The 72,089-nt window shown below is 37.1% G+C and overlaps 1 long non-coding RNA gene, 2 other non-coding genes and 2 pseudogenes across 3 annotated transcripts; all 5 read left to right on the plus strand.

Annotated features, from left to right (window-relative positions):
- The first annotated feature begins 13,648 nt into the window (after window positions 1-13,648).
- LOC126708115 (CSC1-like protein RXW8) lies at window positions 13,649-22,844 on the plus strand (annotated as a pseudogene).
- A 1,861-nt stretch (window positions 22,845-24,705) lies between these two features.
- TRNAV-CAC (transfer RNA valine (anticodon CAC)) lies at window positions 24,706-24,779 on the plus strand. The gene has a single exon. It is a non-coding gene; the product is annotated as a tRNA-Val (tRNA).
- Window positions 24,780-32,864: 8,085 nt separating this feature from the next.
- Window positions 32,865-38,384, plus strand: LOC126708820 (uncharacterized). Its single transcript, XR_007649271.1, has 7 exons — window positions 32,865-33,296; window positions 34,006-34,167; window positions 34,278-34,319; window positions 35,206-35,282; window positions 35,889-35,988; window positions 36,103-36,164; window positions 38,211-38,384. It is a non-coding gene; the product is annotated as an uncharacterized LOC126708820 (long non-coding RNA).
- An 813-nt stretch (window positions 38,385-39,197) lies between these two features.
- LOC126708116 (uncharacterized) lies at window positions 39,198-49,785 on the plus strand (annotated as a pseudogene).
- Window positions 49,786-70,297: 20,512 nt separating this feature from the next.
- TRNAV-CAC (transfer RNA valine (anticodon CAC)) lies at window positions 70,298-70,371 on the plus strand. The gene has a single exon. It is a non-coding gene; the product is annotated as a tRNA-Val (tRNA).
- Window positions 70,372-72,089: the final 1,718 nt, after the last annotated feature.

Raw genomic sequence — 72,089 nt, forward strand, 5'->3', positions numbered from 1 at the left:
ACGAGCGGATGAATCTAGGCCTTACTTGGCACGATGTGGCTTATCTGTACGAATGTCACCGCCTCGGGGATGATGGGTATTATCTTAAATCCCGGAACGAAGACGTTAGGTTGATCTCTTGTCTTCCAGTTTCCAATAAGACCGTGAAGAATGACTTCCTCATTGCTTCTGGGGAGTGGTTCGACGGTATTCATTGTCCGACTTAGGCAGGAAACCCAGGTGCGGCGCTCTTAGGATTGATCCTTTTTGGGGAAAGGATTTAGTGTTGAGGGGTTATTTTTCTTGCTTTCTTTGTAATTGAAAAATTTCATGGTTTAACCTCACTTTTCTTGGTTTGTTTGCAGACAAAAGTCACGTTGCTCCTCGGATTAGCCTTGTGAACGTCCCAGCGCTGAACTATCTTCTCAGGTCGGAGATTTACGTCGCCCAGGACGGACAGTTGCGCGCGGCCCATTTGGTTCTGGGTTACCAACCTCTGAGCAGCGCTTTTCAGGCGGTCGGTCACGCTATAAGGGCTGGCAGTCCGAGGCTGGCTAGAATTGACGTGTCCCTGGACGGATTCCTAGCTGACCACGATTTGCCACCAGTTGTGTTGCCAGGTGTCAGAGATCCCTACTTAGCAGAGCAGCTACCTCCGGTAAACGAGCCTGGTGCTGCTGTTTTGGTTGAAGAAGAGGCTGAATCATCTCGTCTTTCCCTCGAAGAAGAGATAGATAAGTTTTACTTCGAGGAGGAAAATCAGCAAAACCCCTTGGTGGAGTTTTCTAATCCCGAAGTAGAGCAGGACCAACATTCCGCAGTTGGTGTTCCCTCAATCGTTATCTGCTCGGACGATACTTCAGACGAAGAGGTAGAGCCCATGGCAGGAAAAGGAAAGACTCTAAAGGAGCTGATGTCCTCCCGAGGGAAGGGTCAGTCATCAAAAGTTCAGCCATCGAAGGGACCAAGTCCATCAAAGGTCAAATCCCTTCCTATGGTCCCCCAGGGCGTCTCGGACCCTGGTCTTAAGGCTAATCCGGACCTGAAGAAGAAGAGGCCGGTTGACACTACTGAGGAAGGTGAGGTGATTGCCCAGCCAACCAAGCAGCAAAAGACTACGAGGGTGCCAAGGAGCAGAAGGGGTAACTCCTCGGAGAGCCGGGATGAAGAGAACCTTGCTGACGTTCGCGCCTCCCCTTGTGTATGGAACCCCAAGCTGGAGCTGGATGGGGTTGCCATCTCCTACAATGCTTCGGTCCGAGAGTATAACCGAGGCCGGGCAGGGTACGTGGCGGATGCCTTAGAGCAACCCCTACTCCTTCCTCGGGACATGGAGGCCTATAGGCGATTCTCTCAGCCCGAGCTCTTCCTATCCCTAAAAAGGGATCTCGCGTTGGTAAGTAATCCTTTTACTGTTTTATTAATTTACCTACCCCTGCTAGATTTCTTTAACACTCTTGTTTCGTTCGCAGATTACTCAGCAGGTGTTCGTGGCTGATGAGTTTTGCCGCGATAGCCGTAGTCGGGTTGACGCTGAGACCCAGGCTCGGGCGGAGGTGGAGAAAGCCTTGGGGTCCCTCAAGCACGAGCACCTTAAACTCACGGATGAGTTCAAGGTGTCGGAGAACAGGCGCAAAAGTGCAGAGGCTGGTTTAAAGAGTGCCGAGACTCAAGCGGAGGATCAGCGCAAAGAGCTGTACACAACGCAGCTTGACCTCGCCACCGAGAGGCAGGTAGTGCAGGATCTTAGGACTGCCCTGCAAAAGGTAGAGGATGAGCTGAGGCTGGCAAAGGAGGAGGCCCAGCTGATCCGAGAGGCCACAGAGGCTGAGAAGAATGCTGCTCGCCAGCTCGGGGCCGAAGAGACTGAGGCCAGGCTGTCTGAGGAGATCCCTGAGGTATGCAGGGAGTACTGCGACATTTCATGGGCTCATGCTCTCGTCGCTGCAGGAGTTCCTGCGGATTCGGCACTAAGACTGCCCGAGAGCATCTTCTATCCTCGGGAGATCCGTGCGAATCCTGAAGACGCCCAAGTGGCTTCAGAGCAGGACCTAGCGGTGCCTGATGCCGTCCTTGTGCCTGATATGGCGAAGGATCCTGCCGCAGACTCTACCATCGAGGTTCCTCCTCCTCAGCCCGAGCAGAAAGAAGATCCTCCTGCTCAAGCCTAGCCTTTTAGGCTTTCAATCTCTGTAAATAGTTTTTTTTTTTTTTTTTTTTTTCATTTTTCTTTTAAATGAGAGTTATCCTACTTTTCCCTTTTTTGTAAGGACCTCTCTTTCTAATGTACTCGGAATATTAATATAAAATGTTCGTTTCGCTTACTACGGATGTGCGCTAGTATTGCTCTTTTTTATTTCGAACATTTGCATCAATGTAGACACAGGTTATTAGTCAAAACAGAAATGGGTTTTTGGCGCTGCGTGTTTGATGATTGCGATGGTACTAAACTGCGTACACGCATTAAAAATGATTTTCTTTAAGTAATAATCTCCCAATCTATCACAAGTAATAATTTCCCCAAAAGTCGGTGGTCCGAGGAGCCAGGCAGGACTTAGGTTCTGCTTAAAACTATGAATTGTCATTAGTGATAATTTCCCCAAAGTCTGTGGTCCGAGGAGCCATGCAGGACTTAGGTTCTGTTTAAAACTATGAACTGTCATGAGTAATAATTTCCCCAAAAGTCTGTGGTCCGAGGAGCCATGCAGGACTTAGGTTCTGTTTAAAACTTATAAATTGTTGGCTTAGGTATTAATTTCCCCTGAGTCTGTGGTCCGAGGAGCCATGCAGGACTTAGGTTCTGTTTAAAACTTATAAATAATTGGCTTAAGTATTAATTTCCCCTAAGTCTGTGGTCCGAGGAGCCATGCAGGACTTAGGTTCTGTTTAAAACTTATAAATAATTGTAATGTAGACTGGCAAGCGGCAAATAGTCATAAAAGAAAACGTACGCTAAGCCATTCTTATTAATAATAATACCTCCTGAGGTTATTTACATTCCATGGTCGAGGTACAGCTTTTTCATCCAAATCTTCTAGGTAGTAGGCGCCTATTCCGGCCACGGATGTGACACGGTATGGTCCCTTCCAATTGGGCCCCAACTTGCCCCAAGCGGGGTTCTTTGCGCTGCCAAGAATCTTCCTCATCACGAGATCACCTGGACCCAGAGGCCGTAATTTGACGTTAGCATCATACCCTTGTCTTAGCTTCTGGTGATAATAGGCCATGTGAATCGTGGCCCTTTCCCTTCTTTCCTCTGCTAGGTCCAGACTTCTTCCTAGCAACTCATCGTTATCGCTTGGGGTAAACGAGCTAGACCTCAACGTGGGGAAATTGTTCTTGATCGGAAGCACAGCCTCAGCCCCGTAAGTCATTGAGAAGGGGGTTTCACCGGTTGAACGCCGCGGCGTTGTCTGATAGGTCCATAAGACGTGCGGTAGCTCTTCTACCCATCTCCCCTTTGACTCATCTAGTCTTTTCTTCAATCCGTTCACTATGACCTTGTTTACGGCCTCAACTTGCCCATTTCCTTGGGGGTATGCGGGGGTGGAATATCGATTAATGATCCCAAACTCACGGCAATACTCCCTAAAATTCTTGCTGTCAAACTGAAGACCATTGTCGGAAATGAGTGTTCTCGGAGTTCCGAAGCGGGTGATAATGTTCTTCCAGACGAATTTCTGAGCATCCACGTCCCTGATGTTGGCCAAAGGTTCAGTCTCCACCCATTTAGTGAAATAATCGGTTCCGACTATTATGTATCGCTTGTTCCCCGCAGCCTTGGGGAAAGGCCCGACAATATCAAGACCCCATTGCGCGAACGGCCATGGACTGGAGAGTGGGTTAAGAACCCCTCCGGGTTGGTGGATATTCGGGGCAAATCTTTGGCACTGATCACACTTTTTAGCGTATTCCTGGGCCTGTCTCTGCATGTTCGGCCACCAGTATCCTTGGGTGAGTGCCCTGTGCGCCAGCGATCTTCCTCCGGTGTGACTTCCACATACTCCCTCATGCAATTCCTCAAGAAGAGACTCAGACTCTTCTGGACGTATGCAGAGTAAGTACGGTCCAGAGTAGGAGCGCCGATAAAGTTTGCGGTCCTCTGATAGCCAAAAACGAGGGGCATTTCTACGTATCTTCTCGGCTTCTAGTTTTTCTTCCGGTAGGATATCGTCTTGGAGGAAATTCCTTATGGGGTCCATCCAACTGGGGCTCTGTCTAATCTGATGGACTTGGGTCGGGTTTCTGCTGATGGGACTGGCCTTGACTAGATCTTCGACTAGGATCATTCATGGCAAATTACGTGCCGAGGACGTGGCAAGAGTGGCCAGCGAGTCTGCATGAGTGTTTACGCTCCTGGAGATGTGCGTCAGACTGAAGGATTCAAAACTCGTCTGTAACCGTTTGACTTGTCCCAGATACTCTTGCATCCTGGTATCTCGAGCTTCTAGCTCTCCCATCACCTGTCCGACCACTAATCTGGAGTCCGAGAAGGCCTCTATTACTCTTCCATCCAATCTTTGAACCATTGCCATTCCTTGAAGTAAGGCTTCGTATTCGGCTTCATTGTTCGTAGCCGAGAATCTGAGTCTTAATGATTTTTCAATGACAGCGCCGTCTGGCGATATTAAAACTATCCCAACTCCTGATCCTCTCTGGTTGGCCGCGCCATCCACGTAGACCTTCCAATGCATGGTCTCCCCGGCCGAAACTGCGCCAACCAGCTTTCCACCCAGGTCTTTCTTCTCGGTCATCGTCTCTATAGAGGGCTCAGCAAACTCCGCTACCAAGTCTGCGAGGACCTGTCCTTTGACGGAGGGTCTGGGCATATATTTAATATCAAAAGCCCCCAAAAGAGCACTCCACATGACGATCCTTCCTGTGTAGTCTGCGCTTCGAAGCACGGCTCGAAGGGGAAGCTGAGTCAGAACGATGACCGTATGCGCCTGAAAGTAATGAGGAAGCTTCCGGGTTGCATGCACTATCGCCAGGATTGCCTTTTCTAAAGGTAGGTATCGCACCTCGGCCTCGTGTAGTGATTTGCTCACATAGTACACCGGTCGCTGCACCCCATTATCATCCCGTATTAGTACCAGGCTTATGGCGTGGGGAGCTACGGTGATGTAGGCAAACAGCACCTCGTCTGCCTCCGGGCTGGACATGATGGGTGGTCGGGACAGGTAGTCCTTAAGCTGCTGGAAGGCCTGAACGCAATCCTCCGACCATTTAAACTCTTTCCACTTGTTTATCAGGAGGTAAAAAGGCCGACATCGATCCGCCGATCGCGATATGAATCGGTTTAATGCCGCAATCATGCCAGTAAGCTTCTGCACCTCCTTCGGGTTTCGAGGAGTCTGTAGACTGTTAATGGCTTTGATTTGGTCGGGACTTACTTCTATTCCCCTATGGGTGACCATGTATGCTAGGAATTTCCCAGATCCGACCCCGAATGAACATTTGGAGGCATTCAGCCGCAACCGGTGCTCCCTTAAGATAGCAAAGACTGTTCCAAGGTCTTTCACGTGCTCGGACACCCTTTTACTCTTCACAACCATATCGTCTATATACACCTCAATAATCTTGCCCAGTTGTGGCTCGAACATCCGAGTCATCATCCTTTGGTAGGTTGAGCCCGTGTTCTTTAGCCCGAATGGCATCACCTTATAATGAAAATTTCCGATGAGCGTCATGAAAGCCGTTTTCTCTTGGTCCTCTAGCGCAAGGGGTATCTGGTGATAGCCCTGGAAGGCGTCCAAGAAGCTCATTCGAGGATGCCCCACGGTTGCATCCACCAATCGATCGATCTTGGGTAGAGGGAATGGGTCCTTGGGACACGCCTTGTTCAGGTCTGTGAAGTCCACGCAGACCCTCCACTTCCCCGTCTTCTTCCTTACCACCACTGTGTTCGTCAACCATTCGGGATAAAAGACCTCTTTGATAGCCCCTGCTCTTTTCAACTTTGCCACCTCGTCTCTTACGGCACTAGCGTGTTCCTTTGAAGGGCGTCGGGGTGGCTGCTTCCTCGGAATGGAAGAGGGGTTGACGTTCAGGTGGTGACAGATGAGGCTGGGATCAACTCCCGGGGCATCGTAGGCGTCCCAGGCGAATACGTCGGCATTTTCTCTGAGAAATCTGACCAGTTCCTCCTTTTCTTGAGAGGGCAATTCAGAGCCGACCTGAAAGAACTTCTCCGGGTCATTGCTGACAGCAACCTTATCTAAACCTTCACACCTTATCTCCTCGGCCAGCCCCTCGTCTTGCTCTGCCGAGGAGGTTGGTTGCTATAAGCTCTTTGGGACCGAGGACTCGACCAAGGGCCGATGTAAAATGGCGGCCACCACACACTTCCTGGCCACGGCCTGATCTCCTCGGATCTCTTCTACTCGTCCTCTGGATGGGTATTTCACCTTTTGGTGAAGTGTGGAGGTCACGGCCTCTAGGCTGTGGATCCATGGCCTTGCAACTATCGCGGTGTAGGGTGAATAAGCGTCGACCACGATAAAATTCACCTCCACCACTTCCGCCCCAGTCTGTATGGGCAGTCGGATTTGCCCCTTTGGCGTAACAAGCTTTCCCTCGAAGCTGAAGAGGGGGGAGTCATAAGTTGTCAGATCTTCCGGCTTCAAATTCAGCCCCTTGTATAGGTCGGGGTACATTATCTCCACCGCACTTCCAGAGTCTACTAATACCCTTTTCACATCGAAACCCCCAATCCGCAAGGTGACCACTAAGGCGTCATCGTGAGGTTGAATTGTTCCTCTCTTATCCTCATCCGAGAATCCCAGTATCAAAGAGTTTCCCTTTTTCAACTTTTTGGGCTCCCTTTGCCTTCCCTCAGAGGGAAGGCGATCCACGGCTAATACCCTGGGGATGGGTGGCCCAGTTCTTCCCGGTGCAGCGAGGATGACATGTATCGTCCCGGTGGGGGGTCTTAAAGACACGTCTCTTCGAGGCTCTTGTGTTGCTTGGCCGGGATGGCCGCTCGATGGATGCAGCAAGTGACGTAGCTTTCCTTCTCGGACCAATTGATCTAGGTGATTCCACAGACTCCTGCAGTCCTCAGTAGTATGCCCGTGGTCCTGATGATAGTGGCAATACAAGTTCTGATTACGTCTGGCAGGGTCTCCAGCCATCTTTCCCGGCCATCTGAAATAGGGTTCATCCCTTACTTTCTCCAGTACTTGTTGTACCGGCTCTCTGAATACGGCATTCACTGTTTGCGGGTTGTTCTGCCCAGCCTGTCGCAGAAAATCTCTCCTCGGTTGACCAGGATTGTGACGTTCCGTCCTGAAATCATTTGCTTTAGGGGGGATAACCTTCTCCTTTCCCTTCCCTTGCAGCTGATCCTCCTCCACTCTCTTGTACTTATCGATCCTGTCCATTAGCTGTTGGACGTCAGTAACTGGTTTTCCGGTGAGGGATTTCCTTAAGCCATGCCCGGTGGGGAGGCCGCTTTTGAACGTGCTGATAGCAACATTATCATGGTTGTCATCTAAATCGTTATACACCTCCCAATACCTATCCGAGTACGCTTTCAGGGTTTCTCCTTCGTGCATGGATAAGGACAGTAGCGAACTGAGAGATCGAGGGACTCTGGTGTTTGTAATGAAACGGGAGCAAAAAGCTTGAGTGAGCTGCTTGTAGGAGCCTACGGAGTTTGTCTTCAGGCTGTTGAACCACCTCATTGCCATCGATCCCAAGCTGGATGGGAAGATCTTGCACATCAGGGCTTCGTTTTGCGAATAGATCGCCATTTTTTGGTTGAACTGACTCACGTGCTCCACCGGGTCTGTTCTGCCGGTATAGATGGCGAATACCGGTTGGTTGAAGCGCCTTGGCAGCTTAGCCCCTTCGATTCTCTTCGTGAAGGGTGACCTTGAGACCTGGTCCAACGCCTTCTTCATGGCGTCGCTTCCCGAGCCTTTGCTGGATGGGCTCTCATACTTCCGTACTGGGCGCGGTTCCTTTTCGCAAGAAAAGGTCTCACTTGGGGGGGGTCCTTGACCTTCGTCTGTAACTCATGTCCTCCGCATTAGAAGACTCGCCTGAGTCAGAGGGAGATCGTCTTCGCTGTACACGTCGTAGCTTCCTTTTTAAGTCATCTATCTCTCGCTGCATGGCCTGGTGACTATTTCACCTCTGAGACACGTGACTTCCTGTCTGAGTGTGACTCTGGCTCGTTCGGATAGTATGCACACTTCCCTCACGATTCCCCCTGCCGCCTGGGTTGGTTGGGTTATTTTGCCTCTGGGACTCGGCGGGTCGTGTCCGTTGGGAGTTAGCTTGGTGAGGATCCTCCTGGTGTGGATCCAGTTCTTCCATGCTCGACCGTTGCACTAGCTGATGCCTTAGCTCTTCCCACAGACGGCGCCAATTGTAGTTGCACGATTTTCCTGGCCCAACTTATGTTGATTAGGCCTTGGCCCAAAGCGCAACCCACAATAAATATTTGTAGAGGATGGGTCAAAGAGCTTAGCCTCAGTGAACTTGTTCGGACTAATGCATGGACAATATAGTTTGCAAAAAGAAAAACAAAAACACCGGAATTGATCTTTCTCAAGTCTGATTTTTATTTCTTTCTTTGTTCCTCCTACAGTTTTTCGTCCCCTTCTTTGAGGGACTCCACTACATTATATATTTCTCTCCTTTTCATCTCAACCTTACACCTGTTAATCATCCAAGCATCCACTTGAGCACCTGTCCCATCAGACGCCCTCATCAGACCCTTTGTGAGTTGCAGAGGCCAAGGCGGTACTGTTCAGGAGTCTTTTCCTCATTAATGCGGCCAAGAGGGTGGTTGGGGCGCAATTAATGTGGTGGTAGCCTTCCGTGAGATATTTTGGATTTAATTCATTTTATATGTTGGGAAGATGAGCTGAAATGGCTGGGGCAGGTTCCTCGTCTGGGCTTCGTGATGTCCGAGGAGGAGTTACTCCTCGGACAGGTTTCCTTGGCGCTATTGGGGTTGAATAGCGCGTTATATGAGGCTTTTCTTTGGACAGGACGCTCCTCGGACGGGCCTGAGTTTGGAATAGCCCATCATTTTTGGGCCGGGCCCCACATATAAAATGACTAATCTTTTTGTAAATATTTAGCATTCAATTAAAATAATAAGTAAATATTTAACCGTGGTCACCTACCAAAATTCCATAAAATTTTTATTTTAATAATATTTTCAAATTGTAATCAAGTTAGGATTTTCAATCAACCTAGAAATGATAGGAGAAGGAGATAAGAAAAAAAAATTATATGTAACTGTATGTTAAAAATTGTTAATAAAAAAGCTACAATACTATGTCTACAACATTTTCATAACAATCTTATCTGACGTACAGTTTGTTACTTGCTTTTATTAGTGGGTAATAAAGTAATTTCAGTTGTAAATTTAAATTAAAAACCGGTAACAATTTGATAACTAAAATTTGTTGTGAAAATATTGTGGATATTGCACTTCTCAAAACAATTAAACCCAATTATTAAGCTAATAGTGGTGTATTAGACAAAATGTAAAGATAAAAGAATAAAAAATAAAAAGATGAAAGAAAACGTAATACTATTGTGTTTGTGTGTATTAAAATTTTAAATATCATTAATAAAATCTAAAATCAAATAGGAGAGAGAGAGAGATGGAAAAAAGAAAAAGAAAATGTAAATATAGTTGTGTCAATAAAACGTAAAATGTAATACTAAATACTAAGTGTGCGTTTGCGTAGTGACAGCGGTGCATGTTTTGCCTTTTTTTTTGGTCCTACGCACTATTTACAGACCAGCAAGTACGGAAAAATGAAGCAATAACTTTAAAACTGAGTCCCACAAGCACTATTCATAGTTCAAAAATTATTTTGTTATAGTGTTTTCAGTAATAAGTTTTTAGTTTTCAGCAATAAGTAGTATCCAAATAGATCATAATATATATATATATATATATATATAAAAGAAGAAATTGACAAACCGTAGGAATAAAAAAAGGGGAAAAAAAAAAATCTATCTATATTATTAATATTTAAGCGGTTTTCAAGCTAGCTACCAAGTAATGGACTCTTTAAGTTTTTCATGTCGCAAAATACCCCAAAATTTATCTGTTTGGAAAGTTTAAATAACTGGATTATTTATATCTATATCTATATGGCTTTTGAATGGAGTTTTAATGTGCTTTTGTGATAGAATATTTTTTCCTTTCCCAGTGTGGGTTTGTTTCTAAAAAAAAAATCTATATGCCTATGGCTGTAACAGTAGTTATAATTTTGGTAGATAAACTTGTAAATTTCTTTAATTAAAAAAGCCTTTATTAGAAAGTGTGAGACTAGTAATAATAAAAAGAAAAGAAAAGTTAATATTATATTAAATTATTATATTTATTTATTTATTAAACTTTATCCAAAAAAGTGATAAAGCAGTAAACAAAAAGTTTATAGGAAGAAATAAACTATTAATTTTATCGTAAAAATTTGTTGCAATTTTATGCAACTCAACCAAAAACAACGAAAAGAAAGGATAACAATTAATCGCACTCCCAGTCCTACACGAAACTCTGTTTGCTTCTACGTACAGTCATCTGGCTGTCCCAGCATCTATATATATAAGCAATCCATTCAGCATTAATTCATGTCACAAAATCCCAGTTAACAAGTCAGATCTGAGAAAGAGAGAAATTTGGATCCCTTCAGGAAATCAAGGTTGATGAAATCTTTGGCCCCATCAAAAAATCTGTCAGTTCTCTTAATTTTGCGTGCGTGCTTTATTTGAGTTGTTATTTGTCTTTATTATTATTATTATTATTTTTTTAACGAGTGTCATTATTTTTCCTTAGAGCATCCGTAGCAGATGTTCTAAAAATTATGTCATTTTATCACATCAAATGCTTATTTTATTATTTTACCACATCATTTTACAACATCCTATTTATCAGATGTTTTATAATTCAATTCTATACATTAAAATAATATTTACTACACATTAAAATAATATTTACTACTCATTAACACAATAAACAAACAACAAACAATATACCACATCTCTTCCGTACCGTGGCAAATTTGCCACGGTACTGTTCAATGTTGCAAAAAAAAAAAACAATATACCACATCTACTAAATGGGCTAAAATTGGGTTTGGTGTGGGATATGTGCCAAATATTTAGCATTTGGCACATATCCCACATCTAGTGTGGGTGCTCTTAGCGTTCCATTCTTAGTATCAATATTATGGTTAGGGTACGTTAGTTTGCCGTGATATTATGTAACACAGTAATATTATATTAATATAATCTCAATATAAGAATGCAACATTATATTATTAAGAAAAATGATGAGATTAAATTGATATGATTTATTTTGTAATTTTAAATTATAGTAATGCTAGAAGAAATAAAATAAGTCAAAAATCTTAATATTACATTATTATAATGGGTTCACAATAATGGTTCATATCTCCGTCCAAAAAAAAGATGTTGACAATTTGTAATAATAATTAGATGCCCAAACACCTATCAACCTCTAAAGAATCACTCTCTCAAAAAAAAAAAAAAAAAAAAAAAAACTTTAAAGAATCACAAGTTCCTAAAGTTCCTTACTTTCAAAAGTCCTAACTCCTAAATTTGAATTCTGATACACATTCCTTCAAAACTCAAAAGTCTGAACTTCTTTATAAACTCTTCAAGTTACACCTTTGCTTGTAACAGATTTAATTTGTTGGTATCTTAGACTAAGACATCCTAGTCTTTAGGACTAAGATCAGGCCGGGTCGGGTCGGTATCACTACCACCCGCAACCCAAAAACTACCTTGTTCATATATATATATAGTCTCACACTCTCACTTGACACCTCACGTCTTCACTATGCTGTTTATGATAGTCTTTGTTCATATGCTCAGGTTTGGGATTTGTTTGGATGAAGCTTCCGATCTAAAAACCTAACCCGTTGGTATATAGCTCAGGGAGAGTGAAAAATTTGGACCTGAGAGAGTGAAAATTAAAATAACATTAAGATTTGTCAGTTTTTAGACCCCTTAAACAATTGAATTAATCCTAGATAATTAGCCAAGTTGTTACTTAGTCAAATTAACAAGTCTAGGTTAACACAAATATACCATATCATGCATAGCAGCGGAAAATAAATAAGACATGATATGATCACCCAGGAAACCAAACCGGTAAAAACCTGGGGAGGATTTGACCTAGCTATCCTCAAGGTAAACTTGAATCCACTATCAGAAAGAATCGAAGTTCATACAAAAGGACTTACAAGCACCCCCGCTCGACTCCCTAATGCTACCAACCAGTAGAACTTACTGACACAACCACGTGCAAGCTCCGAATCCACGAACTCCTTCTTTCTTTGGATTCCACCAGCTACAAGCACCCCCGCTTGTGTATTCTTTAAGCTTTAATGGTAACAACTGTTTTGATCATTAAGGTTTAGAGAAAATCTCCTCCTTGAAAACCCTAAGTTTGTGTAAAGGAAAACTCTTCTAGATCTCACAAGAGATTTACACAAACCGCAATATGAGCAACATTAAAACGTGGCTAGGGTTTGCCTTTTATACTTAGGACAAATAAGAAACCCTAAAAACGTTTTAAACACATAGGGCTAAGTTGGATGAATCTGCAGAAAAGCAATCTGCCCGACGTTCGATTGGTCGAGCCTAAGCTTCGATCGATCGAGCCAGGCCGAAAGCCACACTGCTTTCTGCTTTACACTCGATTCCAACTTTACATTAACATACAACTTTGAGCTAGGTTTAAACACTTTTAAACACATTGTTTTGATCATGGTTTGCCAACAATACAAATTAGAGTTCTAAATACATAAAGTCCTAAACTTTAGAACCTAACAAGATTAATACATATATATATTATTTTTATTTAAAAATAAATATGCTTACTTGGTTTTAATAAATTCAAAATGATATAGTTTTGAATAAAAAAATTTGAATTCATTAGAAAATGAAAATAAGACTTGACATAAATCAACATTACCCAAAACTTTAAATCAACAAAAGTAATGCATTCTAGTAACTGCTTGTATTGGACTATGTTTTTGAACAATTTATCTTAAGCATCAAAGAAGCTAGTATTGGTGCATCAAAGGTACTAGTATTGGTGCATGTTATACTAAGCTATGTACTTTTTCTAGATATTCCGTTGTCTAATGTTTCCTATTTTTGAAATCTAAATTACCCAAAACTTTAAAGTTGTAAATTACAATTGGGTGTTACTAAAGTGTGCCCTTAGGGTATACATTAATAAAATATTTTAGAAAATTTTTTACGGAAAATTGAAAAAACTGACAAACTTTTTGTCAACTTTTTCAATTTTCCATAAAAACTTTCTTAAAATAGATGGTTAATGTATATCTTAAAGGCATACATTAACGGGACTCCCATTGCAATTTAGTCCTCTAATAGTTAAGATGTGGACTGCAAGTATACGTATTATACTATTATTTGTTATTTTTTCTGTTTTTACAGTAACACAAATATTGCCTGTATTTAATTCAATCCTTTTCTTTGGTAGGTTTATGTCCAACTAATATCAATATCAATGTTTTTTGACATGTTTTTAATGGGAAACTTATTTGAATTCAATACACATACCATGACACACTTACCTATAGAGTTCTTTTTAAGTAAAAAATGAAAATAAAACTTGACATAAATTTTTTGCAGCACGAAGTAAAGCCGCTTTGGAAATAAACCCGCAAAGCTTGCAGACATAGCAAAAGAAGATGGACATTTTTGCTCTTTTAACTTCAATAGGAATCAATATAGGTCTGTGTGCGGTCCTTTTATTGCTCCATTCCATATTAAGAAAACTGCCTAGCAATGTAAGAGTGTACTTTGGAGGGAGGCTTGCTTCAAGGAAGACACCCAATGATCCTATTTGCTTTGAGAGGTTTGTACCTTCACGTAGTTGGATGGTTGAAGCATTTCAAACAAATGAAGAAGAACTATTGCGCATTGGTGGCATGGATGCTGTGGTTTTTTTCAGAATAGTTCTTTTCAGGTAATATCTTTTTATCATCATATTTATTGATTTTTAACTTTTCTAATTTTACAAGATGAAACCCAAACAATGGGAATATAGGTATTTGGTAACCCAAACAATGGAAAATATAGGTATTTGGTAGTTATAAGAGCTTTTCGAATCATAATGTCTGGACACCCTTCACTCTTTGATGTTTATTAGAAATTGTGTCACTAAGCTCTTGTTTGTTAGAGCTTCCCCTACCTAGCTTATTCAACCTTTTAAACTTATGTATTCTAGGTATAGTTATGCATTAGGGTCCATTTGAGAATAGCTTATTTAATTGAAAAATTGAAATTTTTTTGTTGAAAGTACTTTGGATAAAACTAAAAGTTTACTAAAATAGTACAACAAGACTTATGAATAATACCAAAAAGTGCAATGAGATCCAGCTTTTAAACTTATTCCAAACACCAGCTTATTTGTTAATCCCAACAATCCAATGAAAATTGAAAATAAGCTCTCATTAATTCATGGATATATGAAGACACATGCTTTTTAGTGGTTGGATGGTGTTAAAATTTTGAATTAAAAAAAAATGTTATTTAAGTTAATATATTGGTTAATGTAAAATTTAGGCTTATAAAATGTGTATTTTAAATTTTTTGTTGATAAATATAAAAATTGATAAATTCATATTTACATAAAAGTCATGTATCAATTTTTTTTTTCAAGAAAGTAGTCATGTGTCAATTGATACTTAAATATTACCGAAATATTTTGTTAACCTAGCTAAAATGAAATGGCCTCAAGTATGAAATTGTATCCCTAGTGACACATACATAAAATTCAGTTGAAATTAGATATCATAATAACATATATCTAAATTGTTCATAAAACTAGTGTAGTTGAAATGAAAATGTTAAGATGTATAATTGAAAATATAAGGCAATAAGGTAAGATATAAATTGAAGAAATTAATTTAAAAAACAGGGTGACTCCTATTGAGGAAAAAATGAGTGAGAACTGAGAATCGCTTGAAAGAATTTGATTATATATGTGCAAAAGTGAGCAATTAATGGACAAATTAGAAAGAGTGTTTTGATTTAGATGACCATAATGGAAAAAAAAAAAAAAAAAAGGTTAAAGGAAAACCTAAAATAGCATTAGTATAATTAATAAAAAGAGAAATGTTAATTAAGGAGATTATGGAATATGATTTTGAATATGATAAATGACATGAAGAATAAATATGGCCATCCTTAATTAACCTATTGAGATTCCATAGTTGACCTTAAATATTTTAGAACTAAGGTTTTGTTGTTGTAGTGGTGTATGTCTAAGTGGCATAAAATTTTTAAGTTAATTTTTTTTTTCATTTATTTAAAATTTTCATTTTGTTGCTGCCCATTTTCATATTGCAGTGAAATTGTGGCCCATTTAAAAAAAATAAAGTAAAATTGCAGTTGTGGAAGTTTTCTCTTGATGCAGTTCTTAGGACTCCTATGCACTTTTAATATAAGCACATACATTAATAGATTCTTTTAGAAATTCGTTTCATATTGCTCTTAATAGTATTTCCATATTTATAGAAAGAATATTTAATGCTGGTTTTTCAAGTTCTTATGGGTTTTATTTAATTTGTTTTTTGCAGTATTAAAATCTTTACCATTGTTGCTGCCATTTGCACCTGTCTGGTGCTTCCGGTGAATTATTTTAATTATTTTGGGCAAGCAAAGCTTAATGAGCATTGTCTAAAGCTTAACGAGCATTATCCATTCGAGACATTGAAAATATTTACCATCGAGAATGTCAAAGAAGGTTCAAAGTGGTACGTGCCATATACTGTTGATGATTATACCATTATAAAAGTAAAGAGTTATTTGTGTTAGTTTATATTTCCTAGTGTTTCCTAGTGTGTTAGTTATTTGTGTTAATTTATATTTCCTCTCAAAAAAAGAGAGAAAAAGATGCTTATACATGCATGAGACATGCAAACAATGCTTGAAAAGGAATTCGAGCTTGTCCCTAATAATGTTCTTTTTCAACCAGCAAACAATTTCTATGGATATTTGTCTCCTTGACATTTGAAGAGATTGTGAGCTGAGAGAGCAGAATTGATAGTAGTTTAGAGAAGTAGAGCATAAATCCTTGCTATCTAATTGTTAATCATACCTTTGTTTTTGAAATGACTGATAGACCAGTTAAATTGGTTATTCGTTTTTTTTTTTTTTTTTTTTTTTTTTCAGGCTCTGGACTTATTGTATGGCATTATATATTATACATGCTCAGCTTGCATTCTTCTTTACAATGTATGTAAATTTATTTGGATTTTCTACTATTGTATAGCTTATTTTTGTTCAAAAAAAGTTGTTCTAGAAACTTTCTTTTAATTCTTCTTATGATAATTTTCAACATATTTTTCTAGGAGTATAAGAGTATTGCTCAGATGAGGTTAGCATATATTACTGGATCTCCAACAAATCCAAGTCATTTTACAGTTCTTCTATTCCCCGATCTTCAGGAGAATCATACAGTGATTCTGTGCAGAAAAATTTCACTAATGATTACTTGTCACACCAAATGGTGCACCAGTATATATAATAGAGTTGAGAAACCAACGGTGCGCATCTTGATTTCCTCATGGCTAATCAAGTCATCACTGTCTAGTTTACACATGCTTGTCTTTAGACTATTTTGTGATTAACTCTAGACTTTTGAAATGTTCTTAGTGTTTGTTGAGGTCTAAAAAAGGGTCATAGTGAAATAAGCCCAAAAAGAATAAGTCAAGCTCAAAAGAAAAATTCAAGCTAAGCCCAAAGTAATAGATACAGGAGACCCATGAGGGAATAAAAGAAAGGCCCAGAGGATCCTGAAGCCCAGAAAAAGAAGCATCCAAAAAAAAAAAAAGAGGACCATGGCAAAGTATAAGAAGCAAGGATCCTCAGGAACCATCAATAGGCGCGGATCCCTTCAGGTACAAAGAAAAAGGAAGACTGGGACAACTCGATAGAAAGAAGACATAAGAAGAAAACAAGAAACAAAAGCAAAAAGAACGCGAGCGACCTCTCATGGCACAGACAGAAAAGGCCTCGGGGAACCAGGACAGGGAAGAACAATGATAACAAACGATTTTCAAAAATGGCAGAACAGGATTCCGCCCAAATAGGAAAGAAAAGGGAAAAACGGAAGACGCCAGAAATGGGGATGCCGAGAAGGGCATATCTCAGCACGTCCCAAAGAAGATGGCCAACCAGGAACTTTCAAAAGAATCAGAGCTGAAAGAAGGAAAGAATGAGAAAAAACGGAAAAGGGACTTACCGAGACGATGGGAACAGGACATGCTCTGTTTGCAAAAGAGCAAAACAGGGGAACCAACGGTTCCCCGGGAAGACCAAAAAAACTCCATTATAAAAGGAGGGGATGGGTTGTGAAGAAGAGGCAACGAAAAAAGAGAGAAACACCATAAACAAGAAATTCTCTAGAAAAAAACTATCAGAAAATTTGTGCAGAAGAGAAAATACTAAGGGAAAAACAAATATTACTTCCCGGTATCTTGTAAAAGCCACTATTGCACATACTCGGATTCAACAAGAATCAAACTTTGCAAGTTTTGAAGGCTGAAATAGCCATTCAAGACTGTAATTTTTGAGCTTGATTGAACCTTGTATCACGTCCTAGTGAGCTTTCTGTAATCCAACAGATAATATATATTAATGAAACATGCTTATTATTTCCCAGGATCCCCTCAGCATTAATTTCTTATCGCTTTGCTAATCTTGTTTTCTTTCCTTTCGAATTTATCTTGCTAATCTTTGGCACTCTTCGATATCCTTGCTTGTCATTTTCTTTATATTGTCAGGAGTATTTTCTGTATCCCACTTGATTCTTAAACAGCTCGTTAGCTGCGGTGAGTCAAGGCCCGGTTCACCAAATCCTCCTTTTCATTTAGGCCCGGGATCCTTGGGCCTGAGTGTCACGAAAAAGGCACTCTCACAGTGTTATATATTGATATGTATTATTTGGAATTAAAAAAAAGTCACACTTCGCTCCTCCAAATTACCTTTCTCATTGGACTCTTTGATTTTGTATATCATAAGTGGAGAAAATTATTAGGTACTCCAAAAGTACTATAAATGCATAATCTCTCTCATCTCACATGAATAGTGGGATCCATAATGAATTTAATTAGTAAGACCCACCATTCACGTGAAAGGAGGAAGTACGTATTTATGGTACTCCAGGAGAACACAATAATTTCCCTATAAATGGAGATTGTTGCGAAATTTAATTCATAATTAATCATAAATGATTTCAGGATTTAAAAGAATATCAAGTTACACTTAATATATCATAAATGATCGACTTGAAATGTATTATAAAAATCATTTGTCTTTTATTTTGTTAATACTTAATGGATACTAGTTTTATTTTTCATACCACCGCACACCCTTGGTGCAATGGTCACTCCACAAGTATAAGTGCTTGTAGGGTGTGGGGGGCAAGGACCAGGGTTCAAGTCTCTAGGAGGGAGTTTCACACACATATACGCTTAGATTAGGTTAGAGTAGAATTCTATCTTGTATAAAAAAAAAAAAGTTTTATTTTTCATTTATTAATTTATTTATGAATTTTACTATTTTTTTTTTTAAATTCTTGAATGATCAAAATTTTGGTTCATGTTTTGGTCCACCAAAGACAAAATGCAGGTTCCATCCTTGAATTTAGTCCACAAATTAATTTGAAAATATGATCTACCAGTGTGTATTCTTGCAAGTTTTTTGCGTTAATTTAAGGAGTTGCTAGACCATATAATATTTACTAAAAAGAGGACATTGGGTAATATTATTATCACACTATCAATTTTTTTGTTTTTACTTTTATCCAAATTTTTTTTAATATCACATTTCCTTATTCCGGTGTACAATTGTTGCCTTCAGTTCTTCCTCTTCTCTTCTTTGTTTATCTTTAAGTGTTATCTTTTCATTGCTTGTTAAATTCACAAATTAATGTAAAAGTTACTACATAACCTAAAAGCCTTTGTTTAGCAAAAAATAACCTAAAAACATTTTGGTCTTCCATACCGGACGGTGCGTCTGCTTTAGTATTTTTCAAGACTAGCTATGCTGCTAATGTTGCTGCACAAGCTCGTCTATCTTCAAATTCTATGTTATGGGTGACAAATATGGCTCCAGAACCACAAGATGTTTATTGGCCAAATCTTGAAATACCATTAAGACAACTTTGGTTCCGTAAGATGGGATTGTGGCTTCTTCTACCTTCATTATTTTGTTTCTTTATCCTGTGGCCTTTGTTCAAGTTTTGGCTCAGCTAGAGGAGATAGAAAAAACATATTTGCGTCGACAAATAGCATTTCCATTCTTGGGAGGACTTCTGAAGAAGTAAGTAAATATAGTTTGATCATGTGTTGCATTATAAGTACATTAAAAATATAGTTTGCTTTAAGTGAAATGCTCTTACCAAAGTTTAAAAATAATACTCTAATTAAAACTTAATTGCCAAAATTTTTAGATAATTTAAAAAGTTTCATTATTTAGCTTAAATAATTTGTAACGTATTATTATTTTTTATGTTGATAAAACTCAGCTTACACATTATGCTTTGTTATATAATTGAAATTAATGTGTCCTATTTTATTTTTTTATTTATATTATTGAAATATATATATTTTTAGTTTATAAATGATTTTGATTAACTTATGCATTGCATGGGCATAGTGCTAATAATAATGTAAATTTATTATGTGTCTTGGTGCAGGAAATATAGGACCCAACTGGTAACAGGATACCTTCCGAGTCTAATTTTGCATTTAGCTATGTCTACCATTCCACCAATTATGATGCTATTTTCAACACTAGAGGGGTCTATTTCCCGTAGTGGGAGGCAAAAGACTGCATGTTACAATGTCTTTTACTTCACAATCTGGAATGTCTTCTTTGTTAATGCTTTTGTTGGGTTTCTTATTGTGTATTATATCAATCAATTGGGTGCCTCCTCTAGTGTGAAAGACATAGCTGCAGAACTTGCCAATGCAATTCCGAGACAGGTTTTATTCTTATTAGATTCTTATTTAAGTTTGTTATTAACCTTCCTGAATATGCTACACTATGCACACTGTTCTATATAATTTTGTGTGAGTTTTGAGAATTATTAATTTCCAATTATTGATTTTACTAAGGCTTTACAGAGAAAAATTTTATTTGTGAAAATAATCTCTCATGATGGATGTCACATATTTTGAATCATTTCATCAGTTACCAGATTCTTGTTAAAAGAAATTTATTCTTGTTTTCCTTTGTCTCTTGAGGGCAAATATAGAGCTTTTTCAACATCAAGTTTTCATCAAGATTGTGGTTTTCAAATTGTTGCAGGTTTGCTTCTTCATCACCTTTGTTTTATCATATGGTTGGACAAGTTTGGCATGTGAACTGATGCCAATGTTTGCCATTTTCTACAACCTGGGTAAAAGATTCATACCAAGAATCAAGGATGATTCGTGTAATGATACCTCGTCTTTTCCGTACCATAAAGAAGTCCCACGGCTCCTTTTCTTCGGATTCCTTGGATTCACATGTTCCATCTTGGCACCCTTAGTAGTGTCCTTTGTGTTTATTTACTTTCTCCTTGCGTATTTTGTGTATCGAAATCAGGTGAGTGCTCCCATCAATAATTTGTCCCTCTTTTTTTTCATTCAAAGATATTAGTTGCGCTTTTTGTTTGTTAATGTTTCTTCAGCATATCTAATTATTTGGCAAGTTCATTAGTTGCAGGCCGACTTAACAACTTTGGAGTTTTAGGCAAAAATTTTAAGTGGGGTCTTTTTTATATTTAAATATTAATCAATAATATATATTGAATTTTTTTATTTAAAATCTATTTTTCTAGCCTTTTGAGATGCAAAATTACTAATTAAGTTTTTGTATTTAAGTTCCTCTAACATTTTTTTTTTTCATTTGATAATATAACTAATTCACTTAATTTTTCTTTTTCCAATAAAAATTAATTTATTACATGGTTCAATAAATTAGTGTCATATAATAAAAATGAATTGATATGATACACATCAAATTATTAATTGGTATGATAATTTACAATAATTGATAAAATAAGAAAACGTGTTGTCTTATGACTATGGGCCACTGGGCTATGCAGCCTGTATAGTGTGCAGTGCGCAACTGTGCAGCCTATGTTGCTGTGCAGTGTGCAATTGTGTAGAAAACATGCTGTCCAGCCTAAATTTAATTTTGTTAGCTAAAGTTTGACTATTTTTGTTTTTTTCCTTTTTAATCTTCTACATTTTAGGATACAATTGGACCTTTTTAATGCATTTTATTGACCAATAAAAGTACTTAAATTTTTTTTAATTAAAATATATAGATAAATATTATATATATATATATATATATTTTTTTTTTTACAAGTGGGGGCCTTCTTTTATTTGGAGACCTTAGGTGATTGCATCACCTATTGAGGTGGCCCAGATTAGTTAATGATTTGATTGTATTTTGTTCATGGTGAGCTTATCCTTTCATTTTCCATCATTTTTAACATAAAAAATGCGTTTCAACAGCGCATTATATTCTGTTGAGTTGTAAACTAATGTATTTCTCTTTGTTATCCAAACTACCAATCAGTGAACTGAGTCATAGGTTTATTGCGAGAAACTAAATGTTCTTAGTGTCCCTCAATCTTAGTCCATTTTGAAATTAAGATCCAAAATTATGGATCAAAAAGAAGAACATTGATGCAGGACATCCTAGGAAATTTCCTGCTTGGGGGCTGCCATTGCAATGGAAGGTTGGTGGAACGATTCCTAGGTTATGGGAAATTGATTTAATACAATTACAGAAAAAGATAAGAAAAAAAAAAGAATATGCACATTCTAGGAAAAAGAAAAGAAGAGATAGAAGAGGCCTTAGGGAAAAGACCCTAGGGAAGACTGATGTGAGTTATTTGACCACAATGACCATATTTAAGGTATTGATAAACCTAGTGAAGAAGACTGATGTGAAAACAAAATCAGACTCAGTGAAACAAAATAAAAACTACCTAATACTTCTATCAATTCAATGACAGAGAAAGCATATTTTGGCTTACTAGACAAACATTTGCCATGCAAAATTTGATTTCACTGGCCTTTTCATGTTGTTATTATTATTATTTGTTTTTTCGCTAAAAAAAATTGATATATTCTCATCATTTGAAATTTTGTGATTAACTCTTGCTCGATATGCATTTTACAATCTTCAAATATATATTTCAGATACTCAACGTATATATTTCAAAATATGAAACCGGGGAACAATTTTGGCTTGTTGTTTACAACACAACAATCTTTTCATTGATAGTAACACAAATAATCGCTGTTGTGGTTTTCGGAATTAAACGATCGCCAGTGGCTTCAATTTTCACCATTCCATTGATTATCTGCACTCTTATATTCAATGAGCATTGTAGGCGTCAATTTCTCCCAATATTTAAGAACAATGATGAACAGGTAGCAATTTAAAATGGACTCTCTCTCTCTCTCTCTCTCTCTCTCTATATATATATATATATATATCATTTCAAGCGTAATGATTGGTTGCTGTTTTTTATTTTCTTTACAGATTCTTATTAAGATGGACCAGGAAGATGAAAAGAGTGGGAAAATGGAAAAGATTCATCAACTTTTGAATTCGGCTTATCAACAAAAGTAATGCATTCTAGGGAACTTTGATATGATTTCATCACGAAGTTAAGAATAAGATAGTAATTGTGTTGAGTAAATAAAAATGAAGTAACAGTTTGTACTTGGACTATGTCTTTAAATTTGGTGCATGTTACACTTAGCTATGTACTTTTTCTAGATATTCTTTATTAACAGAGATTTCTTGCACAATTATTAGTTGCATGTGAGCCATCATCCTAATTCTTTGACAAGCTCCACAACATAGCTTGCTGAGAACTTGACAGTGAATTTGAACTCAGAGATGAGGTCAATTTTATGTGTTTTGATGCATTGATGTCCCCTTCATATCAGACCCCTTGGAGGTTGTCTTATTTTGTTAAAGAAGCTTATCAAATTGCTAGTCATTTTGATTAAGTGTCTTTCGGTTGGGTTAGCGAAGAAGCTAATAAAGCTGCCCATGTTCTTGCAAGATGACCTCTTAACAGTTCATTCTATGGTTATTTTAGTGTTAAGACTGGCCCCCCAATGTTTTGATTTTGTTATTATTGAGTTTGTTATAGGATCAGTATTTTCTGTTGTAAAGCATTTGTAAATATAGAGCTAAGCTACAGCTACAGCTAATGTGCCTATGGATCAATCAACCAAATTTAGGAGTTCAATGGGAGAGGCTGCACCAGATCCATCTTTGTACAGAAGACTTATAGGCAAACTGCTCTATCTGACTCTAACTAGACCTGATATTTGTTACTCAGTGCACAAACTGAGTCAGTTTATGAGTTCACCTCAGATTCCTCATTTACAAGCAGTTTATAAGATCCTTAAGTATCTTAAGAAGACACCAGGGCAGGGTTTATTCCTATCTGCAAACTCTGAGTTGAAGCTCAAAGCCTACTGTGATGCTGATTGGGCAGCTTGTCCAGACACTAGACGATCTGTTTCAGGCTTTTGTGTCTTCCTTGGTGACTCCCTTATATCCTGGAAGTGTAAAAAGCAACAAGTAGTGTCCAGATCATCAGCAGAATCTGAGTATCGTGCAATAGCTACTGTCACAAGTGAGCTTGTCTGGTTGTTGGCATTACTTAGAAATTTTGGTTTAGATCACAATCATCCAACCTCCTTGTACTGTGATAGCAAGGCAGCTCTCTATATTGCTGCAAATCCAGTGTTTCACGAACGTACAAAGCACATAGAGGTTGACTGTCACTACATTCGAAGTAAGATTCAAGATGGGGTGATTAAAACCTTTCATGTGCCTACTAGACACCAGATTGCTGACTTCTTCACCAAAGCCCTTGGTTACAAGCAGTTTTTATGGTTCATCTTGAGGGGGAGTATTGAGTTTGTTATAGGATCAGTATTTTCTGTTGTAAAGCATTTGTAAATATAGAGCTAAGCTACAGTAGTTTAGTCTAGATTAGTTTTGTATACATGTATAAACGGCTGTAGTTTTGTATACAGGTTAATAAGTTTGTTAGCTCTTATTCCACGTGTACAGTTTGGATTGGTTAGGCAGTTAGTTTGTTACTCAGCTTACCCGCCTCTATTCCCAATATATATAGAACAGAGCATTGTAAATTTATATTCAATTCAATATACAAGTTTGACTTCATTCTTTTCTCTCTCTCTGAGTTTCATTCCGCCATTGAAGTATCTTCAAAGCTTGTATGGAATTCAACAGTTATCTCTGGGGAGGCAGGTTATTAGCTCTATATTTCTCCTTCGGCTTTGTTTTCATTAAAAATATACATGTTATGTTTTGTGGTGCTAAATTATTAAGCAGGCGGCTTCATCTTTATTGCCATGAGCTTGCTCACTTTCTCGTCACCCCTAAAACTTTTATTTCATAAATGATAATGTTATTTCTGTCAATAGCCTGTAATTCAATTACCATTTTTTTACCATGCATTTTTTTAGTTTTTTTAAAAGAAAACCTTTAGAGTTTAAGGCCTCAACTATCAAATTACTAATTTATAAGTCTTATTTTTTCTGTAGTGACCCCATTGCCCCTCAAAAAAAATCTCAAATGTTAATTAATGTAGACTCATAAAACCTTGCAGATTCGTGTCATCACGTCTGGGTGGTGTAGTTGGTTATCACGCTAGTCTCACACACTAGAGGTCCCCGGTTCGAACCCGGGCTCAGACAATGTGCGTCAGGCTCTCCTTTTTTATGTTTTAGTTGTTGTCAAAATTTGAAAGGTGAATACTACTACTTCATTGTTTAACTAGACCAATTTGATCGAGTCTACGAGATCTTTGTTTCCTATTAGCTATGAATTGAGCACAATACAGTACTGCTATTCTTTCACTCAAGATGTACTCTAGTTTAGTTGTTATTTGATTTTTCACTACACACAAGATTAATCATTAACACATCTTTAAATTTGAAAGACAGAATTGTATTAGCTCTCTTTGGGTATGCTTAACCTAATGTCTCAAATATTTAAGGAGCATTTTGCATAAGAAAAATTATAGGCATGCTTTGCTTTGAATTAATCAAATGGAAGGATATATAAGCATATTACTCTTGAAATTATTATTTGCTTTCTTTGACTTACAAAATATTTCTATTGGCGAGTTCAGGCCTACTAACTTACCTAGGGATACTATCCATCTGATGCAAACAAATCATCTATACAACTACACCCAGAAAAAATTTAATGGCTATCATGTAGATGGTCGTCAATCGGTGAGGTAATCCACAACATTGATTTCTGTAATTATGGCATTGTCTATCTTACACAAAGAAACCAAAATCAACTATAATTTGTCTGGATATATATATGACCCAGAGTTCTCAGCTTCTTCTACAGCAGAGGACATTAATTAAGGAATTGATGGAATTGGTCTCACTTCCATTGTTACAAGGTCTTGTTCTAATCTGCAGTTGTCCCCTTTTGTACCCCAATTCTCTTTGACATCTATATCGGTTTGGATAGATACTTCAAAGAAAATTATTTATTATGTTCAGCTATTGAATTTTTCTGTTGATTCTCTAATAAGACATGTTTGTACCAAGAGGCCAATATGCCCAAAGGTTCTCTTATAAAACATACTTGGATTTTGATAAGGTTCCTAAAGAATGTTTCACTTTTGAGGACTGGGGTGTACAGCTGAAGACAGAATTAATATCCATAATACATTAATACATACAGAACAAGAAGGCCAACATAGGCACCCTAACAATTATAGAAAAGTATGCTCATCGAATTTGATCAAGCCAACAACAATGATTCCAAAGACTAAAATTTGACCAAACCCAATATATACAAGATTAATTGCTTAAAAAAACTAGTGTTAAAAAAACAAAAACAAAACAAAAGATATTTTCAGTTAACGAGGTATATTACAATAGGAATAACAAAAAATCGTCCAAAAGTTAAGGAAAGAAAAGATGAATCTAATATGTTTTTTTCCTAGCTGTTAGATATATTTCAACAATTTATTTTTGTGATAAAGCAAAAGGAACAACATGTAGATCTAAACATAAGCAATAACACAAATAAATGTGATAGGCAAAAACAATAAATAGATACTATATATATATATATATAGTACTGTTTGTGTTTACCCGAAACTTTGATACTCCTTAGTTTTGTTCCCTTCTTACCATCGTTGGCGCCACCCTAGTCGTAAAGTGAATTCCCAGAACCGAACAGTAAGGCCCGTTAGAGCCAAGAAAGGGCGTGTAGGGCATGAGAGGTATAGGGTTGGTTAGGGTATGTGTTACGAAATGCAATGGTTGTGAGAAAAACATGATAATTGGGTGTTAAAACTAGGATAGGAGATCATTGGAAAGAAAAGTTTATTGACGCATTTGGCTCTGATACCAGCCACTCTGATTTCTTCATATATATATATATATATATATATGAAGAAATTTGCAAATAATTAAAAACTCACAAACCAAATGCGTGAAGGATGAATGATTCAAATCAAGTCTTGTGTTTGACACAATCTCCTTAAAGAAGATTTCGCCTCTCACACAATCACTGTGGTGCTTTGAGACTCACGGACATTTGCCTCCTAGAATAAAATGATTTACAACACAAAAACAAAGCACACAAGGTCGTGCTCTATGAACTTCTTAATGTCTCTTTCTCTCTCTTTTACACAAAATGAAATGCACAAAAAATATTCTCACACGGAGAGTTTTTTGAAAAGTAGTTTTTATGAATGAGGGACTATGAAAAATTATTCGTTACTGAACAGGAACTCCATTTCAGTACTAACTGTTGTACACAAACTAACTGACTCAAAAATTAAAATAACAAAATATTATTATTTGGACAAGTAGCCCAGTCCACATATGCCAAAAACCCAATCCAATATCCAACTCATGAGCATATAAACTCATATATTATCTCTTTCCTTTCCTATGTGGAACTTAGGATTTTTACCACTTTAAATAACATCTTCAAGTGAACATAGAAAACATCAATTTCTTATTCATTCCATGTTATTTTTCCAACAATCCCCCACATGAATAGAAATTGATAAACACAATGCAAATGATGATGCAAACATAGAGAAAGTAGAAGAAAAGTTACTGTATCGGGAGAAGTAGCTTGTGGCTTTGAACTTTCCTTTGTGAAAACTATCGGATATACTGGCTAACTAGTGAACATGATGTCTTCAATTGTTCAGCCGTTTATGTATACCAAGACAATAGAATTCACACAGCTCCTTTTCGAACATATTTCGTTCTTATGATTATCTTCATTTCAGCCCTGAACATATCTTGGTAAATTCATGAAGTGCTTTAGAGAATTCAACCTTGAAACTCTCATGGAAGCGGCCCACTTCACACTCATATAGGTGATTCTTATTAATAGTATCTTGCTATATCCTATTTGGAATTCCAAGATATAAGAATCATTAAAAACAAAGCTTACCCTGAACATCACTTACAGGCATCACTATTTCATCATAGGAATTGGTGGGAGATTTTATCTCCATAGTGATAAAAATTAGTTTCCACGATTCGCTTGTCCCTTTGAACCTAGATCTTGGGATCTCCAGTCAGCTAGGTTGGGTTGCCATCGCGAAGACTTTTATGTTATAGGCTTTAACCCAATTCCCCTCGATGAGCAGTTTACTTGCTTTCCACTCAAAAAATTGATTACAGATTGGTTTTATAATCTGGAACTACTTCCATTTTAGAGCAATTGCCTCATGGTATTATGTCTCTGACGAATATGTCAAGACCCACCATAACCTTGTGCCCTACCAATATATACAAATAGGAAGCACAAGTATCCAACAATGCATGTCTGTTTAGATTTATTGACTTCCCAAAATACATATGCTCTTTGCATAAGGTGTTCTCATTAGACTGTCGTCACATTTCTCATGTGATTGAGACAAGACAAGTCCATTAGATGTATTAGAAATTTTCATTTCTTGTATCACATCTACAACACTTACATGAGCACATCCCACAACAATATAGCCTCTTGTGGTATATTTCACATTACACATTAGTTGCATTAAATCTAAACTCATTTGACATCATCTCATTGTCAAATTTCTCATGTCATTGGATCAAAACTTGCTTCAATCTATACAAAGATTTAACAAGTTTAAGCACTTTGTTTCCTTGTACAGGAACCACTAACCCCTTTGGTTTATTGTGTCAAGAAAACTCACATCTCCCTTTTATTTGTAGTCTTCTAAAACAAGTCTCGCATTGTAATAGTCAATAATTCCATAAACTCTCAAATTCTTAGGTGCTAGATCCACCAATTACTATGCATAGATTTCCAACATGGATTTATTGCACTATTGACACTGTTTTTTCCAAGAAGGCATCTCTCAAGATATCGCTTCTTTGAGGCTTTAAGTTCATCTTCTAACATTTACATTAGAAAATTTAGACCAAACGAATATGACATTTGTCTTTTTACTACACTTAGGCTCAACCTCTCTTCCATCAACTCTTGATCATGAGAGATACTAAATGTAGACTCAAACTTTCTTTTAAGAAAGTTTGACACTTGAAATATATTCTCAATAATTTTCATGCGTATAAGAATAATAGATTCATAAATTAGAAAGCACTATGTACTACTATTATGACCATAACCCAATGAAAACACAATCAATGGTTCTTTATCCTTTAGGAATAGGAATCACCACCTTCATCAAACACCCCCACATTTAAAGAATTTATAGAAAGGTGATCACTCATTGCATAATTCACAAGGTGTCTTAGTGGTTTTCTTTTAAGGCATTTCAATGAAAAAATAAAGTGGAAATAATAGCTTCCCCACACAAGTTCTATGGTAATCAAGAACTTATTGCATTCATTGAATTATTTCTCAACTTCATTCTTATAATGAATGAATATCTCTAATGCATCATCCTTCCTTACTTAATAAGCACTCATAACAGACTCTTGTGCATTCCAAAACATTAGACAACTTAAGCACATCAACTAAGGCATTTAACATATACTTCAGCCAAAGAAATATTACAAAACATATATTGGGATTAAACACATTAATATCCAATCAAGCTCACACATGCCCAATACACACACACACACACACACACACACACACACACACACACACACACACACACACATATATATATATATACATGTATGAAATTTAATAAGGTTATATGTGCTCAAAAACAACAATCATGTATCTTCCATATCAATACAAACAATTGTCTCTTAAACTTTATAAATAAATAACACATCTGGCCTAGGGGTGAACTGAACACACTCTAATAGGGAAAATTATTAGGTACTCTCGGAGTACCAGAAATGCGTACTTCCTCCTCTCACATGAATAGTGGGTCTCATCATGAATTTAATTAGTGGGACCCATCATTTATGTGAGAGGAAGGAGTATGCATTTATGGTACTCCGGGGATACACAATAATTTCTTCTCTAATAGAGATCAAAAACCCATAATAATAGCCCTATTAATGTGCAATTTGTGTTATTCTTTTTCTTTTCTTTTTTTTTTTTCCAAGTTTGACTCTATCAAATATTGGGCTTATATCCACACATTTGAAATTATTAATAAGTGCTCTCATAAAGCTATTTTAATTATCAATTAGTGATCACTTAATGAAATAGAAAAAACTAACCAATAAATAAGATGGCAGCCACGCCCTGAGAGCATTTAAAAGGATTCAAAATAACTTTGGCCCGGTTTGGATAGCACGTCTCACGTCTGCGTCCGCGTTTTCCTTTTTTTTTTTTTTTTTTTTTCCAGCCGCATATTGTTGACTTTTCAGCCATGAATAGTGACTTATATACTGTTCATGGGTCCCACAAACTCCACTTTTTATCAACTTTTTCATTAAAAATGGGTCCCACGATACTATTCACACATTTAAAAATTATTTTGCTACAGTGTTTTCAGTTTCAGTTTTCAGTTTCAGCAAAAATAAGCTCAATCCAAACGGACCCAAACTTGTCCCCAATAAAATTCCAAATTTCCTATATTCATCTAGCCTATACACCATTGCACATAAAAGGCCGAGGACATGTTATTAGCTTAAAGACATGTTTAATTGCCATTTACATCTACCCTTGATATTAAATAAATACCATATTATCAGATATTAGTGTCCTACTGCCAACATTAAAGTTCACATTACAATGCAAACTTTCATAACATATGCATTGTATATGGTATACCCAAATACACAACTAATATATTAACAAATGATTTCAACCATTGTGTCCATTTGACCATATATATGTATTACTCATAGATTACATGCCATGAACCAGTGCTATTACAATCTTGCACAGAAATCAATGGTCAAACATTAACTTGGTTACAATCTGCCCAGAATTTAACGTTTCCTCCTATAGGCAATTGCAAACATGGTAAATAAATCTTAAACAGTAGAACGAATCAAGTTTGTGTAATATTACAATCAACCAAAAGCAATTATAATAGTTAAATAATTATAATTCAATCGGCTAAACTCCAAATATAACAATTATATATAAACATATATATAAGCCACCTTTGCAGAAAGTGTTTGCACAGTATGTAATTGTACTTCTACAATAGTGTTACTATGGTACACGTATCTGGCAATCAAAGAATTTCACACAATAAAAATTTACCCTAAATACGTTGTTACACCGAAACCCAATCACAATTCACAACACTACAACAGTTATACACTGAAATCCAATCACAACTCAACAATAGTAATAGGAATCTTACCGACGCAATAGCCATAACCATCATCAACATTAGCACTTACATCGGTTGACACAGACCGTAACAGGCAATTCAACAAACCACCAAAAAACAAGTTAACGACGGCAGTGTAATTCAACACATTATTTACAAAACTTTTCACAGTCACAAAAATAAATTAAGAAAATAAAATCTGCTTTAAGATTGTTGGATATATTTTAACAATTTATTTTTGTGATAAAGGAAAAGGAACAACATACATATCTAAATATAAGCAATAACACAAATAAATGTGATAGACAAAAATAATAAATAGATACTATATATATATATATATATATATATGAAAAAATTTACGAATAATTAAAAACTCATAGACCAAATGCGTGAAAGATGAATGATTTAGATCAAGTCCTATGTTTGACACAATCTTCTTAAATCAGATTTCACCTCTCACACCATTACCGTAATGTTTTGAAACTCACGGATGTCTGCCTCTTAAGATAAAATTTCTCTCTTTGACACAAAATGAAATGCACAAAAATTATTCTTACACGGAGAGTTTTCTAAAAAGTAGTTTTTATGAATGAGGGACTATGAAAAATTATTACTATTTGGAAAAGTAGGCCCAGTTTACATATGCTAAAAGTCCTACCTAATGTCCAACTCATGAGCATATAAACTCATATATTTTCTCTTTCCTTTCTTATATGGGACTCAAGATTTTTACCACTCTAAATAACATCTTCAAATAAACATAGAAAACATCAATTTCTTATTCACTCCATGCTATTTTTCCAACACTAGCAAGATTAATTCACACATAAAAGATCCCGTAAGCCTAAAAAGTATGAAAGAGCAGACTAGTTAATACATCTAATGTGCAGTTTGCAGAACACAAAAATTGAACTTTGAATGGCATGGATCCTAGTAAAGCCCAATGATATCTCCTACCTTCAATTTCCTCCTAGCCACAAAATCCTCGTGCCATTTTCCATTGAAAACATAGGTTCTTAGATAAAGGCCACTTCTTGAAAACCAACTCATGATCGGACTTTGAATCTTGATCGAAAACTGTTACACTAAATCCGTTACTCTCGATCTTCTTAACTGAGTCTGCACTAGAATGCCATAATATGGATGTGGACAAGACTTTGATTCACCAAGAGCCGGCTCGAACTACCAATATCACTCTTCGTGAGCGTCTTCGTGATTTTCCAGGGAGAAACAGCGCTTAGCGTCGTCATGGACGACGTATCCTCCTCTTCTTTTGTGTTGGAGGCCACTATGGAATTGTGAGAAATGGAAGTAGTAGCGTATTCGTCTTTTTGCGTGCTTTTTCTCTTATTATGGGAAGAAACCCGTGATTTATCAAACAGCGTCAGTGCTGTCGAAACCTCTTTTTGTTCTTGTTTGGTGTGAAACTCACAAGAAAGCGTTAGGTCGGTGGACATTTGGGTGTTTTGGTTTCCGAGGGTTTGTAGCAGATTTTGGGTGACGTCGACGTCGGGTATCATGGCTTCTTCTTCGTTGCACTTGTTGGCGTTGAATTCAGTGCGACTGCGAAGCTCACAAGAAAGCGTTAAGTCGGTGGAATTTTGAGTGTTTTGGTTTTCCAGGGTTTGTAGCAGATTCTGAGTGATGGGTATCATGGCTACTTCTTCTACTGCTAGTGGCCGTGTGGTCTTGGGTTTAGAGAAAAAAAAAAAAAAACTAATGAATGAATGAAAGATGATACAAATAACTGGATCGGAATAGATAGAAGAAAATCTTAAAACAGAAAACAAAGAGCACCGATTCTCAAAAAAAGAAAAAAAAGAAAAGAAAAAAAGAGCACTCTTAATTGGTGTACTAAAAAAAGAAAGAAAGGAGGGAAACATTGTATATACTATATCTATTTCTATTAACTATATAAAAAGAGGCTATGCCTCTACAGTGATTCGATACTGTGCAACCAACGTTTTTCACTGTTCTTCTACAGTAAATTTTGGTGAGTCTCTTTATTTTGTCCGTTTGTGGAAGACTAAACGATGCGTTTGGCGTGTAGAACTCTCTTCTCTTCTGGAACTCTCCGTAGTCCATATATGTTCTCTCTCTAGAACTCTCTGTCTCTTCTCTCTCTCTTATCTTCTTCTCCTTTCTAATAAACGTATTTTTTTCTTTTTTCTTTACCTCCCAAACCACCGATCTGTACTGTGATTCAACTCCTTCACAACCCAGCCTTAGCACCGATCTCTCTCTACGAATCCAGATCAACAAAAAAATTTGAAACCCAAGAACATTTGCAGCCGATCTGCATGAGAGAAGAGCCAGAAAAAAAAAATGGAGCTCAAGCCCGTATATGTTCTTTCTCTCTGGAACTCTCTGTATCTCTTCTCTCTCTCTTTTCTCTCTATCATTTCAAGACGACAGGACCAGATCGGCCCAGGAAGAAAGAAAAAAAAAAAAAAAACATGGGAAGAAACACCGAGTAATTTTTACAGTGAGTGTCTCTTTTTTATTTTATTTTCTCCGTTTCTTCAAAATTTATTATTATTTTTTTTTGGGTTCTCAAGATCTGTGTTTGTATTTATTTCCTTGTGGGTTTCAATCTTTGATTTTTTGCTAATACGGGTCTTTTAGGTTTTGATAAAGAAGGAGATTTGGTTCTCCGTTTCTTCAAATTTCTTTTTTTTTTTGGTTTCTCAAGATCTGTGTTTGTATTTATTTCCTTGTGGGGTTCAATTTTTGATTGTTTGCTAATACGGGTCTTTTAGGTTTTGATAAAGAAAGGAGATTTGGTTCCATTTTGAAACTGTGTTCTATTTACTTTTTTTGGTTTCTGGTACTATAAAATCATGGTTGCTGTGAAAATTGGGTTTTTTACTTAGATAGGTCAGAATATTTAGTGCCATATTTAGATTATATGAATGAAAGTTTGGATATTTTTAGTCTGATTGGTTGAATTTGTGTTGTGTTTGCTATCTGTAGGTGTTCTTCTTTGCAATTATCTTTGCACGTGAGATTGAAAGTTTGGATTTTTACTCAGATTAGATAATTTTTGTGTGTTAATATTTGCTATTAGGTGTTCTTTTGTCATATCATGTATGTAATTATGTATGTATGTAGATGAATGAAAGTTTGGGTTTTTATTTATTTATTTATTTATTTATTTATTTTTTACTAATATCCTATGAATTTTGTGTATGCAGGTGTTCTTTCTGTGGAGTAGGATTATAATGCCTTTTGGGTTGTTGGAGGTAAGGAGATTAGAGGCTCTATCTTTGATTTGAAGGGGCCCTGTGGTTTACCCCGAGCCTTGGTGAGTCGGGGTATTGGCTAAAAATCCACTGAGGTCCTTGAGATGGCACGAGGTAAAAAAAAAATTTGTGACCTATCCTCTATATTTTCATGGTTCTGTTGAATATTATAAGCTTTTGAGGATTTTAGATTTATAGGCTTTTGTTTTTGTTCACACTGACAGTCATCAAGTAGAGGTTTGTGATTCCAAGGCTGCAGAGCAAGAGTGAGTTGTATTTTTCATGTTTGCTTTGATTTCAGGTTTAAATGCTTAAAACTTTTAATATATGAAGAAGGGGCTTGGTTTTTTTGTGTATAACCAATGGATGAATTATTGTCTCTTTGGTTTATTTGAGAAAGTATTTTGTGAAAAAAATTTATGAAAGAGGTTTTTTTGGTTAGAAATATTTTTAGTGTTTAATGATTTGGATGGATGTGATGTTGTAATTTTTAGTTTGTTTTGGAATATGGATTGTCATAAGGTGTTCCTCTTCCCAACTTTTATATATATATATATTAAATATATGTTATGTGGTAATTGATTAAGAACAAGGTATTGAGCAATTTCTTCAATTTTTTAAAATATAAATAAAACCTTAGGAGCAGCGTGTGTTGTCTTTGATTGTTAATTTATTTTAATGTCTAAGTGAGTGTAATAGATCTGAATAGTTATTTGAGATTATGTTTGCAGTTTGCACAAATGCGGTGGTGAATTTGTTTTGTAATAGAACAGTTATGTATAGGGATTTTGTTGTGAGAGGTGTGTGTTAGATACTTAATATTTTTGTGATAATTTGTGGTTTTAAATGAGTACTTGGATTGAAAAGGCTTATCATTGAGATAATTCGATAATGTTACAAGCATTTTAACCTAATAGTTGTCAATTATATCGTAGAAAATTTAATCTGTAATAATTATGCTATAGAAAAAACAGCTTTTTTCATATATATATATATATATTTGACTTTATTAGATCCTTCAAATATTGTTGTTTTTATTCTTCTTTTTTAAAAAAAAAAATTGTGTGTACTTGATTAGTCAATAATAATATGCCTTCGTCATGATTTAATAAATTGTGAGAGTAATATGATTTTTTTTCTTTTCTTTTTAAGGATTGTTCTTGAGAAGTTCGATGTTTTAAGGGATTGAAGACCAACATTACCAAAGAGCTCAATGCCAGGCACAAAAGGTTTCTAATTTTTCTTTGATTTTTTTTTTCCTTGTATTTAAAACTCAACAGACCCCCAAATTCAATGAAACCTAAATTTGCCACACTTTTGCTAAAGCGTTGGATAATACCCTTATTTTGATTGATCAAAAACCTCTACCCTTAATTGTGACCAAGCAATATGATAATTGTTTGATTGTTTATCTTTATAGCTTTGTTTGTAGTTGTATGTTCTTGTTGTTTATACTTTTTACTCCCCATTGACTCAATTTTCTTTTTAATATATATTTTTGTTATATGAGTTAGCAGTTTTCTATGGCTCCCACTAAAGGATATGTCACTTTTGTTAGATAAAGGTAAAATAGCACTGTCATTACAATTTTAGGTTCCTTTAACAGATTATACTTTTCCAATGCAAACGAATTATTTTGCTTACTTGTTCACTAAATGATATGTGTTATTTCTTATTTTATCAATTTTGAATGGGTATCAAGTGTTTGCTTGACTTTTGAATTAATCAAACATGCTGTTACTCTTTACTTTTGAATTAATCAAACGTGTTGAATTATGCCATGTAATTGATATTTGACATTTACATGTTATTGCCTTTTAACTTTTGCTATTCAGCTAGCGATTATGGACTGTGGCTATGATTTGTTGAGCTTCTTTGAGTTGTGAAACTGAAGCTCTCTCTCTTTCCAAAGAGTACCGATCACACATGCAGCAGGTAAATCTCTTTGTAACCTTTTTTTTCCCCACTTTGATTCATTCATTCCTTCTATTTGATTGTGTTTTCTTGATAAACTTTTTTCCAATTTCCTGTTCTGTTTTTTCTTAATAGAACAACATCCTGATGAGGTCAGATTTTCAAGGTTCGAGGACATGAAAGCAAATGTCCATAAGGTTCTTTTCCTCTCTTTCTTCTTTTAATTTTATGATTTGAGAAGATAATATTGAATTGCATGTGATTGAGTTAGTAAATAGGATTTAGGATGGGTGAATTTTTTGCATTCAAAGTTTCATTTTTTTATAAGAGTGCTTATGCATATACATGTTTGTGAAAATGCTAAAAAGGGCTATTTTATATTTTTTGTTCTCTGTGCATAATTTTTCCTTTCCATACCTTAGTTATGTAATAGGTCATGGTAATGTTTTTGATGTGTTTGGATTTGGTTAGCTTCTTGTCATGGCAATAGCTATGCTTTGCCATGCTTGGCCGAGCTTTGCATTTTGAGGATAATGCCTTAATTCTTCAAGAAAAGAAAGAAAAAAAGAAGAAGAAGATAAATTGTTGATATTGATCTATATGCGTGTTTGTCATGTTTGTGAAGCTTAGGCCGTGTCATTGAGTTCATGACAGCTTGCCCACAATGTGTTGGTGGGTTGTTTGTCCAACAATTCTGAGTACTTTAGCCTTCTTGCTTAAGCTCCCTTTGTTAGATCATGTCTTCATCCATGATGAACAACATCTTCGCCACTAAAAGTCATAAAATTTTTGAACATATGGAATTGCCAAGTCTAATCAATTTTTTTTTTCCATAAATGATAGATACGTAAATTTTATCAATTTGAAAATAGAATTATTACACTTTAGAACACGCTGCATTTACAATAAAGAGCAAACTAACTCTATGCCGCCTTACTAGACCAAAAACATAATGCTTATCAAGTATCAACCAAAAGAAACTTTCGGAGTTTCTATGACAAACCTGATAGAACAAAAGGGCCCAAGAATTATTAGTAAAGAAAAAAAAGAAATGCAATGAAATGTAGTGGAAAAGAGCAACAACCCCTTATTTTCCTTAAGCTTGCAAGATTTCGCGTGGTCAGAACATCTAGAGTTGTCCATGAGCGAAATTGAGAGTTACTCATGCACAATGGTTAGAACAAGACACAACTAATTTACACTTCGGCAAATAATACAGCTTGTAGGGTTGTCGTGCCTCCCAGTTGTTATGAAGAATCATTAGTTCAAGTTTGTTTTCTTGCTAATCTTCTAGAAAGACTTGTTATATGAATTGGCATTTGGTGGAGTGTTAAATGACAAAGGTGAGTGTTTTCTCACTATCTCATGTAATCAGTATTCATGGTCACTACTAATACAGAATGTTCCCTTTTTATATTTTCTATATCACCTTATTGATATTTTGATGTAATTTTAAGGAAAATTCAAAGCTGGTATTAGTTTGAGAATATGGACTAATGCATACAACAGATACTCTAAGTCATTGGTAGACATCATAAAAGCAACGGTAGTGATTTCAAAATTTTAATCTTTGTATTTGCTAGCTTATTAAAATGTCCATACTCCTCTTCTCTTCTCTTCTCAAAGGAATTGAGAAAAAGGTAAGAAAAAAGGATTAGGGATATGAATTTTGAAGTTCTTGGATATCTAATCTTTCTCAAATATAAAGAAATTATTCTAATTTGGTCTTTTGTATATATGGAAGCTATTTTGGACTTTGGTTGCTTCAATGATGGTATATATAAAATCTCTCAGTTTTGATTTTCAAAAATGCAAATATGCACAACTTCAAACTTTTTCCTCTAAATCTTCATGCAGGCTGCACTCCAAGTTATGGATTCTACTTCTTTTGCTTGATTGGATTTAATTTTATATGTTTTTTCAATTTTTAAGTATATCATATCTTTGCAAGTGTTATTTCAGGTTCACCATGTGATTATGTCAATTAATTTAGCTTCATTTTGTTATTTCAACATATCTAAACTGGGTGTTCACTTTTTGTTTCATTTTTTATTTTTATTTAGAATTTTATTTGGTGGTCATGCTTGGAAAGTTGGAATGGTGATATAGGGTGTCTTATTTGCTACCTAACATTGATTTTTTTTCTTGCTTAAAAGGGTCTTCGCTAAAACTAAGCTAGCTAAAATGTAAGATGATATAGAAGGTAGTATGAATAACAAAAATTTTGTTATGGATGGCTGCAGGCATTTGATGAAGAGCTTCTATTATAGCATATGACAACATTAATTGCGAAAAATTAAATATTGTTACAATGTTGTAGCAAATACTCGGTTGTTGTTTATTGTTAAAGGATGATATTTGTAACTTGTAAGCATTCTTAGAAGTTTTTATTGAATGGATATTGCTTTTAACAAATATGTTCTAAAAGATATTCTTATTTGAATATATAATCTAAATTTGTGTAATTAAAATTCTTATATGAATGAGATTAGCATTATATAACATACATTTTTTTCGTACATAGTTTCATATTTCTTTAAATAAAAACTCTATATTGATTTTCTTATTCAAGTCAAGGGGCAGGGCAGCACGTGCCTTGCACGTGCCACCCAACCTAGTATATATAGAAAAAGAGCACTCTTAATTGGTTTATTTTTATTTTATTTTTAAATGCAACCTTCTTTCTCAACAGTTAAACACTAATCCCAACGGAAACGATAGCGTTACGCACCTGTGGTGTGGACTGTGGAGCGTGGATTGAGATCCCGTGCAATACCTAGGGAATTGCACGGTGTGCAATTGCGCAAATCCCAGCCATCCATTTAATCCAATGGCTCCTTATTTTGACACCTCACCAGGACACGCTGGCAATCCGTGTGCTCCCTCAACTTTTCATTTTAGCTTCACTTCTCAGTAAAAACACTCTCTCTCTCTCTCTTTCCCACTTCAACCGGTGTCTCTCTCGCCTCCACCACTCTCTCAGCCTCCACGCTTCCCTCAACCTCATCGTCACTGCTACCAGCATACCCAACTCAGACCCATCAGCAAAATCGAAGCCAAAACATCAACTCACCATTTGAAGCCACCTCTTCTCGAATATTCTTCTCTTTCCTAGAAATTTCAGCAACTCTCTCTCTCTCTCTCTCTAAGCTTTGCTCTTAAAAACCCCTCCTTTTCACTTCAACTTTCTCAGCCTCTAGTAGACGAACCTAAAAGAGAGGGAGAGAAAAATGGCGTCGTTTTCTGAATCTCCACCTGGCGATCCAAAGGTCGGAGAGAAGATCTTCAAAACCAAGTGCGCTCAGTGCCACACCGTTGACAAAGGCGCTGGTCACAGGCAAGGTATTCACTTTTTTCTGATTTTTTATTTATTTTTATTGATTTTTATATGTATTCGATTTGGTTGCGGCGTGTTTGGATCTGAGTGATAATTCAAAGTTTGTGACTTTAGCTCATGTGTATTGGATTTTTTTTCTGTGATTTTGTTCTGTTGAGATCTATTTGGGTTGAATGAACTGTTTTTTGTTAATTATGAGGATGTAGTTGAAATGAAATTTGCTTAGATCTGACTGGTTTTGATTCGAGTGATCTGTTTGGCTACTTAGAAAGTTGAAGAAAAATAAATAAAAAAGAAGAAATTTTTATTTCTGTAATGTTATTCCCTGAATAGAAACAGTCTTTTGAGCTAGAATTTATTTTTGAAGGCTGTTTAGTGATATGGGAATTGTCAAGCAGTCTTAAAAATATAATTTTGAAAGAGTTGGAGAAATAAAAATATAACAAGCTACTAAGTTTGACTAGTGCTGGTGATGGCTCTAGAGAATAACAATATCGAGCATCTATATATCTTATAGTTGATGGAAGCCTTGGCAACAGTTTTAGTCTTAAGCGTCCGGAAATAATGAGTTTTTCAAGAGACCTCAAATTATCCATGTTGCATGGAAGAAATTTGAGATTTCCACAGTAACTTAGATCAAATAAAGTAAGAGCAGTCAAATACTTGATCGATGAGGGTGCTAGTTTCTTAATAGCAGTCACATCCATATAGAGTTCTGATAGGCTTTTCATAATTCCAGTAAATTTTGGAAGGGAACGGATTTTTGAGCAACCATAAACATCATTCTAAAAAATAGACCTTACTACATACAATAACAGCACTCTTAAACCTATACAATAAAAATCTTTTGCAAAACATATTTACTCATATATTTTTATTAACTTAATACTTAAAAAGAAAAGAAGCTAAACACATTACAATGCCCCCCGCCCCTCTTTTCTTTCTCACAATCACAATGCCCCAGTACAACAAACTTAATATATTTTTCCCTACTCTTCTCAATAATGGATTAGTTCTCTCAATCAACTTATCAAAAAAAAAGTTCTCTCAATCATCTCCATCTGAAGGGACGGCTCGACAAATTGGGCATGCAGGGACTCGAGCCAAGGCGCGGACAATGCACCTTCGGTGATACACATGCTTACAAGTTTGTATGGTAGCTAATCTGTCTCCGGCATTAAAATCACCTAAACAAATCGAACACATCTTCGCGTTATACGGGATATCTGAAATATTTTGGAAAAGCACCATCCGAACCCCCACAGGAAGCCTAGTACGACTACGGTATAGATATACCACGTATATCACCAAAGTCGTAAGCATCAAAATGCAAACGGAGGTGATAACGTTGGCATTAAATTGGTTATGCCAAATACCAGGATTAGGCCCGATAGGCCGTGTAACAAAGAAATCATCCATTTGATGAGAAAAAAAAAAAAAAAAAACAACTAATGTTTTGGCGGAAGGAGAACGAGTGTTGAGAGATCGTGGTGCTGCTTCCTTTTTAACTAGCTTCTACCTGAAAATTGTACATATGGTCTTCCAGTACGCAACTGGAAGACCCGAAAATGGCCGCAAAAAAAGCGCCCTAAAATTTATCAAATATGCAAGAATTCATTACTGTACCTGATTACCATTCTTCGTCACAGTATTGAAATACACGGGAAGGCACATGTTGGACTTTGTCAAAATCCGGTCCTCCTTCGCCAAGCCTATCTTTGAATGACTTTCGCATCTCCTGAATCTCCAATTCTCGGAGGGTGGTGATGAACCTCATTCCATCTGGAATAGTCTTCAACATGCGGCAATAGCTAATTGTCAAATGGCTAAGACTGGACATGGCTCCTTCCTCCACCCTCCACTCCTCTTAAGTAGTATAAATTTTCAAGGAGAAGATACTGAAGCAAAGGAAATCCTCCTTTAGAACAAACCATATCCTTCCTTACGAAAGAGTCACGTAAGAGGCGGAGGATTTTTAAATTGGGCAACTTCTCTAAGGTTGCCATTTTCGGGTCTTCCAGTTGCGTACTGGAAGACCATATGTACAATTTTCAGGTAGAAGCTAGTTAAAAAGGAAGCAGCACCACGATCTCTCAACACTCGTTCTCCTTCCGCCAAAACATTAGTTGTTTTTTTTTTTTTTTTTTTTTTTCTCATCAGATGGATGATTTCTTTGTTACACGGCCTATCGGGCCTAATCCTGGTATTTGGCATAACCAATTTAATGCCAACGTTATCACCTCCGTTTGCATTTTGATGCTTACGACTTTGGTGATATACGTGGTATATCTATACCGTAGTCGTACTAGGCTTCCTGTGGGGGTTCGGATGGTGCTTTTCCAAAATATTTCAGATATCCCGTATAACGCGGAGATGTGTTCGATTTGTTTAGGTGATTTTAATGCCGGAGACAGATTAGCTACCATACAAACTTGTAAGCATGTGTATCACTGAAGGTGCATTGTCCGCGCCTTGGCTCGAGTCCCTGCATGCCCAATTTGTCGAGCCGTCCCTTCAGATGGAGATGATTGAGAGAACTAATCCATTATTGAGAAGAGTAGGGAAAAATATATTAAGTTTGTTGTACTGGGGCATTGTGATTGTGAGAAAGAAAAGAGGGGCGGGGGGCATTGTAATATGTTTAGCTTCTTTTCTTTTTAAGTATAAGTTAATAAAAATATATGAGTAAATATGTTTTGCAAAAGATTTTTATTGTATGGGTTTAAGAGTGCTGTTATTGTATGTAGTAAGGTCTATTTTTTAGAATGATGTTTATGGTTGCTCAAAAATCCGTTCCCTTCCAAAATTTACTGGAATTATGAAAAGCCTATCAGAACTCTATATGGATGACTGCTATTAAGAAACTAGCACCCTCATCGATCAAGTATTTGACTGCTCTTACTTTATTTGATCTAAGTTACTGTGGAAATCTCAAATTTCTTCCATGCAACATGGATAATTTGAGGTCTCTTGAAAAACTCATTATTTCCGGATGCTTAAGACTAAAACTGTTGCCAAGGCTTCCATCAACTATAAGATATATAGATGCTCGATATTGTTATTCTCTAGAGCCATCACTAGCACTAGTCAAACTTAGTAGCTTGTTACAACCTTACTTCCAGTGGTTTCCATACAATGAGAGCAGTGGTGGAGTGGCATTTACAATATTATACCGTTTCCTACAGGTAATCTCTACTATCTCTCTTGAATTGTTAAATTACAGTTAACTACAGCCATAGTTGTGTTTTGGGTACAGGGACTCCTTTGTCAAAAAACTGTTAATGAAACTTCTACCAAAAGGAAAGAGGATGAGGGTGAATCTATAACTGAATTTCAAATAATTATTCACGGATTTGACATTCCGTCTTGGTTAACTCATCAAAAGTGTGGGGAATTCAATAAGCATAGAGCTGCCTTCAAATTGGTGTAATTGTAAATGGATGGGATTTGCCATCTGTGCATCAGCATCAGCTAGTAAACCGATAAGAATTGGCATTAGAGCTCGTGTGATAGCCCTTGGTGATACGCCTCAGAATAACTATGTCTCTAAACTTTTGTTTGGGATGATGCCTTGTGAGGAAAACATTTGGCTACTGTATTTGTCTCGTGATAATTGGTTTGCTACTGTTGGGAATGGTGAATGCAGTCAAATTAAGGTAATATTTGAGACCGATGACTCTGCCCTTCATGTATGGGAATGTGGGGTCAATTTGTTATACGAGCAAGATGTAGACGAGTTCAGCCAAACCAATGCACAATGTTTGATTGAGAAGTTGAGAAGGGATTAACCTCTTAATTCACTGGTAATGGCCAACTCAAACATCCTTCATGTTAATGCCCAATCCTATTTTCTTTCTAACTATACTTCTGGTTTCGTCACTATCAAGTAACTCCCTGTCATTTTTCTTCTTCTTTTTTTGTTTCACCATGTGTAAGCAATCCCAATCACCCTATACTTTTTGAGTGGAAGAAAATTAATCTTAGATTCCACCATGAGGTTATTGCCAGTTGTCTAAGCCTCTACATCATCATCACTTACAAGAAGCATAATAATTAGTAAAACATTAGGCAAGCAGTTTAGAATATGATCTAGATAGGAAATACATTCTCAAGCTTAACCCATTACATTTCTCAAAGGATTTTGCTAATGTAGATCTTTCAATCCTAATTTGGCATCCTATATTTAACTATCAGAGTATTATGCTATTTTGCATATTTATTTTGCGCTGGAAAAAGAAATACTACTTTTCTTGATAAATTTTTGAAACATGAAAACTTGAGAGGGTATGGTATTTCCTTCCCCACCATATATATTCTTCATAATCATTGGTGTCATGCCTTCTAAAACAAGTAAGAAACAACTCCAATTTCAGTCATTAGTAAGGAGTGAGTTGTGTAGTTATTATTATTATTATAGTACCATACTAACTCAAGTTTTCACATATATGCAGTGGGTGATGATGATGATGATTGTCATGATTGCAGAAGATGGCGCTCATGTTCTGTTTGTACTTTGACTATCTTTTTTTCATAGGATGAATTTCAATAGAGGCTTTGGCAATTAGATATGTACATGCATTTCAATCAGCATGACTATGTTATATTGAATTTGTATTTGGTTCGGGTATAATTATTTAAAAGCTTGTTCAAGTGGTATATCTATGCATCTTGTTTCAAAATGAAACTGGAGTTTAAAATCTTTTTTTTTTAAGGGGATATAGGTCTTGACAGATAATGATTTATATGGCTTTAGTAATAATATTTCTCATTGGATGGCACACAAGCAATACTTTAAGGTAATTCAGTCACATTTTGCTCTTCTATGTGGATTTGAGTTAATGTCTATGAGACAGTGAGCTTTGAATTTTTGAAGCAGAACTTTGAAGGTTATAATTTTCTATCAATCTAGCTATATTATCAAATAAGAATTAATTTTAATATTCAAGAGGACCTGTTAGTAGATATGCTCTAGGAAGCATGAGCATGGACACTTCATTTGGGCTACTGTGTTCGTGTCTGACATGTATTGGGCCCTGGACACCTCTAGGACATGCGGATACCTATGGGACATAGTTGTAGAACCTGTTTTGCCCCTTCTTCTGTTTTTTAGGTGGTGTAAGGTTTTAAAATCAACAAGGATATTGTTTGTGATGAGCTAGGAAGCACGGGTGCGTTTCGGGACTCGGGTGCGGGTGCGGGTGCGGGTGTGGGTGCGAGACTCGGCAATTTTTGAAAAAGGTGGGTGCGGATGCGGCAGGACTCGGCGATTAAAAAATTAATAAAAATATTTTTATTTATATTTTTAATATATTACTAGGCATATTTTTTCACATTATTTACACATATACCAAATTTAAGAGTAATAGTAAATAATAATTAAAACATGATTTTCATAAATTAAATAAAACCCAAAAGATTAATCTTTTTTTTTTTTAATTCTCTCCATTCACCTGCCACTCCAATGCCAACAAGTCACAGTCTCATCAGAATATCAACTTTACCTTTTTTTTATTTTTTATTTTATTTCCCCAAGGCTTCCATTTTCCAAAGCTTAATCTACACCACACATTTTTAAAAAAAAATCTCTACACCAAGTCAGCCTATCACTTCTACATATTTTTTCTTCTTTCGTCTTCTACCTTAACCTTTGTTTCTTCTGTCACTCCCCTTCCCAGTTCATACCTTTTCTTTTTTTAACCCTTCTTTAGTTTTCTTAAACTAGTTTACGCAACATCTAGACTGAGTAGAGGCAGGAAAACAAGACAGAGAGAGAAAGAGAAGAAGATTCTGCACTTTTTTTTTTTTTGAATTTCGGCGTTTCGGCAGGACGCGGCCCGACGCGGCACCGACACGCGGTCAGCGGCGTCCCTCGCGCGTCGCCGCGTCGCGCCGCGTCGGACGCGGGTGCGGCTCCTCTGGCGCCGCGTCCGTGCATCCCAGGTGATGAGGTGGTTGGACATGAAGGCACTTTGGGATTCAGTCACTAATTTGGGAAGGCATTTCTTTAGGCGGTTTGCTATGGTTTTGGAGATGAGTTTGTAAATAACATTGCAAAGGCTAATAGGGTGGAAATCTTTGGCTTTTTCCAGAGATTTTATTTTTGGTATAAGGCAAAGGTAGGTGTTGTTAATGTTGGGGGGCATAATACCCGAGTTTAGGACAGAGAGAGTTGCAGCAACGACATCATGGCCAGCGGTATCCCAATAGTGTTTAAAGAAAAGAGGGGCATGCCGTCAGGTCTGGGTGTTGTAATGGATTTCATCTGTTTCAGGGCTAGCTCTACCTCCACAGCAGTGTATTCTTTAGTCAACTCCAAATTCATCCCTGGTGTTACTTTCCTCTCTATCCCCTGTAGAATGACATCAAAGAGCTCGCAAGTTCAGTTGATGAAATGAAAAGAATATTTAATTGCGTGGATCATTATGAAGCACTGGGATTCCCTTGCCACAAGACAATAGATGCAAAGATTTTGAGTCAGGAATACCGGAAGAAGGTATGCAAAATTTTAACTTGGCCTCCTCTTATGATTTAAAAAAAATATATTTATATATATATAAAAAAAAAAAAAAAAAAAAAAAAAAAAAACCCAATTAAGATCTCTCTCTCTCTCTCTCTTCAACAGTTCAACCACATAGCTACTAGTTGGAAATGTAAGGATGGACCATCTTTTGTACATTTCTATTGGGCCAAACATTTGAATAAAGAACAATGGATTAGGAGTAGATCTAGAAAGAGCTTCCACTATAGTTCACAGTTGCCCTCATTTAGCTGGAAGTTGAGGTAGTTCCTTGCATGACCAAGGACTTTCACTATTAGGTAAGAGTAATAAAAATAGGAACCATGGAGAAGGGTGGGGTTTATGGAACTGAGGGGGAAGTGAGAGGTCAGAGGAGTCCACCTTCCTCCCCACCATGTGAAGGTAAAGAGAATGAAATGTGAGTTTAAGGGTTGAGGATTACCATTACATCATTATATCCCTATTTAAATGGTTTAACAAAAGTGAACTTTCACACAATTTACCCAATAACCTCTCTTGTCACCAATCAGTCCACTTTTGGAGGGATTACTGGCATGGAGTAGTTTTGTGGCTTTTGCTCCCCTCCCTTTTCTCCTACCAATTAGATTTTCTCCCTCTCCTCCCCACTCATTCCCCTTTCTCTCTCTCTCAACCAGCATAGAGTTTGTCCCCTCCTCTTCAACTCAACCAACTATTTTTTAAGAAAATATCTGATGGTTAGTGGATTTGAAATGTTTAATAGAGTTAAGGTGCTTGACAATTCCTATGGCCAAAAGTAGTATTATTCTAGTAATTGAACAAATTAATTATTAACTTTTAATATTTCTGGAGTTGAAAGCCGGTCACCATATCTATACACTGACCAAGCATTTTTCTTTTAATTGTATTTTTTTAAGCTTTCCCTTTTACAATTATTTTTGCAGGCTATGCTTGTGCATCCTGACAAAAATATGGGATGTTCACAGGCAAGCGAATCCTTTAAGAAACTCCAATGTGCATATGAGGTAAAAGTCAATAAGAAGTACAGTTTTATGTGTTTTCTTGTTGCTACTTGATGCACATCTGAGATAAAAATTCAGCGAATTTACGGAGGTTGTGGTTCCCTTTGTAATTTCTAATGGTCTGAATGTTACAGGTTCTTTCTGATTCCATAAAGAAGAGACTATGATGAGCAATTGAGAAAAGAAGAATCCAGGACTAGGAGTGTGTGTCAGAGGTCCCATAGTACATCACATCAGGTAAATAATGTGGTATTGCTTATTGATGTAATTGCATCTACTTCTGGAGGATTGTGTCACTGTTTTCTTAGAAATTTTGGGGTCTTCTTGATGAATCCACAACATGGTAATGACATATTTATCCATGCTCCTTAATTTGTAAATTTAATTTGTCTGTTCCAATTTGCCAAATTTGTAAGGATATGTAGGAAACCATCTTGTGCACTTTGATTTCTCAGTGTGACATCAATAAAGCAAACTTTTGATGGGAGGGTCACATTTAATGAGTTGCAAGAATTATCTTTATCTTTATTTAATAAAGATAAAGATAATATCCCATGAAAACTAATCCTAGTTGAACTCAAACTATAAATGAAAGTCTTAGTCTAATCAAATCTAATCCAAATACATAAGATAAGATATTCCCCTCAGATAATAGATTTAGTGTCTGTGTCTGCACCAAAGTCACTGATACTGAGTGATAGCCTCAAATGAAATTTCTTAACGCCACTGCTACCATGAGCAGGGTAATCAGGACTATCACTCTGAAGAGTTGAGACGTATACAGTGCACCAAGTGTGGCCTTTCACATATACGGGTATGCACCAGTAGGAGCAAGGCTAAGGCAAGATGGTGTCAGGTTACTCTCTCTCTCTCTCCCCCCCTCCCCACCCATCCATTTCTGCACTTCATTTTTGTAGCCATGAGTTGTGAGACTTGTTTTGGCATCAGGATTGCTGTCAGTATCATCAAGCCAAGGATGGAGAATTGGAGATGGATGGGTTGAATACGGAGGCTCGCTGGTATTTGAATGTCCTCAAAAGGTAATTCATATATACATACTGTGAGTGTGTATATTGAAGTATATGTATGTTAAGTTCACCATATCATCACTACCTCTATAATTAAACCTAACATTTCCATGCTAAATTATGAGGGCATTTGTAATGTGTGCCTTAAACTATAAAATTCTGGTATCATCCTAACATGAGATTAATTTGTCATTTTTCAAATGCTCAAAATACAAGCTCACTTGTTCTGGTATTTTTTTTCTTTTAAATTCCATGTTCACCATACCGTCATTACTCATGTATAAAAAATTGTATTCACCTTATCATGATGCATGTTTGCTTTGTTTGATTGAATCATTATCAATGTCTTTCCTGATTACAGTGATGTGTTTAGCATGCAGTATTCATTTAGAAATTTTTTTTTAGTGTCTTTTAGGTGGAAATACCACGTGCTTTTGTCTGTGCTGAGAGTAAAATCTTTGATGTATCAGAATGGGCTATCTGTCAGGTCAGTGGTTTGCATCTTTGTGCATATAATTCCTATAACCATTTGTTGTTTTGAGTTTTAGAATTTTATTTAAGGATATTGCTGAAGTTAGTTTAATCAGATCTGCTAAGATTAGAGAAACAAGAGGATAATTAGGTCATGCAGAGGGCAACGTGTATATATATATATATGGTCTTCTTGTTTTGACTCATTTAGGTAGGTACCCACTGAGGGCAGCATCAAATTTATTGGCGGCATATATATATATATATATGGTCTTCTAAGTTTTTAAGCTGCATTTATGTGTACATTTTTATATCTATTGTGTTTTCTGAAAGATTATAAGAGAATGCAAAAAGCCAAAAAATTGGCCTTTTACAAATTGTTTATGTATGCATTACTTAGGAACCAAACCCCCCCCCCCCCCCCCCCTCCCCCCCATTTTGAAAGTAGCGAAACTTGCCGAAATATGGATAGTCTCCCAGACTGTAACACCTTACTGGACTATCATTTGCATATGAAATGCTGTATAATGGCTTGTAGTTTTCCTTTCAAGAAAAAACCAGGGATTCTAACCCTTTGGACAACTAATGAAAGTTTTGCAAGTGTTATGGTGTTTGTGCTACTTCACTTTGGGCGTAAAAATTGCTGGGAAAATGATCAACGTTTCTTCACATGATCAATTCCATCTTTAGTATTTTAAATCTTGAATTGTTCTGTGTAGGGAATGGCTTGTAGGCCCAACACTCATCAGCCCAGCTTCCATGTAAACATGGATGGCCTGCAGAAAACTCAATGATCCAAGTCATGCAGATTCCCATGGGATTTGGATGCTGAAATGATGGATGAATATGAAGAAGCATTTGAGTTGTGGCTTCAGCAGGCTCTGGCTTCTGGAATCTTTTGTGAATGCTCCAAACGCGGAACGAGCTGGAGCCCATTCAACTTGCATCATAAGAAAGGAAAGAAGGAGAAGCAATGGCACCGAAGAACGTCATGCTGAATTGTAAAGGGTAAAAGTTTTGTTTGCCCATCACAAGGGGATTGCTCTGATCAAGGGTAAAGTGATGGAGTTTGTACTTGCCAATCCTAGTAATTCCATCACTTTTGGTGGGCTTGGAAGGCTTATAATGGGTGACATTGCTTTTCACAATTGCAAAGAATGTAGATTGATTAGAAACTTTTTTCTATCCATCTGATTCTGAAAAATAACGAAGTTTTTAGAGCTTTAGGTTGATTGAATTGGTTTGCACAATGCTATGTGCCAGAGGAACCTGGTGTTTTCAGGTCGTTAACCCATGAGATTGAAAGCTTTTAGGAAAGGGGTGGAAAGGGAAGAGATTCTATTATTTTCAATAGAAAATGTAACCACCATCCAAGAACTGTAAAATTTTTAAATTTAGTAGTAACGTTAAGAACATTGTAAACCGCAACCAAGTTGTGAAATATGTTTTATCTGTATTTTGTAATGATCCGTGTTTCTGCCTTACTAATCATATATTAGATAAGAATTATGTGTAATTAAAGAAAATATTTCTAATAAAATATTAGTAAAATAAAATAAAAAATATATTACTTATTGACATGACCTGTGTAAGATAGTTCTGTTAAAAAAAAAAATGTTATGGATTAAAAAATAATTTAAAATAAATAACGAAAGTTTTTCAACACTTTTTATAATAGAGTTTTAGTTGGAGTAGTATTTTATTTTCTTAAAATTTTTATAATAGAATTTCACTAAAAGTAAATTATGTTAATGATTGTAATATATTTATAATGAGTTATATTATATGACAAAATTATGTTGTACAATTTAAGTCACATGGTGCAAGTATATGTGTGAAATACTTGAATTCACTCATTTCAGTCATATAATGCATGCACACTATGTAATATCTAATTATTATTATTATTAAACAAAAAATAGTTTATTGTATTAAAATAACACAAAAAATAATAATTTATTTTTAAATTTCTAGAAACGTTAAAACTATTTTGAGACTTTAGTAATAAACTTTTGCTTAAAGCAATTTTGTTAGTTTTTGTAACATACTGAAAGCATGTTACATGACATAAGGATAATAAAATGAAAAGAAAACAATATTAAAAAAAAAAAAAAAAAATTGGTGTAGCTTCCCAATTTTGCAAACTTTTAGAGTCTAAACAATTTTTAAAAGTAAAAGGCCTCTTTTTTTTTTTTTTTTTTTTTTTTTTTTTTTTTTTTTTTTTTTCATTTTAAATCAACAACTTTGAAGAGTAACATAAGATATTGCAAAAATTTGAATAAGATTAGAGAGCTAGATGAGACATCTTTTATGGTGATTTTTGTACAGGCCTCCGGCCAAAATCGTTAAGGCTGTGGAAATTTGGTTCCAAGACTTTGTGACAAATCTAGATAATCTGAATTGTTATTTGGACTATGTAAGGACACGATTTACAGTCCAAACCCAAGATATATGGGATTTTGGCTCAATGAGCCTAGTACAATAAATTTGTAGAGAATGGGTCAAAGAACTAAGTCCTAATAAGTTGGATAACGACTAGTATTGAATTAAATGACAATCAAATACAAATAAGAGATTCTGATATCAATGGACTTCCAGTCCGAGGAGGTCACACTTATATAAATTGATCATAATTGGATATAAAGACAATTTAGATTGCTATAGTGTTCTCTCTCTATTTTTCCGATCTCCTTCTCATGGAGGGTCTTTCACATTATATAGCTCCCTTTAGATCATCTTGATCCTACACTTGTTGATCATCTGAGCTCTTACTTGAGTACTTGTCCCATTAGACACCCTCTTTGGTTTTCTGTGAGTCGTAGTAGTTAAGACAGCATTGTTCAAAGGGCTTCTTCACATAAATGTGACCAGAAAAGTAGTTGTAGCCCATTGAATGCGGTTGTAATAGCTTTTCCTTCCTTCTCGTATGTTCATGAGGCACGTCCCTATCATTGGAGCTTTATGGAAGGACATTCTAATTGCTGGAATAGATACTTGAGCTGCATTCATCATATCCGAGGAGGAGTTCCTCCTCGGCCCACTTTCCATTCGTTTTTGACTCGTGAGACTTTAAATTGAAACCCCTAATAATTATTTGTTACTTCTCGGACCATTCAACATCCTCGGACAAAACCCAATGCCCAACATATGATCTTGAACCCTTATCCCTACAAACTAGATAACAACTTAAGCATTATTGTTATTTCTTTGATTAATTTTGTTTTTATTTATTTTTTTGGATTTGCTCTTTGTGCATAGGTTGGTTCTTTTGAAAGGTGAAACCCTTTGGGCCTTGAAACCCTGAGATCCAAAAAGCCTCATATCTAGCCATGGGACTTGGGCTTGACAAGTCACAGAAAAAGGCCCCCACAAACATAAAACAATAAACAAATTGACTATTTTAAAATCAGAATCAAATTAAAATAGATCAAAACGAGAAATTTCAATCTTAAATAACCAACATAAAAAAATAACCCAAATTTTAAGTTTCAAATTTGTAATTTCACTCTTTATAATAACGTGAAAAAAAAAAAAAAAATGAAGCATGTATATACAAATTGGGTAGGGAAAAACTCTCCCTACGATTCCACATTTCCATTTGCTCTGGTAACTACTAAGTTTTATTTTTCAAAATTTCGTATGATTATTATTTTTGAGGGATATTCTGTAGATGTTTTAATAAGTTAGGATTTAATAAATTATATCTAAAAAGAGAAACTAAATAAGTGATTTTTATTTCTTTAAGAAAAAATAGGTGAAAAAGCCAAGTCAAACAACGCACTTGAGAGGTAGGTTGATATGCCCATATACTGATTTCAATTTTGACTCAAACTGACAAGGAAAATAACAACTAAACTACAATTAGATTTTATTTGATTTTGAACTTTAAATTTTGTCTTATTTTTATTTTAATACTTAAGTTTAAGATTTTTCATTTTGATTCATCATATTTGCTTTTATTTTATTTTATTTTTTTTTCAAAATGGTTTTTATGTCATTGTCCCACACCAATTTGGTCTCTGAGAGAGAGAGGTGTTCATGCAGTAGACTAATACCCGAGTAATGCTAGGGATACATAAAATGACACAATTTTTGTTACAACTCGCTCATGTGGTGAGTTATGAATGGTAGAGGGGTGTTTTTGTATGGACCAACCATCACATTTTTACCATTTACAACTAGCCACGTGGGCGAGTTGTGGCACAAAAAATTGTGCCATTTTGGGTCCTTAACATTACTCTTAATACCACAAACATACTCACAACTACAACATTTTTATTATTGTTATAGGTTACTGCCACTTTTAATCGTATGAAAAGTAATAACGAAAGTTGTGCATTTTTTTTTTGGTACCAGCTAAAACATTTGAGGAAAAAAAAAAAAAAAACTGACACTATTTTCTTAGCACCTTTTTTTCTTTTTTCGATGATTTTTTTCTTTGTTGGCATTTAATGATCAAATCAGTTATAAAAAAGAAAAGAAAAAAAAGAGTGATTATTTTTAAAAATAGGATCAAATTTAAAAATTTCAAACTTTTAAAAGAAGCAAAAAAAAAAAAAAAAAAAAAAAAAACCCAATTATAAAGGTCCAAAAGTGTAATTTCACTCATTCTTTAATAACGTGAAAGAGAAAACAAAAGAAGCGTAGAAATACAAAAAAAAAAAAAAAAAAAAAAAAAAAAAAAAAAAAATGAGCCTGGAAACAGAGAGAGAGATTGGGAAAATATGGAAGAAGCACAGAAGTACGTATGGGAAGGAGCGATTCCGCTTCAAATTCATCACTCCACTTCAAGGACATCAACCTAGAAATTTCAATACAGAAGTACATATGGAAAGGTATTATTTTCAATACAGGCTGATATTTTGTACTCCAAGTGTATAATTTCTCCCTTATATAGAAAAGTAAACTCTATAATAAGTAGGGCCTACTTATTTGTGAGAGGAAATAATTATTCTCTCAAAGTATACAATAATTTTCATTTTTATAAAAAACTATTTCATTTTTCTATGTTTAATTGCAACCTTAATTGAATTAAAAAACAATCTCATAACTTCCATTATTTAGTTTTTTGTGTAATAACAAAAATTGAGTAGAAAAAAATTTCTTAAAAATAATCTATATTTTTTATGCTGACCAAATATATTTTTCCTTTAAGTTTTTTTTTTAATGCTAATAAATCCTGAAAGACACAAAAAGCTACCAACAAAATTTTCCCATTGAAATAAATATCGGAAGATTGTTTTCCTTACGGTCTATTTTCATTAATAATTTGATATATATATTTTTTTCTTTTAGAAACTAATTTGATGGTATAGGGCTTTTTTATATTTAACTAATTCATAAAATACTGAAGTCTAAACTATTTGAAATTCATAAATTTTGTTAATATAGACAGCAAAACATATTATATATTGTGAAATTAGTAATTAAAATAGACAATAGAGGTAATAATGTGAAAACAAAATAGCTTGTGGAAATGATCAAAATATGAAAAGAACAGCAAACTATTTAATATTTATAAAAAAGAAAAAGAAAAAAAGAAAAAGGTGGAACTAGAACACGGTGTACCAAAGTGCCAAACTCATTGAAAGGTGTAGCAGTAAAGCAAAGCAAAGCTCAGTTTATTATTATAAGCCAGATTTGATGGAAGCCATGCCATGTCATGTCCAATTACTCTTAGTGGCATCAACTATGGGATAGAAAGAAGGCTTGATAGCTTTGATGCTATTGCCAGATCTTAAATTTGATAACATTATTATTATTATTGCCTGTGTTCACTCACTTACTCATCCCCAACCCAATCACGATTCACTACTCCAAGAAAGCTTAGCATTCCCAATTTTCCTAAAATGGCATGTCTAACAACTTAGGAAACTGTAGCTCACTGTGAAGACCTTCATCATCTACAGTCCTGAGAAAAAAGATAAATGGGAGGATTATGATGGGGAATTTTCTAATTTTGACAATCCGGTAGGGGCACCTAGACTCTTTAAGAATAGAATCACCCATATGGCACAAGAGTAAACCATGGTACATTATTTGCTTTAACAATCTCAAATGTCAATTACGCTAAATCACATCTTGTCAAACTTAATTTGTCTCGTACCAAGCGTGGAAAAAGTGCAACTGATAAGGGAAAAAATTGTAGAAATAGTGTTCACCCCAGAAAAGGTATAAAGTGACACCCCAATTAAACCCCTCAAGATTCATTGAGGGTGATGACGTTAAGGAAGTCACGTAGTGCGCCTCAGAGATGACGGGATGATCTAAGGAAAAGGGTACTGGTGGCTGACGACGAGAAAGCTGAAGAGATCAAGTGGAGCTGACGACCCTAACAAAGCTTAGCTTGATCTCCACGTTTGCATATATAAGGAAATATCTTGCACTTCATGTTTAGTGCTGATCAAAAGGACTCCTACAAGGAAAGGACTTTGTAATATACGCTTTGCAAGGATTCCTATAAGGAAAAGACTTTTGCAGTAAGGAAAAGATGTCAACTCTCTACTACTATAAAAGCTCCAATACCTTCATTAACCAAGGTATGCATAATTTACCCGCTCTGGCACTCTAGAGTTGTGAAAAATTCTAACTTGACCTTCGGAGGGTATTTGGCCGGCACCACACTGGTGTTCTCTGCAAGGTCTTCTCTTTTTTGTATTGTGCAGGCGTTGTTTCGAGCAGGTGAGGACCGTGTAGCTCACTGTTGATTTTTCGGCATCATCAGTTGGCGCCATCTGTGGGAAAGAAGCACACTTTAGCCTATCGCTTCCCAAACAAAGAGTTGCATGGTACTTCCTCGCTCGATGGCAACTACCAACAATGTTCAGGGAGACGAGCCACGACCCATTGCCTTGGAGAGGCAGGTCCAAACCCTCATGGCTCTTACCAAACAAAATCAGGACCTTGAAGAATAGCTATGGTAGAAGAACGCCACTATGGGTACCCAAGAGGAAGATCAAAAAGGTACCAGTGCTGAACGAAGAGGCCAAGAAGGGCCAGAAGGGAGTAATGCCCCAAGCAGACTAGAGAGATAAGACATGAGTCGTCCATCAACTGTTGATACGGCTCTACCCTACATTGTTGCGGAGATGCAGATGATGAGAGAACGGATGGACTTCATGATGAATGCACTTAAGGGGAGAGTATCCAGTGATCTTGACGATTTGGTCCACCGAACCAATTCACCATTCACCATGTCCGTCAACTCTTTCTCTCTTCCACCAAAGTTTCGTATGCCGCAGGTGGAAAACTACGATGGAAACAAAGACCCATTGGATCACTTGGAGTCTTTCAAGACCCTCATGCACCTTCAGCGGGTACTGGACGAGATCGTGTGCAGAGCCTTCCTTACCACGCTGAAGGGCCCCGCAAGGATTTGGTTCAGCAGGCTGACGCCCAACTCCATTAGTTCCTTTAAGGAGTTAAGTGCCCAATTCACATCGTACTTCATTGGGGGACACAGGTATAAGAAGTCTACTACATGCCTGATGAACATTAAGTAGCGGGAGGATGAGATGTTGAGGTCCTACATCACCCGTTTTAATAAGGAAGCGCTCTCGATTGATGAAGCTGATGACAAAATACTTGTAGTAGCCGTCACAAATGGGTTGCGGAAGGGTAAGTTTTTGTTTTCTTTATACAAGAACGACTCAAAAACCATGTTGGATGTACTTTACAGGGTCACCAAGTACATGAATGTTGAGGATGCACTACTGGCTCGAGAGGAAAAGCCTAGGAAGAGAGAGAGGCAAGAAGACCCGTGACAGGACAGGGGGCAAAAGATGGTAAGGACTGGAGAGCGAAAAGATGATAGGGGCTCTAAGCCCCCGACGGGGAGGTTCATAAGCTTCACCCCGCTAACCGCCCCAATTAACCAAGTCTTAATGCAAATCAAGGACGAAGGAGCCTTAACCTTCCTCGGAAAGTTGAAGGGGGATCCCAACAAACAGCCTAGAGACAAGTATTGCTACTTCCACCGTGATCACGGTCATGACACGACCGACTGCTATGACTTGAAGTAGCAGATCGAAGCTCTTATTAGTCAAAGGAAGTTACAAAAGTTCATCAGCAGGGAGAGAACAAATCTGCCTACTCAAGAACAAGCCCTTTAACGAGATAACGAGCATCCCAAACCACCCCTGGGAGACATGAGGATGATTATGGGAGGCACGGCGACTACCAGCTTGTCCAAAAGGGCTCGAAAGACCTACCTCAGAATGGTTTAAAATGTTCAGGTGACAGGTGTTGTCTCGAAGATGCCACGGGTTGATAACCCAATTATTGGTTTCTTAGAAGAAGATGCTCGACACCTTCACCACCCACATGACGACGCGCTCGTCGTTAGCATCCGAGTAGGAGACTACAACACATACCGGGTCTTGGTCGACAACGGTAGTTCCGCAGATATTCTCTACTACCCTACGTTTCAACAGATGTGGATCGATAGAGAACGTTTGGTTCTAACTAATGCTCCACTTGTTGGGTTTAGAGGAACAAAAGTATACCCCCTGGGCACGGTCACATTGCCTGTTACAATTGGGGAATATCCTCAGTAGATTACTAGGGATATCACATTCCTTGTTGTTGATTGCTCCTCCGCCTATAATGCCATCATAGAGCGACCAACCCTTAACTCATGGAAGGCCATAACCTCAACCTACCACCTGATGATTAAATTCCCCATGGAGTACGGAGTGAGGGAATTGTGAGGAGATCAAGTAGCTGCGCGCAAGTGCTACATTGCGATGCTGGAGATGGACGACCATCTACAGACCATGAGCATAGAGGAATAGCAGATGGGGCGGAACCCGTAGAAAGGCTCGAGGAGATACCTCTCGATAGCTCTAAATTGGACAGAACCACAAGGGTTGGCACTCTCGCCAGCCCAACGATTCGCCAAGCGCTCATAGCCTTCCTCAAGGAGAATCAGGATGTGTTTGCCTTGAGTCATGAAGACATGTTAGGAATTAACCCGTAAGTCATGGTACACAAACTAAATGTGTCACCCTCTTTTCACCCGTTCGACAGAAGAAGTGAGTATTCGCCCCAGAACGTGACCGAGCAATAGCAGAAGAAGTCGACAAGTTACAAGAGGCAGGCTATGATGGTGTCACAAAAAACATCAACTCCTGAACTCGTCCATATGTCTCGTCTAATGAAAGACAAGCTAGGACAAACCAAACAGGCGAAAGTGATCATCCCAAGCGTCTTGACTAACCTCGTCTGTCTTTGGACGGACGAGATCCCATGGGAATCTTACCCATCCTTTATCATTTGGACGAAGGACAAGCCGTCCTAGATGGTCTCGTCCGTCTTTAATGAAAGATGGATGAGTTCACTGGATTGAACTACTAAGTGCCAAATTCTACATTAACTACTATGGTACGGGCCGTCCAACCTAGGTAACTTCCATAGCGGTTATGGAAGTTACCCCCAATTCTCCAGACTCCTCAACATTAAGAACGGTTATTAAACAGATAACCGTTCCACACATACTATATAAGGATTCTTCGATGAAGGGTAAGTCATTCAAACATCTTTATTTAAGAGAATACTCCTTCCTTACAGAGAATTCCAAGTTCACTAACTTCATCATCAGAGGACTTTTGGCCGGTCCCCACCGGTCTCCTCTGATTCAGTGTTGTTGTTTCATAGGATATAGCCCAAATATCATCATCGTTCGAGACTAGTCAACCTACTGGTATCCAAGAAATTATCAGGCTTCATCAAGGAAGTATACTATCCCGATTGGCTAGCAAATGTGGTAATGGTTAAGAAAGTCAACGGGAAATGGAGGATGTGCGTAGACTTTACGGATCTAAACAAAGCATGCCCCAAGAATAGCTACCCTCTTCCTCGAGTCGATGTACTAGTAGACTCCATAGCTCAGCACCAATTACTGAGCTTCATGGACACCTTCTTGAGGTACAATCAGATTGGACGGATGAAGCGGATTAGGAGAAGACTTCATTTGTTACCAGCCAAGGTCTTTTTTATTACAAAGTAATGTCGTTCGGCCTTAAGAACGCGGGCACGACGTATCAAAGGCTCATGAACAAGATGTTTGCGAACCAAATCTAGAGGAATGTTCAAGTCTACGTCGACCACATGTTGGTAAAAAGCCGAAGAGAAGAAGACCATTTGAAGGATCTTAAGAAAACATTCGGCACCCTTCGCTTCTACAACATGAAGCTTAATCCGAGCAAGTGTGCATTCGGAGTAACAGTGGGAAAATTCTTAGGCTTTATGGTGTCTCAAAGAGGCAGCAAGGCCAACCTAAACAAGATCAGAGCCATAGTAGAGATGGCCCTCCGGAAGAACATAAAAGAAATGCAGAGTCTAAATGGTAAAGTAGTTACCTTGAATAGGTTCGTATCAAGGGCGACGGATAAATGTTTACCCTTCTTCCATACGCTGAAGAAATCCTTTGAATGGACTGAGTGTCAACAATCATTTGAGGAGTTAAAGGCCTACCTCTCTTCCCCACCACTGCTAAGTCCTTTGTAACCGAGGGAAGAGCTCTTCCTGTATTTGGCTGTCTCATCGGCTGCCGTTAGCGCGGCCTTGATCAGAGAAGAAGGCAAGGTTTAAAAGCTAGTATACTATGCTAGTCGGGCATTTTGTGGTGCAGAGGAAAGGTATCCACCCATGGAAAAGCTCGCCTTCACTTTATTTACAACAGCCTGCAAACTCAAGTCGTACTTCCAAGCCCACACGGTAATCGTCCTAACCGAAAAACCTTTACGGCGGGCAATGAGCAACCCGAAGCTGCTGGATGGCTGGCACTATAGGTGATAGAGTTAAGTGAGTTTGACATTCAGTACCGCCCCCGCGCCACCATCAAAAGGCATGTCGTCGCTGACTTCATAGCGGAGTTCACCAGTGGGGAAGACAAGGGGGCAGATGAATGTCCGCAATGGAGGATACATACAGATGGGTCGTCCAACAGGTAGGCCGGAGGTGCAGGTGTCGTACTTCTCTCTCCTGAATGAGACCAGATCGAATGCATGGTTCACCTTGACTTCCCTACCACCAATAATGAAGTAGAGTACAAAGCTTTAGTAGCAAGGCTTGATCTCGCCAAAGCAGTAGGAGCTGCAAGAGTGGTTCTTTACTGCAACTCTCAGGTCGTCACTAACCAAATGAACGGGGATTATGAATGCAGAGGCGAAAGAATGAATAGATATCTGGATTAAGTAAAGAGAAGGGTAGACGAGCTGAAGGCCAAAATTATCCAAATCCCGAGAGGAGAGAACGAGCAAGTTGATCCCCTTGCCAAAGCCGCTTCAGCTGAGCAGATGACTACCCTTAATAACATACTCTCTTTTGTTAAGCTTTCTCCACTAATTGATACCGTTGATGTGCAGGAGATAGGTTCCGAAAGCAATTGAACCACATCGTTAATCTCTTACTTGAAAAATGGTGTCTTACCAGACGGAAGGGAGGTCGCAAGAAAGCTGAAGGTCCAAGTAGCGCGGTTCATCTTGATGAAGGACGTCTTATATAAGAGGGGCTTTTCCCGCCCATACCTAAGGTGTTGGGGTCCTGAAGAAGTAAACTATGTCATGAGAGAAGTCCATGAAGGGATTTGTAGAAACCACTTAGGGTCACAATCGTCGGCACACAAGCTGATTCAAGCAAGGTACTACTGGCCCACCATGCAAAAAGACGCTCAGACTTATGTCAAAGCCTACGAAAAATGCCAAAGATTCAGCAACATCATTCGATAGCCGTTTGAAGAGTTGACCCCTAGACAGCCCCATGGTCGTTCGCTCAGTGGGGGTTAGACATCATAGGGCCATTCTCAATAGCGGTGCGACAGCTGAAGTTTCTGATTGTGGGCATAGACTACTTCACGAAATGGGTGGAAGCTGAAGTTTTGGCCACCATCACGGAGAAAAACATAAGAAGCTTTGTTTGGAAATCCATCATATGCAGGTTTGGAATCCTTAGAGTCTTAGTCTCGGACAATGGGAAATAATTCAACAACGACTCTTTCTGAGATTTTTGCTCGCAGTTAGGAATCAGAAATCACTACTCCTCCCCTGCTCACCCTCAAGCAAACGGACAAGTTGAAGTCACAAACTGATCCTTTCTCAAAATTCTCAAGACTTGACTCGAGGGGGCAAAGGGCATATGACTTGAAGAGTTGATAAGCATACTATGGGCATATAGGACAACGATGAGGACGCCTACAGTAGAAACACTATTTCGGCTAACATACGAAAGTGAAGCCGTCATTCCAGCCGAAGTTGGACTCACAAGCTATAGGGTGGACAACCATGATGAAAGAAAAAACGACGAAGATATGCGTTTACAGCTTGATCTAGTTGACAAAGTCAGGGCGATAGCAGAACAAAGGCTCGCACGGTACCAAGACCGCATGACTAAGCACTACAACTCCCGGGTCTGATATAGAGACTTTCAGGTTGGAGATCTCATTTTGAGAAAGGTCATGGGCGCTGCTAAAGACCCAACACAAGGAAAACTCGGCCCCAATTGGGAAGGACCTTATTGAGTCACGTCATGGCTGAGGAAGGGCACCTACCACCTGGAGACGAGGGATGGACGGAAGCTACACCACCCATGGAACACCGAGCACCTGCGGAAGTACTACTAGTAAGGGGGATGGCGTGAAGAGCAACACCCCCTTTATTTTTAGCGTACCTTAGTTAAATTCCTCAGTTTTTCTATTTTTAGATTTTGCTACAATTACTCTTTTTAAGCACAAAGGGCAAGTTTTCTTCTTTTTAAGAACTACTTATTCTACAAATGCATGGTTTATTATAAGAAGAGGAGTTTATTCAGATATGGTTAGTGTTTATCTACGGAAAGTAGTCCACAAAGTAGACGACCCTAATACCAAGTCGATAAAAATGGACGAGCTTATTGTCTCTAAAAGTAGACGAGTTTATTAAAGTCCATAAAGTGGACGACTTCATCTCAGAAGGATGAAATATTATCAAGTCCATAAAGTGAACGAGTTTATTAAATTCCATAAAGTGGATGACTTCATCCCAAAAGGGTGAAATATTATCAAGTCTATAAAGTGGACGAGCCTATTGTCCAAAAAGTGGACGAGTTTATTAAAGTCCATAAAGTAGTCGACTTCATCCCAAAAGGATGAAATATTATCAAGTCCATAAAGTGGACGGGTTTATTAAAGTCCATATAGTGGACAACTTCATCCCAGAGGATGAAATATTATTAAATCCATAAAGGGGACGAGTTTATTAAAATCCATAAAGGGGACGGGTTCGATGAATGAAATCCATTACTCAATAAAGTGGATAAAATCATTAAAGCTGACAACTTTATAAAATTTTCATTACTTAAAAATGGTCGTTGAAGCTGACGGCCTCAGGAAAATATCATTACTTAACACTGGATGAGTTTCCCAAGTCCATAAGATTGACGTTCATGAAAGTTGATGAGGCTATAAAGTAGACGAATTTATTAGTCCCTAAAATGGGCAAGATCTTTCTAGTAGAACAAAATATAGTCTACAAGACAGTGGACGAACCTATAACTAAGTTGACAGGTCCATAATTATGCACGAAAGTAGACGGATCTAACTAAGCTGACGGGCTCAGCAAAAAGCCAAGGAATGAAGGCAAGTCTACATAGTAGACGTACATAGACAAATAAGCCTATCATGTAAGGAAGATGGGTTCGTATTCAACTTGTGAAAATAGCATACAAGCGTACAAATGTCAACTAGTAAAAAGCTAGATGACGTTACAAGCAACAAGCATAAGATACCGAACATAAAATGAAGTCTTTACAAACGAAGCCCAAAAATGCTAGGGCATTTAAACATTGTTTGAAAATTAAACGAAATATGAAAATTGCAAAGAGTAAAGGCTATGGCTGAACAGCGGAAGCGTCTTTTAGGGTCTTATTGTCTTTATCTTGAACAGAAGGGTTCTCTGCGTCTAAGAGCTCAATGGAGGGGTTGGAAGTGGTGACGGGAGGATTCGTGGCAGGTTGAGCAAGGATGATGCCATCATCCTTGGGTGGGAGATCTGGTTCATTGGAGTCGTCACTCTCATCAACAACGGCATCACCAGCAGTGGTTGGCAGGATGAGGGCATCCATGGTAATCCCGAATAGATCCAAGTATGGAAAGGAGAGCGCGACCTGTTTAAGGCAGTCCTCAAACCCAGTACCATAATACTCAGCACAAGAGTTGATGAATGATTGAGACGCCTTGAATTCCGTAATAGTGTCGGCCCCAGCCTTCTCCATCTCCCCACGCAAGGTCGACAGCTCTTCCTATAGCGTCTCCTTTTGACAACCTGCCTCCTACAACTTTTCTTTTAACTCCTTCAGTTCACTATTTAGAGTTCGGAGAGCCTCCTTGTACTGCACTTGCGAGTCTAGTAAATTTTTATTACTCTTCCTGACCCTGCTGACGACCCCCTCTTTGGTAACAAACTTGTCCAGAAGTGCCTTAACACGCACCAAAACCTGAAAAGGATACAGTCATTAATCAATGGACAGAAAGAGACAAAATAAAAAATTAGCCAAGGAAGTAAACATACCCGGGTGAGGTCAAAAAGAGCCGATGCCCCTAGGTCCTTCGTTCCTAGCTGATTGCAAGGCTCTATGTCTGTCGGCTTTATGAGGGACTCCACTCCCTCGATAGCATAATCTTTGTGGGTCAGAAGGTGATGGGGTCCCTCAATGACGGGACTAGAAGAAGTCATCACTTCCTTGCCTGCGCCCTGACTTGACTTGGGAGGAGACTTCTTGACGTGCTCATCTCTAAGGGTGATGGCTGCCTTCTTGGAAGGACGGTTGTCCTTCCCGTCAGCCTTCCTTTTGGCCGAACCCTTAGCAATGGCCTAGGGGGCTGACGAGGAGGCCTCTTCCTTAGCCTTCCTTTCTTCTTCCTTTTTACAAGCTACAGCTGCCCTCACCCTTTGTCTAGCCACCTCAATTTCTGCAAAAAGACAACAAATGTACCTTGGAAAAGCAAACAGCAAGAACAAAAGTGACGAGGATGGTAGGAAATGCACTTACGACGATGAGAGTATTCGTCCAATTTGAGAGCCTCTGGTGTTGGCACGGGACCCCCGCAATAAGCGTGCGAAGTGTTGAGCGTGATGAGATCCTGGCACCTCTACTCATCCAAAGGAATTTCTGTTACCCAGCGAATAAAGTCTTCTTGCTCCTCTGTAATATGAGGGCGAATGCTAGCTGAAAAAAAGGAGACTAGACGGTGTTAAAAGCTTGGAATGAACAAACAAAGGAAGAAGAGCAGACGAGATTAACCTGAATCCTTGATAAAAGCCCAAGTGTTGTCAAAATAACTACGGGCCATCGTCTCCCTTTCTTCTTGACGACACACTCAATTCGTCCCCTTAACAAAAAAGTATCTACTTTTCCAGTTTCTGTCAGAGTCTGGCATATCAGACACTAGTCTCAAGTCCCTCTCTCGGGTGGCAAAATGATATGTCCCTTTAGAAAAGACGATGTACTGGGGTTTATAGCAGTAGAAGAACTCGTCCAACAAAAGCAGACGGTTCCCTCCACTCAGATGACCCCATATGATCTCAGCACCTATAAAGATCTTTTAGGCATTCGGAGCGATCTGGTTGACGGACAACCCCATGAAATTAGCTAGCTGACGGTGCAAAGCCGTCAATGGTAATCTAAGCCCCGTAGCAAACATGGTGTCATACATACCAACATTTGCAGTCCTCCCCGTATAGCATTTTTCGTTTTTTCTAGGAAGATGGATTGTGATATGGTCTGGGATTTGGTAACGGGTAGGCAACTCCTTAAAGACTCTGTCACTCATTTTTGGTAGGAACTTATTGACGGCCCAAACCTGGGAAGGATGAAGGGACGGTTGCCTCCAGGACTTCTTGAAGTTCCCTCATAGGATTCCTCATCACCTTCGTCTCTGTCTCCGTCACTATCCCTCACCTCTTCTCCTTCCTCAACTTCACCATCCTCACTTACTATTTCTTCCTCACCTTCCTCTCCATAACTTTCAACTTCCTCATCAAGATATTGGGTTAACGTTTCCCTTTCTGACGACCAGGAAGAACCCTCGAACTCATGACCTGAACTGAATACCTCGTCGTAGCCCGCTCCTTCGCGGACTGATGACATTTCACGCATTGCGTCACTTGACATCTGACTACCTACAAGTGAGGGATTCATTTTAAAAACCTAAGATGACGACCTCACTAGGGAGTTAATCAATTAGAATAAAGAACATATGTATAAGAAAAAGGAGAAAAGAACTTACAAGTGTCTTTTGAAGCAACAGTTTCGAAAATGACGATAGCAGCACAAGCGACGGAGTTAACAAGCCGATGGAGTAAAAGTGATGGGCTTTCTCTTCGGAAATTAGCAAGGATGAAATATGAGAAATGAGGAGAGAAGGCGAATTATATATAGGAAGGAAAGTGCATGGAAGACGATGCGACGCCCTCTTCTAGAAGCGGAACCAACCAAAATGCGCCACGTGTCCGAGCATTTAATAATAGCTGCTCGAGGAGTTGCCCATACATGACTTTTTCCTCTCTCCTCGCCAAGAAGAAGATTAGCAGTGAAAGTATAACTCCATAACCCATCAGTTTAAGCTGACGGGGATATGGAGTAGGGGGCAACTGATAAAGGAAAAAATTGTAGTAATAGCGTTCACCCCAGAAAAGGTATAAAGTGACACCCCAATTAAACCCGTTAGGATTCATTGAGGGCGACGACATTAAGTAAGTCACATAGCGCACCTTAGAGATGACGGGATGATCTAAGGAAAAGGGTACGGGTGGCTGACGATGAGAAAGCTGAAGAGATCAAGTGGAGCTGACGACCCTGACAAAGCTTAGCTTGATCTCCATGTTTGCATATATAAGGAAATATCTTACGCTTCACATTTAGTGTTGATCAAAATGACTCCTACAAGGAAAGGACTCTGCAATATACGCTTTGCAAGGATTCCTATAAGGAAAAGACTTTTGCAGCAAGGAAAAGATGTCAACCCTTTACTACTATAAAAGCCCCAATACCCTCATTAACAAAGGTACGCATAATTTACCTGCTCTAGCACTCTAGAGTTGTGAGAAATTCTAACTTGACCTTTGGAGCTTATTTGGTTGGCACCACACCGGTACTCTCTACGAGGTCTTCTCTTTTTTGTGTTGTGCTGGTGCTGTTTCGAGCACGTGAGGACCGTGTAGCTCACTATTGATTTTTCGGCATCATCAGTAACTTATCCTATATACTTTGATGCATTTGTTTTATGATCTTTTCATGGTTCCTATTTTTTTCCAGCACCTACCATTTTATATTTATTTATTTGGTCATTGTCTAGCAATAACGGTTGTTTCTAAAATCAATTTTTGTTTTTCATTTATATTGGATTCTTGTAGGAATATGTTTTTGTTGATAGGAATGGAAGCATTTTCAACATATACTTAATTGGTTGAGGGATGCTGCTGTTCCCACATTGAAAGATGGTGAATATTCAGAGCTACTTCGGGGGGCAAAGTACTATCAGTTACTTGTAAGTCACCCTTTCATCTATTTGGTTGATTTCCATTTTTAGGTTGATGTCCTTGGTGTTAATAGGTATTATAGGTGGAAAAATGCTAAACTAACAATTGAATGACCTTGCTTGTACTTGAAGTAAGACTTGGATTACTTTACTTGCACTCTAAGTAGAATTAGATACAATAAAAACGGACAACAATCTTAGGCCTTGACCTCCTTAACAGAAAAGTTCCTTTGTATTCTGCAAAAACTTATAATGGCAAGACCACGAAAGGACTAACTTGATATGATTTTTAAGACTATCAAATTACATAAAGTACAATAGAACCTGAAAACTATTTATTCATCAAGATTGGGAATGTTTTTACATTATATAGTACTGGGTAGCTAATACTGTAATATTTTTTTGGTTGATATTTTTAATATTCACCATTGGATATTGTACAGAAAGTTATTATTACGATTAAAAACCATTAAATGGGTTAACTATAACAACTACTAGTCCTTGTTCTTGTTACATTTATTGCTTTCATGTGCTATAAAACAAATGGGGTGTCTGTATTTATGTATTTCTAATGAATCTGAATACGATATACTAGTGTAATGTAGCCAACTCCTCAGCTTATAACTTCTAGTAGAAAGGTGGAGGATGAAGTTGAGAGTTCAAGATCCACCGGGTGCATGTGTACCTACTTTTTTTTTTTTTTTTTTTTTTTTTGAGATAAGTAATAAGTTTATTCATGTCAAGAAAAGGGGGAACACCCTAGTACACAGGGAGTGTACAAGGGGTCAAGCATTCAAGAACAAAAATTACAAGAATCTAAGAAATCAAGAAAAGAAGAAAATGATTGGTTTTGCAATGCAGCCAACAATCCATTAAAGTTCTAAAGAAAAATAGTTTCAAGTCGGATATGGATCTCTCCTTATCTTCAAAGCACTGACTATTTCTCTCCCTCCAAAGACACCACAATAAGCAATTGGGAATCATTAGCCATATATATCTATTTTGATGGCGGCCAAATTTGCCTTGCCAACATGCTAGAAGCCTCACTATAGATTGCAGCATAACCCAGCTCACTCCAAAAAAACCGAACACCATAGCCCACAGATCCATTGTAACCGGACAATGAAGAAAAAGATGATCAACTGATTCACCATTACACTTGCACATGTAGCGCCAATCTAATATCCAAACCTTCCTTTTTCGTAGATTGTCAATCGCTAAGCATTTCCCTAAAGCAGCAGTCTAAACAAAGAAACTACTCGAGAAGGAATCTTCTGTTTCCAAATGCTTTTCCAAGGGAAGGAATAGTCATTAGAGCCCATTAAGAGACTATAATATCCTTAACCATGAAGCCCTTCTCTCTATCAGATTTCTAGCACATCTTATCCTTGCCAAACCCTCTCATCGAAGCACCATATATGGTATCCATGAAACTAGTCAGCGCCTCTAATTCCCGAGCATGCACACCCCTAAAGAAACTAACATCCCAAAACAAGGTTCCATTATCAAACTTCATAATCTCAGCCACACTAGCCTCTTGATCTCGGCAAAAATCTAAATAATTCAGGATAGCTGACTGCAAGAGATGTTTCATCACACCAACAGTCTTGCCAAAATTTAACCCTAGACCCATCTCCAATATCATATAGAATGTGGCGAGAAAAAGAAGGCCATTCTCGACTAATAGTTTTCCACAAGCTAACACCATATGGGCCATTAAAAGGTCTAGTACACCAGCCACCCTATCCACAGCCATATTTCACCGCTCTCACTTGCCTCCAAAGGGCAGCTGTCACGCCCCAAACCTGATACCTGGATTTGTGACCATGATCGGCATGCTAATATCAAGTTTAAACCTGATATTAACAAGAACTAACTTAACTTTTACAAAACTTTTACAAAAGCTTCCCTTTTTCTTTTCGGGTCCGTTTGGATTGAGCTTATTGTTGTTGAAACTGAAAACTAAAAACTGAAAACACTGTAGCAAAATAATTTTTAAATGTGTGAATAGTGTCGTGGGATCCATGAACAGTATATGAACAGTACATAAACAGTGCTCAAATAGTGTTTTTGTCCCTTGCACAGTAATTTTACTGTTCATGTGCAGAGGAAAAAAAAAAAAAAAAAAAAGGCATGAAAACGCAGGGCTAAAACGCAACTTTCAGCCCTGCCCAAACGCTCACTTCATTCTTGTTTCTTTACTTCTTGATATAATTTTTTTTCTTACTTGATAGTGAGAGCGTCTACACCATACTCGAAATATAACATAATCTACCAATCATTTAATTTTCACATTTTCACACAATACATCTCTTAATACTTTAAGGTATACACTTTCATTAGATCCTAAAATACACAATGCTACAAATCTAAACATCATATTGCTAAATTTAGGATCTATACATATAAATCTAAAGCCAGCTCCTTCCAAAACTCGACTAAGGCTCCCTCTGCTCCAAAATAAAACCTGCTAACTGAAAGATGGAAGGGGTGAGCTACACAGCTCAGTAAATGTAAGATATATGAGAATTTAATAAGGATGCATGTAAATCAGATCATTTCTTTCTATGAATATTCAAATAGGGGAAGATCTTTTCATGCATAGTATTTTATACTATTCATAATAATAGCTTATACGCTCTTCATAGAAAGTAATTGTTCTCATTTTTCTTATCAGGTTAACAATACCAAAACCTTCTGAATTAAGCTTGTTAATATTACCAAAGGATTCATCAACTTTTGAATTCGGCTTATCAACAAAAGTAGTGCATTCTAGGGAACTTTGTTACGATTTCATCACAAAGTTAAGAATAAGATAGTTGTGTTGAGTAAATAAAAACGAAGTAACAGTTTGTACTGGACTATGTCTTTAAATTTGGTGCATGTTACACTTAGCTATGTACTTTTTCTAGATATTCTTTATTAACAGAGATTTCTTGCACAATTATTATTTGCATGTGAGCCATCATCCTAATTCTTTGACAAGCTAGCTCCACAACATAGCTTGCTGGGAACTTGACAATGAATTTGAACTCAGAGATGAGATCAATTTTAGGTGTGTTTTGATGCATTGATGTCCCCTTCATATCAGACCCCTTGGAGGTTGTCTTATTTTGTTAAAGAAGCTTATCAAATTGCTAGTCACTTTGATTCAGTGTCTTTCGGTTGGGTTAGCGAAGAAGCTAATAAAGCTGCCCATGTTCTTGCCAGATGGCCTCTTAACAGTTCATTCTATGGTTATTTTAGTGTTAAGACTGGCCCCCCAATGTTTTGATTTTGTTATCTCTGGGGAGGCAGGTTATTAGCTCTATATTTCTCCTTCGGCTTTGTTTTCATTAAAAATATACATGTTATGTTTTGTGGTGCTAGATTATAAAGCAGGCGGCTTCATCTTTATTGCCATGAGCTTGCTCACTTTCTCGTCACCCCTAAAACTTTTATTTCATAAACGATAATGCTATTTTTGTCAATAGCCTTTAATTCAATTACCATTTTTTTTACCCTTCTTTTAGGTTTTTCTTTTAAAGAAGACATTTAGGGTTTAAAGCCTCAGCTATCAAATTACTAATTCATAAGTCTTATTTTTTCTACAATGACTCTATTTTTTTTTTTTTTTATATATTGCTAAAAGATGTTTATCATTGTCTTTACTGCTTGTAGCATCTCTCCAAGATATTGGATCTCCATTGTTGGTTATGAAAGCAAAGCTAACTATGTCTTCCAAGCCATGTCTTCAAAACCATATCTTTGTGGTACTTTAATTATAAACATTAGGGCGAATAGACTACTATGTTTTAGAACTGTTTATAAGTAGAAAATTGAGAGGGTTAGATGAAACTTTTTTTTTTTTGGGTTAAATTTTCGGAAGCCGTATTCTACATGTCATGTTAACATGGGAGTTACTATCATTGATATATAATAGTAACTCCCATGCTATAAGTTAAAATTTTATTGCATCTTAAAAAAAATTATTTGTTGGCCAAATTTGTCATCATTATAAATAGTAATTTTGGTATTATACAGTAATAAAAGAATTGCAATATAAGAAAAAATTAAAAATAAAGAAGCAAATTATGATTTATCAATGATAAGTAAGAGATTAGAGAAGTTTGCAAGAAATCAAGTTTTTATTAAATTCTGTGCTAACTGACCCTCCATGCACTAATTAGTTACTCAGTAGCAAGCATATATCTTGCCAAGTGTGTTAAGATTTTTAACTTAAGAATATACCGTCTATTTCTGAAGATTGGAAAAATGAAACCTACCACTACAACAGCAATTAGTGAGACTGAAAATGATGAGAATTTCTGTGGTGGAATTTGAACCGATTAAAAACACTTAAAGACAAGCAATCAAGATATGGTTAAAACGGTCCAGACTCAGTTTGAAGTTTCAAGTGTTGCAAGCAAAACTCAAATGTTAATTAATGTAGACTAATAAAATCTTGCAGATTTGTGTCAACACGTCTGGGTGGTGTAGTTGGTTATCACGCTAGTCTCACACACTAGAGGTCCCCGGTTTGAACCCGGGCTCAGACAATGTGCATCAGGCTCTCTTTTTATTTTTTAGTTGTTGTCAAAATTTGAAAGGTGAATACTACTTCATTGTTTAACTAGACCAATTCGATCGAGTCTACGAGATCTTTGTTTCCTATTAGCTATGATATGAGCACAATACAGTACTGCTATTCTTTCTGTCAAGATGTACTCTAGTTTAGTTGTTATTTGATATTTCACTACACACAAGATTAATCATTCACACATCTTTAAATTTGAAAGACAGAATTGTATTAGCTGTCTTTGGGTATGCTTAACCTAATGTCTCAATTATTTAAGGAGCATTTTGCTTAAGAAAAATTATAGGCATGCTTTGCTTTTGAATTAATTAAATGGGAGTATATATAAGCATATTACTCTTGAAATTATTATTTGCTTTCTTTGACTTACAAAATATTTCTATTGGCGAGTTCAGGCCTACTAACTTACCTAGGGATACTATCCATCTGATGCAAACAAATCATCTATACAACTACACCCAGCAAAAATTTAATGGCTATCATGTAGATGGTCGTCAATCGGTGAGGTAATCCACAACATTGATTTCTGTAATTATGGCATTGTATGTCTTACACAAGAAACCAAAATCAACTATAATTTGTCTGGATATATATATATATATATATTTATGACCCAGAGTTCTCAGCTTCTTCTACAGTAGAGGACATTAATTAAGGAATTGATGGAATTGGTCTCACTTCCATTGTTACAAGGTCTTGTTCTAATCTGCAGTTGTCTTCTTTTGTACCCCAATTCTTCTTGACATCTATATCGGTTTGGATAGATACTACAAAGGAAATTATTTATTACGTTCAGCTATTGAATTTTTCTGTTGATTCTCTACGACATGTTTGTCCCAAGAGGCCAATATGGCCAAAGGTTCTCTTATAAAACATACTTGGGTTTTGATAAGGTTCCTAAAGAATGTTTCACTTTTGAGGACTGGGGTGTACAGCTGAAGACAGAATTAATATCCATAATACATTAATACAAACAGAAAAAGAAGGCAAAAATAGATGAACAGGGGCACCCTAACAAGTATAGAAAAGAATGCTTATCGAATTTGATCAAGCCAACAACAATGATTCCAAAGACTAAAATTTGACCAAACCACAATATATACAAGATTAATTGCCTAAAAAAACTAGTATTAAAAAAACAAAAACAAAAAAAAGATATTTTCAGTTAACGAGGTATATTACAATTGGAATAACAAAAAAATCATCCAAAATTTAAGGAAAGAAAAGTTGAATCTAAAATGTTTTTTCCTAGCGAGATTAATTCACATATAAAAGATCACGTAAGCCTAAAAAGTATGAAAGAGCAGACTAGTTAATACATCTAATGTGCAGTTTGCAGAACACAAAAATTGAACTTTGAATGGCATGGATCGCAGTAAAGCCCAACGATATCTCCTACCTGGCTACCTTCAATTTCCTCCTAGCCACAAAATCCTCGTGCCGTTTTCCATTGAAAACATAGCTCTTAGATGAAGGCCACTTCTTGAAAACTAACTAATGATCGGACTTTGAATCTTGATCGAAAACTGTCACACTCAATCCGTTACTCTCGGTCTTCTTAACCGAGTCTGCACTAAAGAATGCCATAATATGGGTGTGGACAAGACTTTGATGCACCAAGAGCCGGCTCGAACTACCAATATACATTGCTTGGTAGTTTTCTTAATATGGAATGGAGCA

The sequence above is a fragment of the Quercus robur genome, chromosome 12, assembly GCF_932294415.1.
Source record: "Quercus robur chromosome 12, dhQueRobu3.1, whole genome shotgun sequence".
Taxonomy (NCBI): Eukaryota; Viridiplantae; Streptophyta; class Magnoliopsida; order Fagales; family Fagaceae; genus Quercus; species Quercus robur.